This window comes from Ambystoma mexicanum, chromosome 11, assembly GCF_040938575.1.
Source record: "Ambystoma mexicanum isolate Mex_15411 chromosome 11, UKY_AmexF1_1, whole genome shotgun sequence".
NCBI lineage: Eukaryota > Metazoa > Chordata > Amphibia > Caudata > Ambystomatidae > Ambystoma > Ambystoma mexicanum.
The window spans coordinates 1414413408-1414485496 of NC_090934.1; positions in this window are offsets into that span (position 1 = coordinate 1414413408).

Sequence of the window (72089 nt, forward strand, 5' to 3'; positions counted from 1 at the left end):
AGAGGAAACAGAGAAAAACGAGGAATAGGGGGAAGCGCTGAGCAAGGCTACCAACCTACAATTGAAACCTGAAGGTCCAGATATGGCGTCCTGTATTTAGTCAGTGGAAACCAGAAGCGGTTCTGATCCCTGCAGAATGATGATAACAAGTAGCGCGCGCTGCCAGGATCCGAGTAGTGTACTCCGGCATCATCTTGGGAAGGATGACAGCCTTAGTCAAGCATGGAGTTGGTCGCCATGACGACACAGAGACTATGGAAGAAAATGTGTGACAGTTTCTCCTCTCTGGGGAGAAGGGTTGAATAGTCCAGGTTCGTCACAGTGCTAATTCAGTATGGAATTTACCGTAATCAGATATGCCCTTAGGAAAAGGGTACAGGTGCAGTGTGCATCCCTTTGCATTGACATTTCTCAGCATCATGGAGACTAATCACTTTGAGTCCATGACAATGGCTCTGGGATCGCCCTCAATGTAAAGGCTGGTATAACAGGAGATTCTATATTGTATGTCAGTAATAAGCAGGTGTGAATCAAATGGCGAGCGATTCATGGGAGATCTGCAAATCTCAGATTGAAAATTGGGTGATTTGTTGCTATTCATAAACCAATTTGAGTGGCAGTTTCTATCTGTGATGCACGGATGATATCTCCAGGAACAAGACCTTTATCTGCACTCTGTGTAGTATGCATGGAATGCTGTGAGTGACTGACATGGAATCTTGTGTGAGAGAATGTTATGTTCTGAGTGGTTCTGTGAATGTCAGTTGAGAAAATGGATTAACTGAGAGAGGATGCCAGTGGATGTTCTGTTCCTTAGTATTTACCTGACGTACCCTGTACCCTGAGCTGGAACACAGTAAAGATGTTACCTGTTCCTACACTGGTGTCAGTGTCATGCTTGACCAGGGACATTGGCGGCAAGGATGCTGGCTGTGCTGGGGGGACAGCACCATGAAAGGGACATCCACCTCCCCCCAAACTATTAGAAGATCCTCTCTCAGGTAGGAGTGCTGCGGGCTGCAGTGGGGGCCAGTGAGGACCAGCCATTGATGTTTTGAGGCAGCTAAAGGACCAAGGGCCTGCCGGTCTCTGAGGGGCAGAGAAGAAGACATACTGCAAAGGGCAGATGAGCACAGTGACAGTTCAGAAGTGAGAGGGGTAGCATGAAACTGGTCAGGGGCCAGTATCCAGAGAGCCAGGGCTGCGCCTGGCTTATGAGCTAACCATCCCTCCGAAGAGCTGTTGGAGCGATTGCTGCTAGGCGCAGGGACTGTATATAGGAGTGCCTCAACCGCCAGCCCTTGCTGAAGCTGCCCCTTGTTACAGGGCTTTGAGGATGAATTAGGGGCTCTTAAAGCTAGGAAACACAATTACATAAGTAGGGGTTCTGTGGAGTACTGAACTTCAGCAGTGATCATATTTGGAAAGCGCTATTACACTGAGTGCATTCTGGGACTTGGAGTACTGGTAATGAGTTCAGGTTTACCTGGTGATCAAGGGAGAGCAGTGTGTGCAGCGGTCGTCAACAATTATTGGACGTCTGTTGGGCTTGTTCGGTTGCCGAGCCCAGAGGTGCTCTGGTGGGCTGCCGTGAGTTTCGTGTGGGCTGGATTGTACTCCTTCACAGGGGGCGAGCAAGCAGTGCTGCAAGAGGTCTGTTGCAGTTGCGGGGACCGTTTGGGCTGGGCGCTCTGTTCTCCTCCGTGTCTCACCCATAATGACGACATCATGGAGAATGCCTAGGGTGATGGTGATCGTTTCGCTGATGTGACGATGTCACCGCTCTGAGTGTTCGCTCAAACAGAACTGTGGATGAGGAAGAAAAGAAAAGAACCCTGCATCGTTTAGAGATGCTGCAACGTAGCCTCCGCTTGTCTTTAGGTCCTTTCCTCTTTTGTACCACTGTGATGGCACAGAGAGGATGTGTGCGGCTGCCAGGTATTTCGTTGCCCATGGCTGTGTGCAGGACATCAAGGACGGTGACCGGAGGTGAAGTGAACTGGAGGGTCGAGACGAGAGAAGGTTCAGGGACGCAGCATACAGCCATTCAGAACTCGACTATGTCAAATCAGAATTTTAGGAGAGTGAGAGTTTAGGTTCTGTGTGTGAGGTATCCTGTAAATGCAGCAAGAGGAGGCAGGGGGAGGTTGGTGCCATTGGGAGGCACCAAAATGTGTAGCAAGAGTACCTAGTAATTTAGGGTGAGACCCAAAGTTACTTAAATATGCAAATTAACAAGGAGGGTCCTGGGAGTCCCTCTGCCAGACATTAGTCCTGGTTACGAGAGACTTATCCAGAGACTCCCAGGACCCCCCTTGTTAATTTACATATTTAAGTAACTTTCGGTCTCACCCTAAATTACTAGGGGAATCCAGACATGGACCCCTTGCTCACTATTCTTAGAGAGGCACAGATCCACCCTACTGATGAGGTCCAACCAGACCGAAACATGTGTTTGGGGTTTCTGTTGCTACTCTTGTTCAGAGGAGAATTGCCTAGCATTTCGGTGCTGGACTGCCCCAGGGCAGGACAAAGACTGATATGTTTGGGATATTTTTTCTCTGTGAAAGATAGTGAGCTAAAGACTCTGGGTAAGTCTCTCGTAACCAGGACTAATGTCTGGCAGAGGGACTCCCAGGACCCTCCTTGTTAATTTGGGTTGCAAGATGCAAAGATTCTGTTCCCTTAGAATGCTTTTTTGGCTTTTATAATTTGTAGACCTGTAGGCCCTTGCTAGTCTTGCCAGGGGGGGTTTGTTTTGGGGGGTGGGGGGTCAGGTTGGTTCTTCGGGTCTGTTACAGATGGTGCTTGAGAGTTTTCAGAGATTTGAGGTGGGTGGTGTACCATTTGGGGGTGAGCCCTGATCTCTGAGAGGTCCGTTTTGTTGGAGTGAGGGGCATGAGGGCGCTGGAAGGTCAGTGGTTGAAGAGTTAAGTGGGGGAGAGCTTTCCTGGAGGGAGAATACTGTGAGTGAGTTGAGGAGGGAATTGGCTAGGTCGCAGTGATGCAACTTTGTTCCAGAGAGGGGCGGGGGGTGGAGGTTGGTGAAGGCCGGGCAAGGCCTTAGGAGTGGGCCGGTGGTGAGGATGGAAAGGAAAAGAAGATTGTTGAGTGATCTGTCCATGTTAAGGGGCATGGAGGCACACACACACTCCCCATACCCCACACCCCTGAGGCCACTCATTGGCTGCACCTACCCTGATGCGGGGCGCCGTATAACCAAAGGCTTATAGGTTCTATGAACAAACCCTGTCTGTAAAGGTGCTGTAAGCTCTACCCACATTGCTCTGAAATAGGACCGTTGTAAAGCTACACCCCCTTGCGGCTGACACATTGCAGCACCACACCTGTCTTAAATCCACACCCACACACACACCCCATCCCCACCCCCCCAACCGAGGCTGCTCATTGGCTGCACCTACCCTCATGCGGGGCACCGTATAACCAAAGGCCTATAGGTTCTATGAACAAATCCTGTCTGTAAAGGTGCTGTAAACTCTACCCACATTGCTCTGAAATATGACAGTTGTAAAGCTAGACCCCCTTGCGACTGACAAATTGCAGCACCACACCTGTCTTAAATCCATGCAAACCAATAAAATCTTTCCAGTAACAATTTTGTTAACAGACGAGGCAGTGCCAGGAAGAGAACTTGCGCATGTTATAGACTCTTCACGTTTACCTGTGGAGGCTACACAAAACAACTCACGGAAGAAGTTTTCTGGTCTTCTTAAAACGTCAGCGCATCCTTTGCTCTGAAACGCGGCCATTTTGTTTCTGGGAATATTGAGTTGGCATGATGCTCCTTTCTCGCATGCGCTTGTTTGATGTTGACAGAATGCACAGGGGTAACACTATCAGTCGGCCAGAGAGAGCTATTTGTATATACACGGGGAATTTAACCTCAAGCACAGTTCACCTGCTTGTGAGCGAATGATCTTGCCTCGGGCTATTAGGCAGACGGCAAGCCTTTGAAGTTGAAGACAGGCCCCTGCGACTGGCCTTTGGAGAGCCCTGTGATGTCTCTATCCGCCTGTCAAGAGCAAGGGGGTTGCTAAGCTGGTCCCTCCCGCCTCTTTTCCTCTCTCTCTCTCTCTCTCCTTCTAGAGGTTTGTTTTCATCCCGCCCAGAGTGGAGAGTGAAGTGCGCATTATACAATACTGTGTGCGCGAGGACCTCACAAGGAAATGCTGCCCTGAGGAGAACTGCGGGAGCTGGTCCCTGCTCCAGAATTCCTAGCATTCATCTAACTGAAGTTTATTTATTTATTTAGGCATTTTTTAAAGCGCTCACACAGCCCGGGGGAGGAGGGGCATCGAGGCGCTGTTACAGGAGTTGTCTGTCTTAGTTGCGTAGTTGTTTGTCTTAGTTGCGTATTTATAACGCACTTAAATACGATGTTTCTAAGCTCGGACCTGGGGATCGAACCTGGGTTGCTTCATGTGGTCTTGCTTCCAAGGCGAGCACGTTGCTGCTAAGCTATCCTACCGGGAAGTTAATAAGTATCAGTGGTTTCCTTCAACAATAAGCAATTATTATGTTTTTAGTGTCTGCCAAGTGGACGTTTTTCATGGACCCAATTAGACCAAAACTTGAGGTGTGGGTGTTCACGCTTCAAATGCTGGAAGAGGGACTACCTACTTTGTGTGGACCGGGCAAGATGAAGCACAGAGACAGGGTTTGGGTATGTTTGACCAAATTCTATTTGGTCGTGGCAAACTGGCCATAAATCAATTTGGTTGGTGCCCAATTTAAACACACGCGTTTTTTTTCGTTTTTTTTTTTGTCCACCGCATCCAATTTTAAGGAAGCGGGGGACACCCCTGCACCCACAAAATTGCAAAATACCAAACCAGGATACCAGGGGACCCCCCTGCAATGCCCGCTCTCCAGGGTTGGTATTTTGCAATACATGCGACCAAGTTGCCCCGAAGGCCAAATCACCCTTGTAAAATTCGACCAAATTTGTCATTAGGTCAATAGTTTTCGGTCAGATAGGCTAATACACAGACAATAGAGGATTTAAAGACAGAACGTACATTTTTTTATCCATACAGGCGTCGACTGGACCACCGAGACACCAGGAGTTTCCCCGGTAGCCCTCGGGGACATAGGTCCTCTTTTTTGCAGGAAGAACATGACATCCATCCAGGACAGCATGAGCCAGTCTGGGTGTAGTACGCTGGCGTTGCATGATTGCACCAGTCGATTATTTGCCTCCTGCGCTTTGTGGGGGGCACTGGGCATCATAAGCAAACTGCACGTGCCCTAGTTTTCACTAATGCGCAGGTGCGTCCCATGCCCGTGCGTGACGTGCAGATCCAATCACAGACAGCAGCAGCGTGTTGAACTAGCGACCTGCTGTGCGCCTCGTGGCTTCGGCTGAGGGCAGTAGCAGGCCTGAAAAGGTATGCATAGGCACGCTTTTCTTTTCTTTCTTTACTTCTTGGACCATCCAATCAGAATCGATACAAGCTGGCATGTGATGTGTCCAAGGCCTCTGCCGCTCGGCGCTCTGCTCGATCTATGTCCGACCATGAGCACAGCTGGGATTTGATGCTGACAGAAACCCATCCCAAAATATGAAAGAATAAACAGTGACACTGACAACACAAAATTCAGAGTAATAGCAAAGCTTTACCCCTTTTCAGGGTGCGTGCGCATGCAACATTGACTGGGTCCAGGTTTGCCCTCTTGGCTTGGACGCCCTGACCACAAAGCCGATAGCCCGCACGGAAGCTCAGTCTGTCAATATCTACACTGCCGGGGTTCCATGATCTGCCTAAGCCTACAGAGGTGGAGACAAACGAGTGAGGGGGGGATAGCACAGGGGCAATGTATTTGTTTTGGAAGCAAGGCAACGCAGCGCGACACAGGTTTGGATATCACAATCCCGCGCTTAGAAACCAATTTCTGGTATTAAGCACCGTACAAAAGAACAATTATAATACTATCGAATTATAATTACAATCAGCTGAGGTAGTACAAATATATTTGATCGGGACTAGATTTTTTTTTGTTTAAAAAGTGCGCTACGAGTGTGAACCTTTTCTGAGATGCAAATGGTACGGTCCGCTCTCTTGGCAATAAACAGGCACAACTTTTATTCTTCTCACACGACACCGACTGACACAGGTAGGACATAGAAGTCAGATTTGCAAAAAAAGAGAGGCACAAGCGAGTGCGATTGCCTCATGATATGGGGGCCCGCCTTGCTTATATTAATAATGATTCAGGGAGCGTCCGTTGCTGCTCCAAATTGTACAGTAAACCATCATTGTTAATGGCATGTTCGCTTATTATAAGGTCATTTAAAGTACAGCTTACTTTGTTCTTAAACGTGCATGACTGGCGGTTTTCAAAACAAACGAAATTAGACTTTCTTTGAACGTTCTAACCGTGCGCCCCGCCCTCTTAGGTCTGCTGTTTAGCGCTGCGCCATCGCTTTTCCTGTTAAGGGGGAATGCACGGGGACTGGGGCGAGTTGGGCCCCACTCCCACATGTCTGAGTGTTTTTGCTTTTTTAAGCCCGCAGCACACTGGGATTGCATCAGTCTGTCCCTTCTCAAGCCCTGGCAGAGGTTTAAGTGCCGAGGACGAGAATGCTCGTCCAATCCGCATAGACATGCATAATGGTCCAGCAGTTAAGGGGTTAAGGCAGAGGTCTTCAAACTGTGGGGCGCGACCTCCCAGGGGGGCACAGACACATTCCTGTGGGGCAGGGGGGTCAGCAGACTGAAAAGAAATAAATAAATAACATTTTAAATCGATGAAATGGGCAGGGGCGGTTCACAGGGTCGGACTGGAGCATAAAACTGTCTCGGGCACCAATGAAAATGCGTCCCACAGTTGCAAATTGCCATTCATTCCTTTAGTGAGAAACTGTTTGAATAGTACTCAAGGGGGTGTTTTTTGTTAAAATGTAAGCAAATTGCGATATTTAAGCAATATTTATTCAGCAATAATGCTCAAAACTACTAGCTACATAGTGAAGTAACTCATCAAACTGGCCCACATTGGCCAAAAAGTGGCCCATTTAGACCTGGCGGCTCATCTATAATGGGTGAGGGGGCGTCACCCCAGTGGCCCCCTCACCCACGATGGGAAGAGCCAAGGAGCCAGCCCAGTGAAACACTGAGCACTCCCTCAGGAGCTTTTTCCAACTGAGGCAGTGCTCCTGGTCTGGCTGAACTGTCAAAGGGAAACAGTTCCCCAGCCGGACATGATCACTGAGCCATGCCAGTCTGGGGGCATTTTGCTTTGCAAGCCTTGCATAGCTCATTGGAAATGCTGGCTGGGGAACTGCATGTCTGTATGTGCGAGGGGGAGCTCCTGCTCCTCCTCGCACATACGGACAGAGCAGCTTGAGTGGGGTGGAGCAAAGTGCTTGCTGTGTGAATGTGTGTGTGTTTGTGCTGGTCCGTGGAGCTGATTTTGGCGAGTGTTGGGTGGGGAGAGTTGTACAACAAAGGCATTTCAAAAATGCCTTTGTTGCACAATCCCCATGCCCACCTGCCAAAATTAGCTCTCCTTCTGAGGCGCTGTGGAGCCCAGAGGCCATGGATGGTATTTTTTTTACTGGACATCTATCATAGATGTCCATGTCAAAAATATCATGGTTTCCCCCTAGGCACCCCAGCACCTTTCATACAATCAATATAACCATGTTGATTGTGTTAGGCACTTTGGGGCCCAGGGGACAGGGATGGTATATTTTTATTATCATAGATGTCCAGTAAAAAATATCATGCCTTACCCCTGTGCCCCCCAGTGTCAATTGCAAACTGTTTGGCTATTTTTTTAAAGTATGCTCTAAAAAGCAACATTTTAACCCATTATTTTAAAAAAAATCCCGGGGGGAAAGTCTGCCTTGATTGGTTTGGGCTCCCTCGCTATGCACGGTCGCTATGGATTATCTTGGGGAAATATTTATGCTACTCCACTTAAAGAATTCACCAGCCGCCACTTCCCATGGGACTGTGCTGGGAGCAGGGTGGGGGAGCGCAGGGACTGTGCTGGGAGCAGGGTGGGGGAGCGCAGGGACTGTGCTGGGAGCAGGATGGGCGGGAGCCATGGGATCGTGTTGGGAGCAGGGTGGGAATAGCCCAGGGTCTGTGGCGGGGTGGGGAGAGTCCAGGGACTGGGTAGGAGTGGGGTGAAGGAGCCCAGAGACTGTGATGGGAGCAGGTGGGGGAGCACAGGAACTATACTGTGAGTAGGGTGCTGTGACGGCACACAATAGTTCATAACCATTTGGAGTTACTGTCCATTTGACATTCTTGGGAGGGCCCGGGCCCACATTTTGCTTTGAGGGGGGCACAGCCCTAAAAGATTTGAAGACCACTGGGTTAAGGGGATAGTACACAAATGTGACAAAGAGTGTTTAGAATCTGGCAGTCTGGCAGGGTCTACTGACAAGCAGTCAGAAGTATTTGAACCCCATGCGTGAATGGTAGCACCATTGTTTTGCCCCCTGCACTTTTATCTTGGTTTGAAAAGGCCCATGAATGGAGCAAGTCATTGATTGTGAAATGTTGTGTCCGTTTTACTGGACACTGAGCTTTTCATGGCAGGCGGACTATGTGTCTTTTTTTGTGCTGACTATTCAGGCAGACTGCACGTGTTTCTCTCCTGTAGATGTGACCCCCCTGGTCTGATTGCACTCCATCTGAATCCAAGGCTTGTATATTCATTGAACGCATGATCATCTCGCAGCTCTAATAATGATGATAAACGAAGGCTAGCGGGAGGGTATAACTTTCATTCCCTGGTCACTGTGGTTCGAGGGACTACCATGGCGCCCTTTAGGCTATAACACAGCCACTACTCGGTACAGCCCTTAAAACCCCATTTTTCTCCTAATCTCCCCCCCCCTTTATCATTCAGTCAACCCCCTCCTTTCCACCCATCCCCACCTTGGTTTGCTCAGAATGACTAGTACATATGTAACATATTTCCTGTGCAACTTATTCATTTGTAACCCTGCCTACTTCTCCCTGTCATTCCTCCTACACCTCACTGTCTGACTAATTATGTTTGCCACTCCTCTGTATTTGACTGTATGCCTCTGGGTTGTATGTGCGCTTTCCAAATAAATAAATAAATAAATAAATAAATAAATAAACAAATAAACACATAAATAAATAAATCATTCCTGTCACGGTGCTCTGAATTTGCCAGACTATAGTACAACGTTATTGTGCTATAGCTGTAGCTTGTGTGCAGTATAGTACAGTTCGGACACAAGGGTGCTCTTGCTTTAGAACACTCTATAATACACTTCTCTAAGTGGTATAGACTGCGGTTGTTGCCTGCAATGGAGCTTTATATTTGGCTAATAATTGAATGCAGTCCTTTTTATGTGGATGTAGTTTCTGTGCACTACAGTGTTACTGTGAAGTTGTTGTGGCGTAGATTTGGCACAACAGTGCAGTATTCTTGTGAGGCTGCTCTAGATTTGATGCACTAAAACATAACATTCTTCTAATGGCATTCTACGTTTTGCACGCTCTTACGAATGGCCTTTAGGTTTGGCACTCTCTGTGCAATATTCACATGGGGTTTGCCTAAAGTAGGAGCTTTATTGTAGTTCCAATGTAGTAGCTCTTGAGCTCTTCGCTCCTCTATTTCTAACTCCCTCAGGGTTAGTCGTTTTGCAAAGAAACGAGCTGTGGGTAGATCTCTGTCTTCTGGTTGTGCCTCCCTTTGGAACAGCCTCCCGGCCACCTTGAAACTTGATGAAAACCATCTCCGGTTCCGGAAGCATCTCAAGACTTTCCTCTTTGCCTCTGCCTTTGCCCCCCTTCTCCCCTGTTGATCTGTGTCTTCTCTTGATATTGTGCACCTGGCCACCCTCTGTCATTCGGGACCAGGTACCTGCTCACCCTGCCACCCTCCTGCACTGCCACGAGGCCACCCTATGCACTAGGATTCTGTATCTGTACCCACACAGTCCCCCTCCCACTTTTCTTCTGCACTTATCAGATATACCTTATCTGACCATTTTAACCTTCCACTTGCTGGCTGCACTATCATGGTTTTATCGCCCTTATTTATTTATTTATTTAATTTAATATTTATTCTGTTTTTTTTCCTCTGTTCCGCACTTCCCACCCCCCCTTCCATGCACTACCCCCATTTCCCTTTTCCATGCACTTGCACTTTCTTAGATGTCACTGGGCCTACCAAGATCGCTGTTTTATTTTTTGTTCTCCCTTTTTGCCTGGTCGCGCTCTGAAACACTTGTGTACGAGCGCGATATAAATAAAATATTTCATTTCATTTCAATGAAAGGGCATATTTGTACTTCCACTAAAAATGCACAAAAATACCAAAGTGCTCTGTCAATTTCACAATGCTGCCTGTACACCTTGATTCATGTAGGTGCAGAATCCAAGCTGTGGCCATTTAACCCAACTCTATCCCACCTCATGCATAAATCAACGCCTCTTGCAATAGTCTCGTTCTGTGAAATATGGGGCCACTTTGAAAACATTTTCCAGGGCTACTTTTGGTTCCCAGTCGCGTGGTGGACATCATTTGCTGGTTCATGGTGCTTGTCCAGCTGCATTGTATCATAATCTCACGCAAGTATGAGGGGAACTTACTGCTGGCCTGTCGTTCACATGTCAATGGGCCCCGGGCAATGTACTAAAAACCGGGGAGCGCTGAATTGGCGACCTGGCATATTGTAAGCAAGCATAGCAGTATTAAAGCTAGCTTCACATAAATTACAATAACAAGACATCCAAGATATAGAAAGAATGTGTTGTACAGACATACACCAATCTTTGCAGCCTCTTTGATGTTTTTAATGTTGGGTAGCCGGGTGTAGTGTGGGGCTTGCATTGCCATATGGATTGCAAGCCATGGAATGCTGGCTGGTGGCGGGCCTTCAGGGTTCCATGAATGACAGTCATTCAGGATGGGAGACACAACTGAGAGGATGTGCTATTACCTATGCTCTCTCCATCCCTCTAACCTGTTACCCTGAATCTGAATAAAAGCTTCATCTGCTTGTGTACCTGTTGGCTCCTGCTTGGTTCCTGCAACATTCTTGCTATTCCCGAGGCCGCACACTACACTGGGCAAGTTATGGCGACATTACCACACTCTAAGCTCTTCTACCTCCCACCCTAAACGAAAATACACCTCGACACACATGTCCAGCAATGAAACAGCACAGATTAACACAATGAAATGTATAGCACCCCAACCACGAGTCCACGCCATTGCCAGGTAACTTGCCGGTCCTGAGTGCTTGCACTTCTTCTATTTGCAAGAGATTAGTACTGGCACTTCTCAGCGGGAGGCCAATGCTTCGCACATGTAAAGACATGTTAAACCCAAGAAGTACTATTGTAGCTTTATTCTCACTTCCGGAATGGAGAACTACAGGACCTAGAATGCAAGCACGAAAAAGCTATTTATTTTTCAGCACTTAAAAACGCACAATAAAATAAACTGTGTGATAAGGTCAGCTGTCTATAATAATTAACTGGCAGAATCTTCCAACTGTTGTTAAATACGATATTAAGAAAAATCGACCATTTAAATAAAAGCAAACCCTTTTTTATTGTATGTTAAACTAACAGACATGATGTATTTAAAGTATCTTTAAAAATGGGGGTTTATCTTGTGACTTACATTAACGGTCTTTTAAGAAGAAATCGATGTAGCAGACTTGTAGTTTCGGGAGCAGTTACCTAAGCAGTCTCGCATTGGAAAAGGCACTGTTGATAACTGAACGATCCCTTAACAAAGTCATTGCCAGGACCTTGTTAAGGCGCTGGCTGCAACAGTGTGTGTCTCAGACACTGTCACCCGTGCCATGTCCTTCCCAAGAAAGCTCAGAAGGTGGTGAGGTCCCATTGGTAATCACCCAGAATTTGGAGGACGATTACCTGAAACGGCGTTGCTGGGGGGGGGGGGGGCTCAGGAGGCTATAGCCCCAGGTCTTTTGGTTGTAGCCCCGGATAGAAGCTCAAGGAAACAATGAAAAGGCTATAGCGAGCCTTGAGTCCCGCCAGTCCCGCCAGTGCCGACATTAGCGTAGCCCCAGATCTTTTCTAGACCTAGCAACATCCAGCCTGAAAGCCCAATTACCCCAATGGTGTTGTGCACATGCAGTGTTTGGAACATGTAGGACAGTGAACACAGCTTTCTTTTCAAAAGCATACAACAGGCAATCAAGACTAGTTTAAATGGGTCTAAGTAGATTTGCTTCGCCCCCGTTTCCCCTTACCCCTGTCTTTCACCCTACATCATCTTCATTTTTGTTAACAGATTCCATTTTCAGGAACATGTGTTGTGAAAGTGTAATTCGTTAACATTGTCACGTGAAAACATCCCATTAACATAGGCTGTGCAGTGAATGATGTCACAATATAGGGACATTCTACAAACCTTACTGTTGGGGATCATTGATGAGGCAGGTGCGAGTAAAGAGAAGTGGACTTGTTCCTGTTTTCACAAGTTAGTGCCTTTAAACCAGGGGTTTCCAACTCCAGGCCTCGACGGCCGGAACCATGTCGGATTTTCATGTTACCCCGCATTAATATTCATGAGATAAATTTGCATTCAATGATTCTAAATGTATGCACATGTTCCTCATGAACATTAATGAGGGATATCACAAAAACCCATCAGGTTTCCGGCCCTCCAGGCCTGGACTTGGAAAACCCTGCTTTAAACTAAATCATTTTAAAAAATGGGCGTACGCACTACCTGATTATTTTGGTTAGAAGTGTCAAAATACATTCATTTGTGTTTTCATTTGTTTTGGGGCGCCTCAAATAGCCCCAACATGTGGCTCTTCGGCCACAACAGGGCACTTCGTGGCTTGAAACATACAGAGCTCCAAGAACTGTGGTGGGATGTGGAAGGTATACTGCATCATATATGAAAGTGTGAATTGAGGGAGGTGCATCGCAGCACAGTCGGCTCTATATCATTCCATCGTCCCGTTTTTTTTTTTTGCTTCGTTTTTTGGCACTGATTTTTTTGCAGCAAAAACTCATCACATTTTTTGTTTTGTTTGGGGAGGGGGATACTCCTCCAAAACCTCCTTCCCAGCTATTTACAACCTAGTCCTCACCCCCTACCACTTATATCCCTTTACCCACCCCGCCATATTTTTAGATGAATTTTTGCATCAAAGAATCGGGGCAAAAAATGCAGCGACAAAAGAAACAGGCGATGAATGAACGTTGTACCGCATAGTCAGATGCGCTCCTGATTCACAAGATGGTAGAAAAGGACTGGGTAACGAGAGGGACTGCTCAAGGTTTGTGGAAGGACATGAGAGCTAATAACTATTGGAACAGGAGGGTGGCGTCCTACCACAAAGGTTTGTATTAATTTACATACACATTTTCTGCAAAGTTTTTAACATTTAACATGCTTAGTATCAATGGAGCCGTATACTTTAGCGCAACAGATGAGAGAGCAACAAACACATGTAGAGAAAGTTTCAGCTTATTTATTTAGCCAGAATCAAGTGAGTGCGGATTTGATTCTGCATGATATTTTTAAACGTTTTTTTGGGGCAACGCCTGCCTGTTATTTGGCAGACATATTAGTAAAACAAGAAAGAGCAAAAACAAAGCAAAACAAAACAAAACAAAACAAAAGAACAAGACACAAGCATGTTCAAACTACTCATAAATGAACATTAACATGACAGTGCACATACATAAAGGCAAAGCAGTTATTCAGCAGTAAATGCTTCCGGGGTTGACCTCTCCACACATCACATTCAAATATTTTAAATGTTTAAATAGAGCAACCACCATGTGATCTCATAACAATAATGAGTGAGCCGTAAGGGATGGGCTCAAGCTAGTCTTCACTAGTACATCCTTCTTGCCTCTTCCGAGGTGTAGCACATATTGGGAGATAACCTAGTCTATGGTCTACGTCTAGCTGTAGATTAGGTGATGGTACGGGACAGGGATGGCATGCCCATGTGATGGAATGTCCTGTGACGTTTCGGCAAAAAAGCCTTCTTCATGGGCCTGGACCGGGTCTCCCTGAATGGAGAAACAAAGCGAGGACTCTATTAGTGTTGTGTTCACCTTGGTGTTGTGCCAGATGGCTACAATACTGGCATGTGATTAAAACTACTGCGAGACACACGGGAGCACGCATGCGCAGCCTTCTATAACACTAACACCCCGCGCATGAGCTGTCCCTAAATTCACACAGCACCTTTCCTGACACTGTGTGAGCTGCACAGCCTTAGCAGCTACCGTGTAGGAGCGCTGACGACACGCCTCCCACAAAATCTTCAGGTGAGCCTGGTCACTCGTTCATGCCCTTGTCCAACTTGCCACCACCCCGGTCCACAGGACTGGGAGCACGGCTTCCTCCATTGTGGCTGACTCTACACGGCTCCTTACATCTGCCCCCCTCTGTTCTTTCCTTTGCAGACCTACGATCTGACACCATTTTGAAGCCAGCAATTTGTACTGGGCACACCATGACGGCTGCAGCGGGACACATCTACTATTCAACCACCAGGTAGGACTTCTCTCCCAGCCCTGCGTCTACTACTTGTGAGCTCCACAGCATGAGCCTCAAGATACTTGCTACCTTCTTCAACCGTGTAATTGCTCCTTTCCGTGCAGGTATATGTTTCCTGACACCTGTCCAGCCCAGACCTTCAATTTGAACCCGCACAACAGATCAGGTACTCTTTCTTTGCCGGTCCCGGCACAACACAAATCTTTTAATGTTTTGCTGACCATCCCTGGATTTGCTACACCGCAGCCAATTTACAGGTCCCCACCTGTTTTTCTATCTCTTTAAGCAAAATGTGTCTACCATAGCCACGTCTTCTAGCAACTTGATGCCTGGCTCTCTCAACTCTCTGCCATTTGAAGACGCACCCTACCTCTTTCTGTCCAGGTCAGTATCCGGCCCTCACAAGCCACCAGATAGTGTACGTCTTCTACACTCTCTATCCCTCTGGGTTTTTTAACTTGTTTTAATCACATGCCAGTCACGGGACATTCCAACACATGGCCATGCCATCCCTGTCCCGTACCATCACCTGATCTACATCTAGATGTAGACCATAGACTAGGTTATCTCCAAATACGTAGTACACCTCGGAAGAAGCAAGAAGGATGTACTAGTGAAGACTAGCTTGAGCCCATCCCTTACGGCTCACTCATTATTGTTATGAGATCACATGGTGGTTGCTCTATTTAAACCTTTAAAATATTTGAATGTGATGTGTATAGAGGTCAACCCCGGAAGCATTTACTGCTGAATAACTGCTTTGCCTTTATGTATGTGCACTGTCATGTTAATGTTCATTTATGAGTAGTTTGAACATGCTTGTGTCTTGTTCTTTTGTTTTGTTTTGTTTTGCTTTGTTTTTGCTCTTTCTTGTTTTACTAATATGTCTGCCAAATAACAGGCAGGCGTTGCCCCAAAAAAACTTTTAAAATATCATGTAGAATCAAATCCGCACTCACTTGATTCTGGCTAAATAAATAAGCTGAAACTTTCTCTGCATGTGTTTGTTGCTCTCTCATCTGTTGCGCTAAAGTATACGGCTCCATTGATACTAAGCATGTTAAATGTTAAAAACTTTGCAGAAAATGTGTATGTAAATTAATACAAACCTTTGTGGTAGGACGCCACCCTTCTGTTCCAATGGTAGAAAAGGACCAGCATGCTTAATTGAATCTGACTTTGTGACTTTGTAGTTATGGTTAAATTGGTATTTCCATAGGAACAGACAATTTTGATATGCTTATAACTTTGCTGCAGTTCAACAGATCTACATGACACTGCGAAAAACATATATCCACCTCTGAATTTGTTTGGAAGGTTTCGTAACGTTCCATATAGGACGACCCAAAGGTTACATTTCCCATGAATTTTTCTTGTAGGGAATTTTTGCACACCTACAGGAAATAAAATAGACTGATTTGCACCAAACCTTCGCGAGGCACAGCCATCTTGTGCCAAAAGCATGCTTTTTCAAATTTGGTTAAAATCTGTCAAGTAGTTTTTATTTTTTAAAAAGCCAAACATGTACTGCATGGTACTCATGTATACATTGGCACTTACATTTTCGGATCTGTATTTTAAAAATAAAACACGTGATTTAATTGGTAAAAGAAACCACTTGATTGCCTTGATGGAGAACCATGGATATCCACATCACAAAATGTGCCCTTTTTGTTTCTGTGATGTTCCTCTGAATTTGTTTTAATAAGGGTCATAATGATTCTTGGATGCAATGCGTCTAGAGCTGTAGAATCACAGTGAAAACGTTATTTAAAAAAAATTGCATCTAGTGCCTCCTGGGGTATTTCCTGACATCAGGTGGGTGAAGAAATGCTCTCATGGGATGGTGGAATAGGTCATGTATGTGCACCAAAATAGTGATTTCTGGCAGCAGGATCTGTAAATCCGGTCCCAGATCCACAGATGGTTGAGCAGGGCCTTTGCTGTGAAGTGTCCAGGTCAGAGCCCTTGAGGTTGGATACATCTGGAGGTTTGAGCCAGTCCTCCAAAAATTGGGACAAGTTGCAGAGAACTGGGACTTACCAGGAGAGGTATCCAACCGGATGTCACTCTGACCTGGCCACCCCAAGTCGGCCTTCTGCTGTAAATTGTGACTGTGATGACTGATGTCATCAATGATGCCATTTGTGATGTTATCTTTGATATCATGTGTATTGATATGACCAGTGTCAATTGGGGCACGTGTTTTGTTGGCGTAGCTTTCCACAACTGTTAAATTTGTATGGATTTTAGATTTTGTCCGGCAATCATAACATCACTTTAACAAAGATTGTTTAATGAGTTTGTGTTTTGTAAAGCGTAAGCTTAACCATAACGTTCTCTTTCCAAACTTTTTTCAATGAATTTCAATTTTTTTTTTTTAACCTGCAGGTGTTACTAAACTGAACATAACGTATTAAGAAATATCTTTTTCCAAATGTATCTTAATCATGACTTACCCGTAACAAAGATTTTCCTTAAATGTTGATATATATGTAAAATGCGGCGACATATAGTGAAGATGAACACTTGACTCATTGGCTTTCTCAGATTCTATTATAGCTAATAGCTTTTTGATATATTTGACGAATCAGCATGAACAGGTCCCCAAAAATGTGTCATCCAAGCAGCGGTACAAACAAGAAGGAACTCGAAGGTTTGGGGCAAATCTGCCCATTAGCTGAAAATGTATAAAGTGCTAAAAAGGGTGTTTTTATTATCTTTTGTCCATAGATTGTCCATAATGGTAAAATAAACAATGAATGGTCACACCAACATTACTTTCTGCTTGATATATTTCAAGACGTGTTGGGCTGACAGGAGAAAGTGCAGGGATAGGTGCATGCTTTTGTTGTTTTGGAGTTAATCCCTCTAGTGGTTGTTTTATAAGAGTACCGTGGGGTGCCCCCTGCACTGAAATCCTTTATATGTCTCCCACAATACTTTGAAAAGGCTAAGCCTTTTCAGAAGTGAACATCCACCATTTCTTATTTGGCTGCAGAAAGAGGTTGCATGCAAAAATAAAATATCAATGTATCTTGTAGCTCAGAGGTCTGAAACCTTTGGCACTCCAGATGTTTTGGACTGTAACTCCCATCAACCCTAAGCAGCATAGTTAAGAACCAGATAGTATGGGAATTGTAGTCCAAAACATCTGGAGACCAAGAGGTTGCAGACCCCTGTTCGAGCTAATATGATAGTAAAGGTGGTGGACAGAGGGGTGGCAGGCTTGTGTTCCTTCTTGCACTATTCAGCAATAGTCCCAATGGGGAAGTGCCAAGAGACCGGGGGAGACATGGAAATCATGGTGCAGCATCCGTGCATGGATTGGATGAGAGAGAGATACGTGTTGGCCTTCTGGCGAGGTGCCTTTACCCACCCAATGTGCAGGCTATTTAGAGGGACCCCTATGATGTGAATGGCCCGGATGTACTCTTGCTGCATCGGCAGATTTTTTGTTTTTTAAACTTTGACCCAGGCTGACAGAGAAAGGCCTGCAGGACTATGCTTGGCTGAAGGGAGAGGAGCTTGGATGGTCTATGGCCCGGATGCGATGCTCCCTCCCTGCATGATCATGTAAATGGGAACCACAAAATGAAATATGTTCGAAATGGAAGGGAGGTGTGCCTATGAGAGTGAGAGTTTAGGAGTTAATGAGAATGCACGTGAGTGAGTCCGCGTGTGTCTGTAATGCGTAGGACAGAGGGTGAGGTGCGGGTGATTGCAAGCATGTGTACATGTGTGACAGCGTGAGAGGTTCAGATGTCTGCGAGCAAGTGTGCGTATTTGTATGTATAATCCCTTGCCTACCAGAAACTCTCAAACTTCCTGGTTGCTGCTAATTCAGACCTCCCCACACCTAACACTAACCTGAAAAGTGTTATGTCCTGACAAACATCCCTTTCACTCTGCTCTAATATATATTGGAGAACCTTTTAATTTCTCATTCTCACAACAATATTTGTGATAATTCCTCCCATTAGTAGAAAAAAGGGTTGCTTTTCATTTCTGAAAAGGCTTCAGATATTTCAGCATTCCAGCCGACCAAGCAGCCGCTTGAACTGGAAGCTCCTGCTCTTCCATGACAACATCTAAGCCTTAGTTATAATGAGCATAGTAAAAAGCAAAAAAGAAGATTGAACTGGCTGATAACTGCATCCTAAAGAAAGCCTAAGAGGTCAAGCCCACCATAAATATGGAGGAGGAAACCCCCAACTCTAAGGACATATGTGCCCTGCTCCTGCAATGTGTCAAAGATGTAGGAGACAGGAAGACAACTTTGGGTGATATGTCCTCAAAATGACCTCAGTGGGACTGCAGGATGTTGAAAGTGGAGCAGAACACTGAAGAACTATGTGGCGCGATAACTGTGTGGTTCAGGACCTGCAATGTATGGAAGGATGAGATGTCCAAAATGCAGGCTTACAGCACTGATCTGGACATGGAGAGGAGATACCACAACCCATGCTTGGTAGGTCTGGAGGAATTTGAGGGAGGAAAGGAACATGAATTGGTTTGTTTGTAAATATTCTGTCACAAGTTTAAGGGAATGGGAATAGGATCTCTCTGGGCTTGGATTTGGCTTAAAAAGCTGGGACGAGTCAGCAAGAGAAGCTGGTGTCAGGTCATAATGATCTTAACCGAGGTTAGTGCAAAGCGGAAGATCCTGCAGATGGCCAGAGAAAGGGGTAGGATACACCCAAAGAGCACACCTATCTCTGTATTCCCTGTCTTCCCGGAGGAAGTGATGGAGGCTTAGGCCACTATCTAAAGACTTGAATATCAAGGCAATGCTAAAAAAACAGTCGAGCGGTGCGTTTTCCCTTGAAGGAGTCATCTGTGCTACTTACCTGAACGTTTGGAGCTGCAAAGTGATCCACAGCACTGCGAGTCAGACACGACTCTTGCTGCTCGTTGCTTCGTTCCCTGGAGGGGGCGGAGCCTGCTGGAGCACACGTGATCCATCACGTGATCTAACTTCCACTCATAACGCAGCCGCGTTTAGTCGAGCGGTGCGTTTTCCCTTGAAGGAGTTATCTGTGCTACTTACCTGAACGTTTGGAGCTGCAAAGTGATCCACAGCACTGCGAGTCAGACACGACTCTTGCTGCTCGTTGCTTCCTTCCCTGGAGGGGGCGGAGCCTGCTGGAGCACACGTGATCCATCACGTGATCTAACTTCCACTCATAACCCAGCCGCGTTCACCCTCGCGGCGTTGAGCCCGGCAGGGGTAGAGGGCGTTGGCTGTTTCGCGACTGTTGGGCGCTGGTGGCGCTTGAGGGAGACTGCGGAGATAATATTCTCTTTGATCCCTCCAGAAAATCCAGCTAAGCCACATATATTCTGCAAGACCAACTCATTACGGTGCACGTGCAGAACATACAGAATTCCGTGCTGAGCCTCAGTCACCGGCAGGCAGTTAGATGCCAGGTAAGATTCCCGGTCATGGACACTCGTTCATTAACTCGCCTCAAAACAAAACAGACCTTGTGTGAACCCGGACGTGACTTACCCTCGAACTCGATGTCTGTTGACTCAGACTCTATTCCCCCGACGGCCGTCCATGGGGGCGCTAATAAGATCAACAACCCAAGTGGAAAATTTGTGGGAAATGAGGCCAGCATTCTGAACTCTGACCAGGAAGTTCGACTGGCCCCAACCCTCTTGCTAAATGCTCCCCTCGAACTTCCCATTATTGCCTCTCCACCAGCATCAGCATCTGCCTTAACACCGACCCTTGACGCTGTACAAAATGGATGGTGCTCTGTGGAGAGACGCTCTTCGCCTGCCGTGTCCCTGGACGAAGCCGTTTCAGCCTCTGAGCTCCAGGTAAAGGCGAGAGATGCATTGGAACAGCCTCACGCCGAAGAGTCGTTAAGCTGCGAGCGAACCACCTGTCCAGATGCACAACGAGACCAACCAATAGCGGGACTCCTTGAGAGCACCGCAAACTTACCTGACTCCACACACTTAAATACAGAACCTGTACTTGTTGCAAACACCGACTGCGTGGAATATACATGCAAAACACATTTTGATGCTGCATGTAAGACATTACAACCACCCTGTCCACCAGAAGAGAGTAATGAGGACGGAGAAGATTTGTTTTACTCTCCCTTTGAGGTGACGGATGCCGAGCTTTTAAACTCGGATCCTTCACGTACCCAAAATAACTTTAAAACGTTACGTTTTCATTTTCGAAACAAGGATGCCGCTCAATCCGCTGTCATTACAACTCCTCGCGGAATGTCTCAGAACAGTCATCCCCTGATTAATCAATTGGCAAACGACATAACGTCTAATTTAAGTACAGAAAACAGTAATAAATTAGCGTACACTAACAAAGAGAACATGCCAGCAAACTCCACACATTTTACTCCCTTTATAAGATCACCAAACACTGCAACTGATTCATCTGGTCGGGAGGCCAGACTTACACAAAGGCTACAAGCCGACTTTGAACTAATGAAAGTAAAATTGTCAGAAAGCTACCTTAAAGGAAAACATGAAAACGGGACTAACAATCAAACGAAGTTAGTCTTGGGGTCACCTCCCAATGTTGAATTAAGAACAATAAACTATCAACAAAAAACTTGTTCTCAAGAAAAGGAAGAACGTATATCGATCATCTCACCGAGACGGGAGAGAGGTGTCCCTAGCTCACATCGGCCCCATGTGCTGAAAGATGATCGAGCTGAGAAAGCGGGAGGGACTACGCTTAGATCAAAGTTGGCGGGTGACAATGCGCCAAAGTGCTCGACCCCCTTTAACGCCCATAAAATTGAATCCGCTGATGCAGGCCGAGAGAAACAACGTCTGCCATTTCAAGCGGACCCCTTCGAATATAATGGTCACTGTAAGCCAAAACTGCTTTGTCCAATGGACTCAATCTCCGAAGCCAAATCTAATCTTTTGATCGCTGCAGCAATACAAATACATAACAACGTGCTAGCAGCGACATCTCAGGCTCTAATACCCTTCATAAAGTTATATGAAAGTATGAAGGAAACACTTCATAATAACGGTGCAATCATTGGACATCTGACAGAAAAAGTATCTCTGCTGGAATATAACTTCAACCTGCAGCTGAAACAACGAACAAAAGAACAATTAGAGTTAGAAGACGGCCTCAGAAAAATACTCCTGCTAATTGGAAAAAATTCAAACGAAGCAAAGATACAAATGGACGAGCTGTCGACATTCATGCAAAAATCTCTTTTGCCCCCAAGTCCAGCCCCAATAAAATTGTTTACTTCAGAAAATGAAAGTTGCCACCATATAAACTGGGGTGACTCAGCTGCACTGCCAATAACATTCCCTGGGAAAACAGTCCAAGTGAATGTTCAAGGTATTACTTATCCCCGAGTAAAAGTTGAAGCAAATGTACCAAAGCAGGTGATAAAAGTGAAAGAAACAAGCGTTAAAACTGATATTCCTGTGAAACTTCAATCCTTTCTAGTGGAGGGCCCTCAACTGTCAGAAGAAAGAGAAGCACAGCAAAGTCTAAAAGGAAAAGTCCCTCCTAGCATCTGGGACCTTCCCCCAGCAGCACCAAGCTGCTCAAATCTAAAGGCTTCTTTTGGAATCTTTCATGGGGGCGCAAAAAACCTCCAAAATGGAAAGACTCCGAGCTCCACTCAAAATAGAAAACCAGGAGGTCCTGAAAGCAGTGACTCACACAATAAAAAGAAAGAAAAGACAAGACACACAACAGTCCCAAAGCAACTTCCAACTTCAAAGAAATTCATCAGAAATTTAACAACGCCTTCCAAATCCAAAGTCTTTGTCCGTGATAACACGTCAGGAAAATTGTTAAAGAGTCAATCTCTATTTCAGGCCTCGGCCTTTAGCAGAAAAAATGGCAATAAAAAAGAAGAGGCAAAAGTATCTAATCCTTCACCTCTGAAGAAAAGTGCGTCAAACCATGTGATTAAGTCAACAAAACCAAATCCAAACAAGCGAAGGAGGGTCGTCTCGGATTCTGGCAGCGACTCGTCCGCAAATGACCTTGAGGAACTCTGCAATCTGTCCACTTATTCACAAGAAATGAGTGAGGATAATGGCTGTGTCCTCGACGATAATATGTCTATCATTGATAAGATCCCCCTTGAGCTTCACATTCAACCATATAATAATCCTTGGAAAATAAAAGAAAATCAAATATGTTTGCCAATAAAACTGAGTGAAAAATGCATACCAAACGTAAGAAAGTCCGACAGTAAAATGGCCAGAGGAAAACTTCCAAACTTAAATACTAGTAAGGAAAAGTTAGTCACTGCTCTAAATCCAAAGCGTACAATTGCTCAGAATTATAAATTCAGGGATCCAAGAACAAAATGTACTACTGCTGGGCAAGACTGTGTCATAACATCAAAGAAAATCAAATTGACAAATGTGTTGGCTGACGAATCTGATGTAAATCTGAACCGTGGCAATGTTATGCGCCTTTTACATTCAGTCCCCTCTTTAAGGACAATTTCATCTGACGACATACAAATTGTTGAATACTATTCCGAAGAAAGAGTCGATTGCGTATTATTGCATGTTAACTCCCAAGCAGTTAGAAGATCTATGATGGGGGCAAGAGAAGACATATTACGACTTGGCTTTGAAATTTTTGAACATCTTGAACCTGCTAAACAGCACAGAGATAATCTATCGGAGGAATATGAACAGAAAACCACTTTAAGTCATCGGCGTGAGCAGATTCGAAGGCATCTGAACTCAAATTTGACACCTGCCAAGACCAATAGGACTTCACAACATGACACGAGAAAATACTAACTAGACAACGATGGATCAGAGGTCGCCAACACCCTGATTTCATGGAATACCAGAGGATTCGGCCATTTATATAACAAATTTCCAGTAGACCTCCAGGATAACTTTATAATATGCTTGCAAGAGACCTGGATGCGCCAGCTTCCCGTAAAAGACGGTTACCACATACTAATAAATCCTGCAAGCAAAAATGCGAGAGGTCGTCCTTCTTCAGGATTATTGACAATGATAAAAATAGGAACAGGTTGGGAAGTGGCGGATACATCAAATCCTAATGGTCATGTACAGTCAACATTACTCGTAAGAAAAACCAGCGATCCTAGAAAAGATTCCAATTTATCTCAACATCTTTTGCTAGTCAATGTATATTGGAACCCTGCAAAAATCTCGACAGGGGTTTTTATCCAATCAATAACAACAATAATTGACACAAACCTAAGGAATCTTTACAATCTGTGGATAATTGTGTGCGGTGATTTAAATACATCTTGGTTCAATGGAAACCACTTGGACACCAATCATCGCCGCAATAAAGATCTTAAGGATTCTTCTAAAAGAGTAAGATGGCAGGAGGTTATGGAAGCCAGAGATTGCACCATGTTAAACGGCAATGTCCCGGGTGATACTCCACCGCAAAATACGTGGATGAACATGGGACTAAAGAAAACACTGGATTACATCTGGGTATCAAACAACCTGATGCCGACAATCACTAATCTGCAGATCACACCAACGAAGAACAGCGATCATTTTCCGTTGAAAATGTATTGGCAACCACAATGTAAACGTCTAAGCGGCACGGCATGCACCCAATTAGAGGTGAATGCCAGCCGCAACAGACTTCGGATGTCATTAAAACAGATACAGTACCTTACTGCCGATTTCCAGTCAAGAAATGAAGCATCAACAGTCTTTACCGACTATCCCACCATTCTCCTAACCGTGGGCAGTTCCTATTCAAGAAAGAACACGTCAGTGTCTAAACATAAACACTCATGGAGTGTATCTCAGAACAACGAAAAAAAAAAATTGAGGAAAGATCTGAAGGAATTACGAGCTGGGAGTGGCGTCAATAGAGTAGCAAAAATTAAACATCGAAAACAATTATATCGAAACTGGACAATAGCTTTTGCCCTCCAACGTGACAAAGAACGCGGCGAGGAGATGCTGTCCTTGATAAGATCTCAGAACACCAGAGATATTTGGAGGATTTTAAATATGGACCAGGCAAATCAAGCTGTAATTATGGCTAACGGTATACCCGAGGCGGCCTGGGTAGCGCATTTTGGAAACGTCTTCTCATCCACTGACAATACGCTAGTGGATGGGAAAAACGGTGAAAATGTGCGCTGGGACACTGTAGAGACCGTGGAGAACATAAGTGCCGCCATAATAAAGTTAAAAAACTCCCGAGCCGCTGGCCCAGATGGCATATCGAACATCATGCTTAAACAACATCCTCAGGTATGGGCCAAGTTTATAGCTGATCTATTCGTGACAATAGCCTCCTCCAGGACAATTCCATCATCCTGGTTGGAGGCTATAATTGTCCCGATTTACAAAAAAGGCAATAGAAATGTACCTGCCAACTTTCGCCCTATCGCGTTATTGGATACCATCGGGAAAGTCTTTGCCTCGTTCTTACAAGAAAAAATCTCAGCTTGGGACTGCCGCTGCGGATTAAATGATATACGGCAAACTGGTTTTACAAAGGGAGTAGGTACTGAAAACAACCTTGCCATACTTAATCTGCTAAAGTTGGAAGCTCTGAGAAGTAAGGGAAAACTGTTTTTGGCATTCATAGATATGCAACAAGCTTTTGACGGAATCAATCGAGAAAAACTCTGGGGAAAACTGGAAAAATGGAACTGTCCACTTAACATACTGAATCCCATAAAAGCCTTACATGACTCCACATCTGTAAGAATAAGGTTGAACGAAAGTGGAGTTCTCTCTGAAGCCATTCCAACGAAAAAGGGAGTGAAGCAAGGCTGTCCGCTAGCAGCGGTACTTTTTAAATTATACATTGCAGATGTGCCTGACACACTATCAAAAACTCACTGCTTTCCTCCCAAGCTAAACGGCAACCCTGTAAGCTACTTGATCTACGCCGACGACTTTGTCCTAGTTGACAAAACGCAAATAGGGCTACAGAGGGTACTAAATACATTGAACACCTACATGATGGACAATGACTTAAAAATCAATGTTGACAAAACAAAAATTCTGAAATTAGGTCATGGCGAGGGTCATAAAAATAAGAACTTTAAATGGAAACTAAACAACGTCCTGATTGAGGAAGTGACCTCAATTCGATACTTGGGTATTCCATTCTCCATGTCAATAAGAGAACGGAGTTGGGTGTCCGAACTCGAAAAAAGAATAAAAACATTGTCCCTACAAGGTGCAAGGATACACTCGCAATTTGGAAAATTCTCCCTGATTCCAGTACGAACCTTCTACCAACAAAAGGTGATACCATCTATGACGTTTGGTGCAGAGACAGGCTGGAACATCGATTTTAAGATCTGGTCTAAATTTGAGGGTCTATTCTGGCGTCGAGTGTTAAGATTACCTAAATACCTGTCAGTATCAGTAATCCGCTATGAATTGGGACTTGAACCGATGTATGGAGCTGTCATCTGGAAATCAATGACTTTACTACGAAAGATGTCGTCAGAGAAGGTTGAGCCAGCATTTAAACTGTTTAGCCCACAAAAAAACTCAAATATAAACACCTTACAAGAAGTATGGGCCGAAAAAGTTAAATCAATTATGCAAGCTGTAAACGTCAATATGGAGATGCTAATAGAACGACCCCAAAATGCAAAAAAAAAATTGAGACGTCAGCTCTGGATTGACAACACGGGAAAACTCAATGAACTAAAGACTGCCATAGATCTGAGCATGATTCCGAACAAATTAGATTGCTTACCAAAATACTTGAGTACTTTTCCGTCGCGTCATCACAGAGACAGCTTTTTGCGAGTAAGAAATAACATTTATAAAACCAGACAAATGTGCTTTCTCCGACACATCGACAATGTAAAAGATCCTTCATGCAGGTTTTGTGGAAACCACCCGGAATCACTAAAACACCTATTGACTGATTGTCACTCACTGAAGGACATAAGGTCTCTCCATCTATTTAAGTTCGCTCCCCGAACGGATTGCATGGAGGAATTTTGGCTGAAAATTTTAAGCGGGACCTCAGTTCACTTGACTTGTGCAGCTATAAACTTTTTGGAGCAAATTATGAACTAACGAGATGCCAAAAACGACGACTCAAATCTGCAAAAGTGAAGTGACTGAGGAAGAAAGTTGAAAAAAAAAAAAAAAAAGACTGTAATAAAAGTTTGTAAGAAACTAGAAATTGCAAAAAAAAAAAAAAAAACAAAAAACAGCCATATTGAGGATGTAGCTCCCAAGAGGAATAAGTAGCACTGAAGACCCCAAGGAGTCTCTGACATAGCTGAGAGGGATTCGGGCTAGGGCAGCATAAACCTGGTATCAAGTCGGCCCCAACCCCTCCAGGCAGGGCTAGGACATCACTCTGCCCCTAGGGTATTTATTTTATTTATTTGCATTTTTAAAGCACTCACACAGCCCGGGGGCATCGAGGCTCTGTGACCGGAATATGTCTTAGTTGCATATTTATAACACGCTTAATAACTAGAGGTTTCTAAGTACGGACCCGGTGATCGAACCTGTGTTGCGTCTTGTTTCCAAGGCGAGCATGTTGCCGCTTAGCTATCTTCCCAGGACAATCTCTGGATGTCCTTTAAGGATCTATTGACTACTTGAACTGTGTATTGATATCAAAATTGTCAAATGTAATGAAACATGATGGTGCCACAGTGCACAGGCAGTTTAATGGCCTACATGCACCCGACCAACGACTCACACAACTCTATGGAGGAGTGAGCCTGTGGAGCGCCACGATGAGGCGCATGACCGCAGAGCATCTTCCAGAGATGTTTGATGGAAGGTCCTTCTTCGACACGCAACGTGCTGGGTGCATCACACGATCACGTAAACAGCAGCGTGCACCCTGGATGAAGGCAGGTGAATCAAGGGAATGATCTGAAGCGTGGGGACATGTGAAGAGGGGGACTGGAGAATTGGTTTTAGACACCATGACAGTGAGGATAGGAGGCTGTTGAATTGGCCAATGTTGAGGAGGCTGGTAAAATGGCAATAGGATTGATTTGAAGGAGAATGGTGTAAAGGAGAAGTCAAATTGAGACAGGAGCCCAGGGGGAGAAGAGGGGAGGAGAGTGGGAGGGTCTCAGTCTACGGGGTCAACAATGTGTTTTTGGTTAGAATTATGGAAGGCTATGAACTAGCGGGCACTAGTGTGGGATGTAAGTTAGGTGAAGGGAAACAATGTGGGATATTCGGATAAGAAGAGGGATATGATTGGGAGATACGCTGTCTAAAGAAACGCGAGGGGACATATAGCTCTCTTTCAAACATGTTTGCGGGCTTTAGGTTACGCCCATCTATAGCCGACACTGGCTCAGTGAAAGTAGAATTTTGAGTGACATTGCAGGATGCTTCCAGGCCTCCACCCTCACCTGGAAGGTTGGTCCAGTTTGCGCACATGATACGGGGAACGCATAATAAGGGAACATTGACATTTGTATCATGGAATGTGAAGAGGCTCAATATCTTGATTAAGAGAAAAAAGGTCCTCACTAATCCGGGGAAACTAGGGACTGATCTGGCCATGATACAGGAAACCCAAATAACTTAAGGGTAGTCTCAGAAACTAGGCAGAGGTTGGGTCGGCCAGTTATTTGCCTAAGCATACAAGAGGTGTGGTAATCTTGCTACTTAGGAACTTGCTAATCATGGTGATCTCACACAAAGAGGACAAGGAAAAGAGGGTAGTCACAGGGTCGCCGAGGATTCATTAGATGGCTGTAACAGTGGGTAGCATATGCGCCCCTTCAGCCGAGCATCACAGCTTTTTCAGCGAGTTGGCCGAGCGGCTACCGGATAACCCAGGGGAAGACATATTTCATTGACTTTAATGTGGTGTTGGACCCAACATTAGAATGGAGGGGCAGATAAGTGTGTCACAATGGAGGCAGGAAAGACTGCAAAGGTTTGAAAGGTTTGCTAAGAGTTCAATTTGCTGGATGTATTGTGGCTGGAACACCCACAGTGAGGTTATTATAGCTCCACTCTGGAGTTCATGACGTGCACTCACAAATTGACATTATACTCAAGGAGCCTTGTCGCTGCCGGCGCGGCATGGTGGCTTATGGGGGGATACGCCACTGACAAAGATCCACTGAGTTTTTCATCCCTGTACTGCCTTTCCAGGCCCTGGTGTGGGTGATTTCCCAGGACTTTCAAAACCAACCTGCGCTTCTGGACTTGCGGGGGCAGCGAGGACCTCCGGTTAGGGCTCTGTGAGGACAATGGCCTCTTTGCTGTCCATGCCAGGAGGGTCATCGTCATTCCGAGGTTCATCTGTCTGTCACGCTGCATTCGGGGTGAGAGGGTATAAAGAGCACAAGCAGAACAGCAAGCGGTAGCACCAGAAATTGATCGTTGACTTTTTGTGTTTTTTTACTTTTCTTAAAAGTTGTCCACACTCCCAAGTTGCCATCTAAATTGGTGTCACTGGGTGACTTGGTCTGGTCTTCTCTGCTCATCTCATTCAAGGACCTTCACGTTGATCTTGTTTTTTTTGGGTCATTCTTGCTATATGGTTTTCCTTTAGTTCTTTGTTGTGGCTTTTACTCCTTCGGCCTGTTTTCTTTTTTTTTTCACTGTATGATTTCTATGTACCATCTTATTATTCTTGTAAAACAATTTGGGGTGAAGAGCTGTAGAAGTGAAATAAACAAAACAAGTAAACAAATGTTAACCTTGGGAAGGTTCGCTCGGAATGTCTAGAGCAGGGAAATAGGACTCATCCCTCTATCAGACCACGCCCCAATCATGTTGTCGATCAGCCTCAATTATACACTAAGTAGATCGTCCACATGGAAAATTCATGTTTTGCTGGAAACTGACGGGATTGGGAAACGTATTACGAAAGAAGCCAGTATCAGGTAATAATGTCCCCATACATAATGTCCCCATACATAATGTTCCCATACATAATGTCCCCATACATAATGTTGCCGGGAAAAGCCATTGCAAACATTATATATGGTGACATTATGAAGGGACAGGTTGCGGGGATGTCCCCTGCTCACCTTGTAAAAAATAAAAAAATGCAGGGGTTGCGGGGGAGTCCCCCGCATGTTCAATGTAATAATAGCTCAGCAAAAAATGGCGACATTTTTGTCAGGAGACATTTTTGCGGGCACATTATTCCATGGAACCAAGAAGCGGAGGAATTGATGGGAGTGAACAGGAATGCTGATGTAGGAGACAGGGAGGCCTTATGATTGGAATGTCCATCAAGCACAAAGATGCAGACACACGAAAAAGAGATAAGATCTTGAAGCTAGCATACAGTTCCTGTTAGTTTTACATACTTTCTTTTTTACATTTTTTTAAAGAAGGTGGTTTTAGAAAAAAGCAAAGCAGATAATTACATTAATCTGAATCAACTAAACATTGTAAATCAAAAACGGTTTAAAATGAAAATGGTACAGCATATCAACACAACTTTCTACTTTTTCCCTAATCCTCATTTCAACATGAAAACTTCAGTTGATACATTACAATGGGCCTCATTATAAGCTTGCCGGTCCGGTAACAATGGTTCATGTAAGCTTGCCGGTACTGTTGCTACCGGACCGGCAAACTACGAGGTCTGCTCACGGGTGCCTTTCTGCCGTACCAGCACCCACGAACAGCCCTCGATGCATTTTCCACACCATTCACGAATTGTGCCAGTGCGACCGGACTCACCATTCCCATTGAGTCCAATAGGACTCAATGGGAATGCGGAGTAATATTTTCCGGCGCCTGGGAATGGGCAATTACTGGGTCTGCTGGGGCTGTAATTGCCCCTTCCCGGGTGCCAGAAAAATATGACTCCGGCGGCAGCAGCTGTGCCGGTAAAACCGGCATGGCTACAGCCGGACCCATAATGAGGCCCAATGACTTGTTTCAAAGCCACTCCCGGGAGCATTTCGAAATTTGAGTCTGCACAGGGTGTTTGCATGTAGCGGCTTGCTACTCAGAGACAGACTATGTATTCTTTGCTAAACACATGCTCGCCGTCGCCACAAGTGAGCAATTTGAGTTCATACTCTGATATGTGTAGTTAATACACTTTCGGGGAAGGTCGTGGCTCTCAGAAGCCTTGCAAAGGACTGATGTGCGCTTAGAAAACACCTTCGCATTGACATTTGATAAAGAACTAAGGGGAATAAAACCCTCGGCACGTGGGCAAAAGTCTTCCATCTGGGAAATTCCTACAAATTACTTCAGCCATTTTGAAGTGTTCAGTGTGGTGTTAGAAGCGCGCTTCAATAGGCAGTGCATGCAAAATGAAAACGGATTGAACCAATAATTCACAGAGATCAAGTGTAGACAGTGCATGATGGGTATTTCTGGATTGATTAGGGTGGCATACATCTTTGAATGTACCTTAGCATCTGCTAAGTTTAACGTTGTTATGTATCACTATGTTATGCCCACAAGGTACTACTGCCTTGTGAGCAGGTGAGGGCCCGGAGCAGGGGAATGCCAGCATGCGCGCAGCACATAAAAACAGACATCAACCAGCTTGGGTGTTCTCTCACGACTGCCGTCTCTGTGCCGGAGCGCAACATCGCTATGTTTATGATCCCGCCCCGCTCTAACGCAGTGACGTGGTCCAGGATACAACATCCCTCTTCTCCCAAAATAACAAATAAACAAAATTAACATCAGTTGCTGGCATTCACACAAACAGTCCCATGTTAGCACACAGAGTCACTTAAATTCCCTGGGAGACTCGGCGCACCCTCAGGTGGGACCAGTCATGCTGCCAGGCTGCTGCGTCTGGGGAAGTGCTGGTCAGCTGGGCTTCTTCTGGAGCTGGTACCAGCTTCTCTGCTTTGGCTGCCCCTTTGGCCTTACCTGGGTTGTGTCCCCCTCCTCTCTCATGACCCAGTTCTACTTCCATTGTCCCTTCTTCACAACCTCTTCCGTCGGGTTGATCCAGGTTTTCTCTCCACACTGTCGTAGGGATCCTTTTGAACCATGATGCATTCCTTCTTATTGAGTTTCCGTCACAGCCAGCTGTGATCATGCTTCCTTTCCGTCGGGTGACCATCCAGGAGGTGGTGTCGAAAGGGCCTGCAAGTTTGGCTCTTGATGAGTTCTGGAGGACCAACAGCTGATCCCCCAATTTATGGTGGGACCCCCTGGCCCATCGCTTGCTGCTCATTTGTTCATTTGCTCGTATTCGCTTTCTGTATGTCTTCTATCTGTCCATTGCCTTTGTCTAGTTGCCACAGGCTGTGGTATGGAAGAGTGCAGCACTGTCCTAAACATGAGTTCTGCCGGGGGGTGTTGGTTGATGCGTGGGGTGTCAACCAGTAGTTTCTGAGGAACCAGTTTAGTTCAAATGTCCATGGGGGCTTTTGAGCCTTCGCAATCTGGAGAACTTTGTTGCTGGTTCCATAAACCCGTTCGGCGTCCCCATTCGCCTGGGGCACCACGGTGTGATGAGGTGGTGTGCTATTTGAAGGTCATCCAGATACTTTGCGAATGCACCCGCTTGGAAAGGGGGTCCCATTGTCATGTTTTTATGGACTTGGGTGATCAATGTGTTGCAAGCATCTTCTCCAGGGCCAGCAACACTGCTTCTGCTGCCATTGAGGGGATTACTTCCACTTCCGAGTACTAGGAGTATTCATCGATGGCCACAAGGAGGTAGGTCCCTTCCTGCACTGTGCAGAAATTAATGCTGACAGCCTCCCATCGTGAGTTGCTTCTCGGGGTGGACTTGATTGTTTTGGGTCTCAGTGGTGCTCCCAGGGCTTGGCACGGGAGGCACCATGATATAATTGCTTCCACTTTGGCATCCACCGGTGGGAACCACACTCAGTGCCTTATTCGAATCTTCATCCTGACGATGTCTTGATGGCTCTCGTGCACAAGGACAATGATACTGTTCTGCAGAGTGGGCAGCACCAGGATGCGCGTGCCCCTCAGTATGAGCCCCTCACTCAAGATGGACAACTTGTGGTGGACCATGAACACCCTCGCTAATAAGTTATTTGCAGCTGTTGTACAGTTGTGTTTGTGTTGTAGAAAAGGGTTCTACTCTCCTGCTAGGATAGCTTTTTTTACCAGATTGCAGCAAGGGTCACTGTTAGTGGCCTCCACTATATCTGACAGACTGACTGCCTTTGGTTTTATTGCTTGAATGACAAGGCAGATGTGTTCCTCCGTTTCTGCAGATTCACTTATTTCTGCTGTTGTGGTGGCGCGAAGGTGCCTGGACAAGAAGTCTGCGTGATTGTCCGCTCCTGCAGGGTACAAGAGGTCAAAGTCATATTGTTGTAGTTGCAACAGCCACTTCCCGATCCTGGCCGTGGTTGAGGCACCAAGCACGTGAAGATGGGGACCAGCGGCTTGTGGTCTATGTAGGTCTTACATTTTTCTCTGTACAGGTGAAAATGTCTGCACCCCCAAAAAACGGCAATGGCTTCTTTTTTGATGGGCAAGTAGCGTTATTCTCTGGGGGTCAGTGCCCAGGATGCGTATGCCACCAGCTGGATCTCCCCTTTAGGGTAGTTTTGTACTGGGATGGCGCCCAACCCCACCGGGCTCACCTTCACGTATATCTCAGTTTGGAGGCAGGTATCATAGTATGCAATGGTGGTAGTGGTGGACAGAGACTCTTTGATACCCTTGAATGCTTCTTGACATGCCTTGTTCTATTCTCATTTGGCGCAAGATATGGTCAGGGCTCGCAGCGGTTCTGAGAGCGTGCCCAAGTTGTTGATGAACCTCCTACATAACTTTGCCATCCCCAGAAAACTGTGCACCTCAGTAGGCGTGTTAGGTGGCACTGCTCCCTTAATGTCGGCAATCTTGAGGGGGTCTGTGGATATACCCTTGCTGTTGAACACATTGCCAAACAAGGTCAACTCTTCTTTGAGGAACTCGCATTTGTCCTTATGGGTGGTCAGACCAGCTTTGACTAGCCGGTCGAGGACTGCTGCCAGTCAGCATATGTTTTCCGCTCTGTCCTTTGCATGGATAAGGATCACTGACACTCAGACCACCTGGGAGGCCCTTTAAAACGGTCTGTATGGTCGGTTAGAAAACCTATGCTGTGGAGGAGATACTGAAATTGAACCACTTTTACCAATCGCAGGTGCATCGAGAATGTTGTGATGTACCTCAAGTCCCTATGTAGTTTGAGCTGGTGGTAGCCCCAATTTAAGTCTACCTTAGGGAAGATTTTGGACCCTGTGAGGTCTGCAATGATCTTGTCCAGCGTTGGGGTGATGTGTCGCTCAAGGATGATTGCAGCATTCAGGAGACACATGTCAATGCATATTCAGATCTTCCCTGGTTGCTTTGGCTTCTTGGTCACCACCATAGGGGAGACCCAGGGTGTGGGCCCTGTCACTTCTTCGATTATTCCGGCTCTTTCCAGCTTACGCAGTTCTTGTGCGACCAGGTACCTCATGTGGAAAGGCATTCCCTGGTGTTGCACCGCTTGTGGCTGTATGGTTGTGGCAATATGTAGCTTGACTACCTTGTCTTTAAGGCATCTGATCCCCTGAAGAAGACTGGGGTAATTTGTTAACAGGTCCCGTATATCAACGTTGACTGTGATTTTGCAGATGAATTTGATTAGTCCTAGGTCCTCCACTGAGCTCCAGCTGAGCAGGCACTCGATGACTGCGTCCACAACATCCATCTTGTAATTGTATCGCCGGTCCATCTCTCCTGCTGAGCGCAGTGCAAAACTGCACTTCATTATTGGACAGAGTGACACATTTCCCGGCCTTCTAACCACCAGTGCAGTGCACATGGACCATGAAAATCTGACACAGACGGGTACACATGCCTGCCAACCAACCAGCAATGCATTGCACATGGACCATCACAATCTTACACAGACTGGCACACCCACTAGCAAGGCCAGCCTTAGTGGCTGCAGCGCCCTGGGCGAATTGGCTCCCCCCCTGTCACGCTCACCTGAATCTCTGCAGTAGCGATGGATTCCTTCGATCTCTGCTCTGCTCTCCCCTCACCCCGAAACCAACCCTTTCTCCCTTCACCTGAGGTTCTACCTGCAAGATAAATGGATGGGTTTTTAATAGTGCCCAGACCCAGAGACCCTTCCTCGAGAATCCCCTTTGGTTCAAGAGCTCTGTCTAAAGGGGGGCTCACCTCTTGGTTTAGGAAGATGGGCTCTCTGTCCTGGCTCTGCAGGGGCGCTATGGTGCGGGCAGGGTGGTTGTTGGAAACGTTCAAAAGTCCCGAATAATGTTCCAGGGCCAGTTACATCACTGGACCCTTAGTGCTGCGATTCTGTTGAGTATAATGTCCAAATGTCCTCGGGTTTCCCAGTTGCTTCACTGGGTTAGTAAGGGAGAAGTGCGGGTTTGTATTGCCGCTGCAGATCTTGCCCACTGAGTGTCTATAAAGACTAACGCGTCTTTCTCTGTGTTTTTCTTTCCTTTGCAGATTGTCAACAGAAAACTCCAACGGGCGGTGAAGATCAGAAAACCCGTAACCCAGATGGGTGGTGAAGATCAGAAGGACCGCGAGTGAAGAATGAAGCTGCCGACTCGTCAGAAAGCCGCGGAAAGGTGAGTAGAAAACTGGCGGTGTACCAATGCTTCTGTTCTTTTCTCTTTCAGATGTGCAGCTCGTAGCAGCAAAGATGAAGACCCAGCCGGGCGCCAGAACTGCAGGTAAAGCCGTAGAAGACTCCGGAGATCGGCATCAGGTAAGCGCATGCTCAATGGAACAGAGGAACACACGAAGCAAGTCTTGTTTTTTGGGCGTGGCTTTTATAGAGAGCCTCGCCCAAAGACTGGAGCATTGCATTAGTTCTGGACTGGCCAAAAAGGGGTCCATGCTAGTGGAACAGGAAGTCTCATGTTATTCTATGGCCGCAGGGGGTTTCATTGGCTGACATGGATATTAACCCTGTTTTTGCTCTCCATGCTTTCACCCACAATGCACCTGCTTGTTTTCCCTTCTGCCTACCATGGACTGGATATGAGGGCGACTTGATAATGTCACCTAGTCTAGTACCCATGACACCCCCTCCCCGCGTGACCCTGGTCAACAGCGATGTAGAGTAAATTTAAGCTTCTGTAAAACCAGGACTACCTTAACAGTTTGCACTCAACAAGTGGCCCCGTTCAGATCGCTGTAATGCTTCTGCTTTAAAAACCTTGTCACATTACAAAAGAGCCGAGGATACAGTAACCCGCTTTTAGTCATTGCTTGGGAGACCGAAAATGGGTTGTTGTGCATGATAAAACTGAATCCGCAGTACAACAAAAAAAATAATTAATTTACCAAAAATACATTTGGAATGTAAAAGGCTGCATTCTTCCTGGTTTCATACACAGGTTCTTCTTTGCAAAGTGGATACAATCATTGAATTCCCCTAAAAACCAGGTTGTATTATCTGAAGCAGGCGTTTGGAAAAGTGTCAATTTACCTATAGAAAAAGACAGTCCACTTCAGAAAACAAGAACATCTTATCATGCATCTATTTTTCTCAGTTAGTGATAGGACTGAATTTCTATACTCTGGCCTGGCGGACAGATGTATAGAAGGCCAACCTATATTGTGACAGGGAAAACTCTGGGGAGCTGTTGCCAAACCAGTTCAAGGTAGCAGTGACGAGATTCTAAGCTATGTCTCAAGAGGTGGTGAGCTTGTAAAGGGTCCACAATAAGTACACACAATGGGAATCACAGATTACACTTAGTATGTATAAAAATACAGTTATGTATGTATGGCCAAACAACACTATGAAAAATGACTAGTAACAGGTAGGAATATCACATAACACTAATAATAGAATACATTTAACAGTCACTGGTTGAGGGCATAATACAAATCAAACCCCTGTAAAAGAAAGTATAGATTAGGTTATGCACCAATGATCCACAGTGAGTTAACCCTAACTTCAATTGTCCTTCCCTAAATTGTCTGGGGCCTTATGCCCAAAAGTTCAAGAAAGTTCCGACAAAGTTTTTGAAGCTGGAAAGAATGAAGGTATGACTCTAGGGTCCAGTGAACAGATCCAAGGGTTTCAGGACAATGTATTACAACTAATAGAAGTGTCCCCAACAGTCGGGATGCTTGCGCCAGCAAGCTATGTTAAAACCAAAGTATATTTTAAGTTTTGTAAAAGTTAGGAAAACCTTTAAAGGGAGTATCGGGGTGTCACGCCTGTCAGCCCTGTTCCACCTGCACCCAAGGCTATCCACCTTAAAGACAGTCATTTTGCACATAGAATGGCTAGACCGTTCTACACGAAATGGAGATTATCTGACTCTTTGCCAGGAAAGCGGCGTCTTCTATATTCTCGCTGTTAGGATCACGTGATCTGGTCCTAATCACGTGATCCGCTATGTCCTATTCAGCAGCGCTGATTCGAACACTCGCTGCTTCTGATTGGGTCGCTACTGCCTCTCTTTGCTTCCTGAAGCTTCGTAACTCCTGAATCCTGTGGATCATCCACTATTCATCCACCTTTTCGGATTACCATTTGGATTTTTTTCCGCTTGTTCCTCACTCGACTGCCTTTTCGGCATTCACAGCCGCATGGATCCGATGGCTGCTCCTCTCTACGTTTACAGTCGCTGACCCGGCGGCAGCCCTATTACAGCATTCACAGCCGCGTGGACCTGGCGGCTGCTCCTCTCTACATTTGCAGTCGTGCTGACCCGGCAGCTGCCCTATTACAGCATACACAGCAACGCTGACATGGTGGCTGCACCTCTCTTGAATTATAGGCATGCTGACCCAGCGGCTACTCCATTCTAGCATCCGCAGCCGTGCTGACACGGCGGCCGCTCCTCGCAGCAATTACATCAACGCTGACACAGAGGCTGAACTTTCCCTACACAGCCGTGTTGACACATTGGTCTTCAGTATTCCATTCACACGGCCGAGTCAGGTACATTGCCTATTCAAAGGTAAGAATTAAGTCTATCCAATTACCTGTGATTGATGCTTACCTTCCTTGTTAACACACTTTTCCTTTGAGTTGGATTCTTCCTGAGAACTGTTTAACTCCTGTCCCAAGGGCATTTATCTTTGCTACCATCAAGAACTCCTATACTCCATTGAACCTCACCTACTTATTTGTGTTTACTTGTGCACAAGACTTCATGAACGCTATCCAGTTGTGCACCAACCTGGTACTAGCATGACCCTCGTGCTGTTCGGAATTATTTCCTATACTAACCTCCCTTTTCCCTGCCTTTGTTTCCACTGGATGTATATGGTGTTTCAGTGACGGACGTGTTGTCAAGGAATGACTACACCACAGGTTAGTGGTTACCTTGAGTCCGCATAGTGATAGAAAATCACCACCTGATTCTATACTGACAAATTCTTTCTTGTTCTCACAGCCTGGTGATTGTTTTGTGTTTCATGCCCTTTCCATTGATTCCTCCCTCTGACTGTGGTAATTATACTAGTCATACAGTCTAATCAATTGGAAGGTCTCTTTTGACCAGATTGTTCTCATCAAGCCGTATTCTTATATTCTCAAGACCAGGAGACTACCCCCATCATTGTATCCTTTACGGTGGTCATTGACCTGTATCCTTTCACTTATACACATCCTGTAAATAAGTGTTACATTCATGACACAGGGCAGATAAGAACCACTGTAACTTACCTCTGTACTCCGATTCTTCCACATTCTTGGCAGGTCGATGGAAGAGGGTCCAAGGTTGCTTTTCCCGCCATTAGTCGTAGTCCTCGATTCGCAGGGGTTGCAGGTTCGAGCTGATTTCTTGTTGGGGTCTTTCGCTTGTGCAAGGACTGCTCAATGAAGAATGTCGCAAAACTTGATGCAGTACCTCTCTCAGGACTGGACTTGGGTCAGGTAAGCTGTTTCGAACGGTGGTCACCACAGCGATGCAAAGGGCCTCACTTGTCGTGGTCAGACTTTCCCTCCTATCTCGGGTCCCCTTGAAGCTAGGATGCCGAAATTCCACTGAGGTGAGTCTTGTAGGACAAGCTGAGGATCCCCCACATTCCAGCTCGAAACTCGGAAAGGCGATGTCGGCAGCACAGTAGCCCAAACTCAGAGCTGGTCAGTCAAAGGAAGGTCCTGCAGACGGTCTTCGCAGGGTACCGAGCCGACATCAGGAATGGATGTTGCCTCCACTCCAAGGGTTGCAGCTCCCTCGCAGGACTGCTGAAGATCACAAGAAATTCCGGGCTCCACCAGGACAGCAGCAGAAGGTGGACGCCTTGCCTCCTTCAGTCTGGTCTCCGGTCTCTTCATGGGTCTCACAGCTGGACAGGAGTCTTGGCTCCTTCAGGTCACTCCAGGGTCTCTGAAGAATGGGTGCAGGGGTTCTCTTCTTATCCTAAAAGTCAGGTAAGAGCCAAAAGTCCCACTAGCCAATAGCAGGACTAGCCCATACACACACACCCAGCAGTGGTCCAATGGGAACACTCATGCCTACCACTCAGACACACTGAAACCAGTTTGTGGATTGGAACCAGACAGTCCCAGCCCACACCCTGCCAGCAAACACACACAGCCCTCCAGTAACCTGCCAAAAGCTCCTGCTTTCCCAGGCACTGGAAGTCCTTAAAAGGATTTTCCTGGCCTCACAGGCCAGGAAGTAGGCTAAAGAACAATATGGCCGAAGGACAAGCAAAAAATCATGTGGCACTCCCATGTTTGGACACTAGCTACATTTAGTAGCCAAACAATGTAAACACTGTAATGCTAAAATGAAAAGCACACAAAAATTGTTCAAAGTCACTGCTGCAACCAACTTGTCCCTTTAGCACACCTAGAGTCACAAAAAATCATTTGAGTGTTAGTCTAGGGCAAAACAAAAAGTGTACCCCATTGTACTGCATTGTAAGATGCATTGTACAATGATAAAGGTTACCACAAGTGATACCAAGTTACTAAAAGTAGTAACAAAGTTGCAAGACTAAGGGAAACAATGTTTCCCAGTACTGACAGTCTGAAGGACATGTCAGTTTCCCCTATAACAGATGAGCAAAAGACGATGTATTGAAGCTTAAGGCTTCACTGCACTGTAAAAAGTACAGGTCTGAATCAAAGGTAAAAGCAAAAGGTTTGCGGGTCCATTAAAATGGAAGGAAAGGTGCCGTAAAGAGAAATCTTTCCTAATAGTCGGTTAACCATGTGTGTCCATAAATAAAGACATCTCCAAAATATGGAATATCATTATTAATATTATTATTAATTATTATTATTATTATTATTATTATTATAAAACAAATAAAACATTAAATCATGCCACCCGTAAAGTCTTCTGTTCTATGTTCAGGTCTAGTTTTCCTAGTTAAAATGCCCACAATTTAAACCTCCAATGTTGTCAAATGCAAATAAAAGTGTTACGCTCACCTGGCTCCCACAGAGGCGTCGATCTGAACTGGACAGCTGCAGTCTCCACTAGTGTGACGCGTAGGGCCGAGATGACGGACTGGACTGGCCCACCTAGCTTCGTTTGCTTGGCCTGTAGGAATATTCTTCTGCAAATAGAGAAAGGGGATTAACCACCCGTGGAGTTGAGCGTAAATCCCCCCACCCCCCTGTTCTCCCCACAGATCACCTTGATGTCCCCTCTTATAGTCTCACCTGATGGTTTGAAAAGATGAGCTCTCCATCCTGCATTGAGCGCAGGGGTGCGTTGATAACCAGTTGCTTCACTGGCTCGAAGGAATTGGTGAGTTCCAGAACAGTATTGACTCCGAAAAGTATGTAGTTCGTAAGATTTCACATGTCTGACTTTCACTCTTGTCCGATTCCTTGCAGTTTGCAGCTTGACCCCAGCGAAGAGGTACTCGTGGTAGCTGACAAAGTTCAGGTAAGGATTTGGCTTATCCTACACAGTTCAATAAAATAAGGCCAGAATGTAACCTGTGGCTTGCTCCCTTATTCAGGTGTGGAGAGAAAATATGAAGTTCAGGGAATAATGCCTCCAGCGGTAAAATTAGGTAAGTCTATTGCGGTGAGAAGAGTTCCCCTTGTTTGTCATTTCGTCTCACCTTGTTGTCCTTTTGTTCCCCTTAGGGTCCGGGGTACGGCGAGAATGCAATGGAAACTACGCCGAGTCGTGAAGAGGAATAGTACCCCCGGCGGTAATCAGGTGAGTCTATGGGGGTAGTTACTATTGCCTCTGTTTATTCCCTTAGCTCACCTTTGCTTTTCTTGTGTTCCCCTTAGGTGCCAGAGTGCAGCGGGAACGTGCAGAAGGATGCGGTGGATCGTGAGGATGCTGCGAAGGCCGGTGAGTTCAGCGCGGCGCTGCAGCAGGCGAGGCGGCGCGCGTAAAATGCTTCTTTCTTCCAGCTCGAAGGCGCGGTGGATCCGGAATTCAAGTAAGGATTGAAGGTTTTGCTCTAATTCTAACCTCTTCTCCTTCTGTTCCTCCCTTTTTCTAGGAGCTGCAGACTCGAGGCGGGCGTGGCAGAAGACTGGATGCAGGCTTGCAGACACGGTGAACGTTATGCTGCTGGATGCAGAATAACGCGAAGCGTGTGCTTCTCTTTGGGCGTGGTTTAAATAGTCGCCAAAGTAGTCCCAGGTAAGTGTTCCTCCCCAGCCCCACCCGAGTAAAAATAGTCCCTAGATAAAATTGTCCCTTCCAAGCCTCCTTTGGCTTGGAGCTCTGCAGCATGGTCTGCATCAGGTAAGTTCTACTCTATGAGCCTGGTGCCTATGGTGCCAGGACTGACTCTCCATATAAGCCTGGCGCCATAGGCGCCAGGATCGCATCCAAACAGCCCCAAGCAGGGGTTTTTGGGCTTGCTCACAATAACCTGATGCCTGCTTCTGGGGTTGCTGGACCTGGTCTGGTTCCCCGGGGGTAGGCATCATGACAGCAAGCCTCACAACCAAGCCAAATAAACAGAAACATTTACACCACTACAGTTGCATACATGCCAACATTATCCAGTCCATCCGGGAGATGCTATTCCAGTCCTGGTTTTAACTTTACATCCTGGGACTTGAATCTCCCCATGTGCATGAAGCTGATGGCATAACCTATCTATGCCAGAATGCTTACTGGCATAGATATGTGCTGGCATCAGCTTTATGCATGTGATTTAAAGTGACCATTACTTGCATAGCTAGTTTGTGGATGCAGCCTCCTGCAAGTGATTTACACTGACCGTTACTGGCATAGATATGTTCTGGCATCAGCTTCAAGCATGTGATTTAAAGTGACCATTACTGGCATATATAGTTTGTAGATGCAGCCTCATGCAAGTAATTTACACTGACCATTAATTGTATAGATAGGTTCTGTCATCAACTTCATGCATGTGATTTAAAGTGTCCATTACTAGAATAAATAGTTTGTGAATGCAGCCTCATGCAAGTGATTTATACTGGCCATTACTGGCACAGATAGGTTCTGGCATACGCTTCATGCATGTGATTTAAAGTGACCATTACTGGCATAGATAGGATTTTAATGCCGCCTCATGTAAATTGTATAACATGCTCCTATGTAGTGTACTGCTCCTTGAGGATATATTTGAGGTTTCTCCACTCAAAATATTCAACAGGCATGACTGCCCATGAATCATGAAATGTATTGGATATTTTTCATGTTTCCCAAGAAAAACAATTGTAAATTATATGGTTTGTTCTCAAATTTTCTCAAATATTGGGCTGCAAAATGCATCATCTCCGCACATTATTTTAAATAGTGTCTCGGGTGGAAAGCCCCCTGGAACTCCCTTAGTTAATTTTGCCTCTTTCACTACACTCGTCGCTGCTGCTTATTTTAGGACATATTTCAGTTCCTCCACTCAAAGTATTCACTGGGCATGACTGCCACTGAATCATAACATTGAATGGACATTGTTCATGTTCCCCTAGATAAACAATTGTAAATTGAATGGTGCTTCATCCTGTTTTTCTCATAAATTGTGCTGCAAAATGAAAAATTTCAGCCCAGATATTTTAGAAAATGTTCTCGGTGCACTCTTAGTTCTTTTTGGCTATGCGCAGTTACTCACGCTAATTTACATAAATATTTAGGACCCTCCACAGAAAACATTCACCACTCTACGGGGGCTCACCCACGAATCATTTAGAGTCTTAGTGCCTCTTCAGGAGCTATATGCCCGCCCTGGCACAGAAAGCTGCCACCTCCACTGAATATTGGAATGTATGAATTTCTTCAAACACAAGAAGCTGATCTCTAAATCTAATACCCTCCTCTTCCCCCAGCCCGCTTCACCATGACTCTAATGTTAAAAGTGAGAAAGTCCACATTCATTTTCAAAGAGCACAAGCTGAGCAAAATATTCCTGTAAAAGTAACAGGTAATGTGACAATGTGCCAGGTTGTGATCAAGGGGACCTCGCGCCTCTGTTCCGCTACCACCCTGGTAGAAGAACATTGCATACTTTTTTAGGAAGCAACACTAAAAGGAGCAAACACTTCTTAACCTGTATCAGTCTGCCACACCATAGCCTTTGCTTCACCCAAGTCTATGTGTTTGGGAATGTGAATGCAAGTTTGTGCACAGTCTGGGGTAGGGTGCAGAGCTGGAGGAGGTGAAAGGAGTTTGCCATTTGTCGGAAGAGGTGCCATCATTGCATGGATATCAATATTATTCATTGATACACTCATTCATGGAGGGTGAGGGAGTTCAGACCTACGCTATGTTCTGATTTTCTAGTAGTTTGAGGTGTGGTGCAACTGTTGCGTGCAGACCTGTTCCGTAGCATCGACCTTGTGTGCGAATTGCGGTCTGAATTCCGCCATCACATTGTTACCATTTTCATTTTCCACACCAGGTGTTACAGATGCACCAGCAAGTTTTTCCTCGAGATTGGTGGTGGCATAGGTTGGGTGTTTTGTTGTTTTTCTGTTCCGAGTGATGATCTTGTGCGTGCCTGAATTGCGTTTGAGTGCCAACAAGCAGCCAGTGAAGAGAGTGCAACATTTGAGGTTTTGCTCCCAACGTCTCAGGATTTATTTATTTATTTAATTTATTGTGCATTTGTAAGGCGCTTATACATCAAGTAAACTGTGTTCCAAAGCGCCCACAGGGCCATAGGGAGGCGATATGGCAATGAAAAACAGAATATCACAATGAAAGATAGAGGCGGCTCTACTAGGCCTTGTGAGCATTCAGAACGTGAAATTGCAGAGTGAGAGAGAAGGAATGAGGAAGTGAGGGGGGTAAGTGCTAGGTGTCTCGAGAGGGAAGTGCTAGCGAGTGAGCAGCTGTAAGTGCCTAGGTGAGAGTGGTCAGCTATCAATAAATAAGTTCAGGCCAGTGGTGGCAAAGGCCAGTGGGTGCCGAGGCAAAGTGCTGGGAGAGGAGAAAGGCTGAAGGCAATTGGGTGTGGAAAGCCAGGGCCCAAGAGATTGCTACTTGTGTGGTAGCAGTGTTTTCAACTCATGACTGTGAGTGAGCTATTTATAGGGTGGGTCGGAATGGAACAGATTGATATGCGGGGTAACTGTTAGTATCACATGAGACATTGAATTACCTGCAGAAACCAAGCAGAAACGCTCTTTAAATGCGGTGAGTGAGGTGGGTTTATAGCAGTGATCTTCAACCTGTGGGGTTGGCCACCCTAGGAGGGCCTGAGAATGTCCAAGGGGAGGAGGGCGGGATCCATATGAAAAAGGTTTGAGTACTGCTTGTCTAACTACAATGGGGGTCATTATAAATTTGACAGTCTGGAATTAACATGCTGGTAATTCCATTTACTGGCACATTTCCGTGGGGTGGCCTGATTTACCTCCAGACACGAGCTGGTTTTACTGGTATTATCGATACCGATAATGCCAGCAATCTGGAGTCCTTTGGGACACCATGGAATGGGGATTAACCTACCCTTACTGGCACCTGTAATCTGCTGGTAATTCCGTCAGATCTGGTGCCGGTAATGCTAATACCGTCTGGTGGTACCCAGCCGAATTTACTGGTGGGATACCACCAGACGTATAATGAGGCCAGAAGGCCCTGTGCCAAAAAGAGGCGCTGCAGCGGACGGCGGTGAGAAAAGCTGCACATGGATATTACGCTACGCCGCTAATTTCAGTGGCGGCCTACAGGTTGTCCGCAAGAATCTCTGTTAAGAACCTAGTCCACTGGGTGAAGGCGGTAATGAAGTCCTCGAGCCTTTCAACCCTTAACGTTTTAATTTAAAAATGGGTTGGATGTGCCAATTCTCCTTATGCAAAGCTCTAGGGAGGAAAGCGAAGGAGGAGGAGAAAAAAAAAGCATTTAATGAAGCGGGAGTTCAAGCGCGTGCGGCGCAGTTGTCAGGAATATGTGTTGTTGCGTAGGCTGGAGCTATTGATTTTCTCGGGGAATTAGAGGCGAAGAACAGATAGGCTTCCCGAGTCATTTAGAAGAATAAACTTGTCTTTTTTCCGAGGCCTAATTAAAAAGTCCCTGTCAATTTCTTTTCGTATGATATCGCTTTCAGGGAAATGCAGGCCTTTTCCCCCAACCTCCTTATTTAATAGGATGTCACTGTTTAAAGCACTGTTAGACGTTTGCCTGTGATTGAGGTTTTTGTAAGAGCAAAAAAAAAAAAAAAGAGTTCCAACTAATTGTAAGACTTTCAGGCTCCATATATTTGTCACAAGCTTGAAAAATGTAACATCTTTTGACCCCTGCATTTGAAACGATCGATGGAGCTTTTCAGAGTGGAAATTGACTATTCATATTGAAAGGGCTGATGTATTCTCTACCAACCTGGGTCTAGGATCCCTCATGCTCCATGGCAATATGAGGACACATTTAAAGGGGATTTGAAATGTCACCCATTTTAATGTGAATTAAGCTAGGTATGCTCACTCCCAGAACCTCCCTCTGGCCATTGATTCTAGCTGCATCCGAGCAGAAGTAGGACAAGAAGGTAGACAAACTTCTAATAAAAAACCTGCATATTTGTATGGGTGCCTCCATCTTTAGATTCTAGCCCTCCCTGATGGCTTGCACACCTGTGATGGACTTATCCCCATAATGCAACGAGTGAGAAGTTCTAGAGCTTGGGAACTAAGAACATGAGATGTTATAATATGACAGGTTATTTATAACACGCTTAATACACAGAGGTTTCTAAGCGCGGACCCGGCGATCGAACCTGTGCTGCTCGGTGCCAGCGATCGAACCTGTGCTGCTCGGTGCCGTTTTTCTTCCAAGGCGAGCACGTTGCCCCTGAGCTATGCTCCCGAGACAGGATTTGCTTATACACACGTGCAATGGCATTCGAGAAAATGGGGCACTGCAAGCAAGTTTAGTTTCCTGGGGAATTAAACTATTGGCACAAGAGTACCACAAGCCTGAAAAAAAGATGCAACATCGCTTGTCAATTCAAATTTAGGAACCTTAGGCCAGACCCTTCCAGCAAAGCTAGAAATGCACCACGAAAAGGAGCGGACATTTAGGTTGATGTGGGATTTTCTGCATGCCGCTACTCGTGAAGTGTCTCCATGTGGCCCACATAGTGTGGGAGCAGGCCATGCCCTGCAGGCACTGTGGGCAACTTTCATGCCTTTACTTTACTTAAGTTAATTTGTACCGCGCAATCCAGACCGGCCCAGAGGCATACAGGTGCACAGGATGACACCTAAAGGGAGAACAAAAAACGCACACACGATGGGCAACACATAAATTTAACCTGCCATACCAGAGACAAATTGCTCAGGTTACTTGAAAAGGTAAGTCTTCAGTTTCTTCTTAAACTTATCCCGGGACTTTTCCATTCTGAGCTCTGGAGGAATAGAATTCCATAGTTTGGAGCTGCGTGTGGAACGCACTCTTCTTGGTTCGAGCCAATTGAGCTCTTGGTAACACCAACAAGTTAGAATTGTCTGATCCCAGTGTAAGCCTGTATATTTTGCCTCATTATAGGTCTGCTGGTCTGGTAATAAAGTGCCAGTATTAATGTATACCGGCACAATACCGGGCCGGCCGACTTTAGGTTTGCCGATGGGACACCTGTGTTACCTCAAGCTAAGAGCTAGAGGTAACCAGGTCCCCTACCAGCAAAAAAGCCATCATTACTCGCACCGGTATTGCCGGTCCAGGTAATGACAGCAAAAACCCTCATGGAGTCCTTTGGAACTTTGAATAGGGATTCAAACAGTCACTCCGGCACTTGTAATCCAGCGACAATGCCGGCAGACCGAGTGCCAGAAACGGAAATAACATTTGCAGGTATGCTGGCGGATCTACCTCCAGGATACCGGTAACCTTATAACGAGGCCCATTGTGCCGTGCAGGCATTGCAACCAGGTGCTCTGCACCGGGGGCACTGCTGCAGGGCCTACAGTTCTTACCCTGTACATAGAGTTATTGAGCCAGGCATGGCTGCAAGCAATGCCTGGCCATCAGTGGCACTAATAACTGGACATGGCTGTAGGCCTCCCCATAAACGCTCTGGGTAGGCTCACAGTACTTTGTGTTGACCATGGACAGAACTTATGCGTTCTGCAGTCAGGGCAAGTAGGGGCAAAGCCACAAGGGCATTTCTGCAGGCGATTCCTTGGGGGCACAGTGGCAAACGCCACTGTGGCAAGGGTTACTAGCCTGGGGCATGACCACATACTGTATATCATATGGGTAGTGTGGCTATGGCCACTGTACTTTGTGAATGGCCACAAGGCACTGCTGGCAAAAGCACGGCGGCCAAGGGCACTGCACCCAGGTTATGGCTACAGATAAAGGGACATTTTGTTTACAGGGGCACAGTCCATGACTCGGCTGCTGTGTCGAAACATTGCAGCCACTTGCCATGCCTCTTTTCTATGGAAGGCAATGGGCAATGTTGCGATGGGCACTGCTTCTGGTCATTGCTACAGTCCAAGCTCGGCAATCCCGGTGGCTAGTGGGATTGCACCCTGGGCATGGCTGTATGACATAGTGCACGTGGTTATGGATAAATGGTCAGAGTATACCATGACAAAATGAATAGCTGAAAAAACTTTGGTTAGTGCATGTTATGGTTTTCTACTAAGATTACAGAATAACGCACATTGATAAATACAAGTTCACAATACCAGAAAATAGATTAGATTTAAAGGGGGGTGGGGGGGCTATATTCAAAACTACTGATTTCCCTAAGTATGGGTGGCTATGTAACAATAACTACCAAATGACTTGTGCAACCCATGACCTCACAGGTGATGTCACTAACGGCACCATCAATTACATGGTCAGAGTCATTGCTTAGAGTTGCAGCGGGTGTTATAGCCACAGGTGCTGTACAGGGAGAATAGTTGTAGGGTATGGCATGGGTTCAGTGTCAACATGACCCAGAGGGAAATATCTTAATAAGTACTGTGTTTTGGTGTGTGTTACCGGTGAGGTATACATGCCAATAAAGTTGGTAGTGGTGCAATGCCCTTGCCATGACTGCAGGCCATGGCTTATGCAGAGTTGAAAGGGGCACCTAGGGGACCCTGACGTCTATGGAAACAAGGCGGGTCACCACACACGATAGAGACGCCAGACACGAGGTTGTATTCCCAAAGCTAGGGTTTTATTGCAAAGCAAAAGTCTCAGTTGGCCAACACGGTCTCACGCCCCGTGACGTGTATCTCTAGACCTCGAGGGACGCAAGAGAGTGAATTACGTACATCAGTTACATACATACAAAATGCATATCAAACAATCGGCTATGACATGTATAACACCCCTCTTCATTGGGTTTCTTTGAACCTGGTGTGATGATGGACATCTCTGACCACTATGACACCTTCAAACATCTATTCTAGTAACAATTTGCAATTTGTGAGTGCGTAGGCATCTTTCGGTTATTGAATAGAACACAGCGCTTCTGTTCTTGGAAGTGAACTACATACGGGGGGAGTTGCATTCGGGACCCTGCTATCTATCAGGTGCTATTTGCGTCCTGGGAGCCGACATGCTCTTAGCGGGCTCAGAAAAGGTGGGCCGTTAGAAAAGCATAATTCAAGCCTTTAGCGGTATTATTCTAACATGTTCTACCATATAATGAGACTGGCTGGCAGCTGTGAAATGATTAAATGCCCTGCGGCTCTGCTTCAAGGCTAATTAAGGAGGGAGCCGGGCATTCTTCCTGGTGCTGACTACGTTTGTGTTTCAGCAAAACTCTTGTTATCCTCTCGGCCCTGTGGCCTTGTCCTTTTCATATACAGACAACAATGTTCCACAGTCGAGCAATGTAAGCGGAAAATATACTGCGAAGCAATAGGAACAGAAAGCAATGAGCAATGGTTAGAAAACAAAATGGCGATTCTTGTTACATCAAAATGGCCGTTCATTGGAAAACTCAAAAACCTATATTCTGTCGTATCGTGCATGAGACGGTTGGCCCACGGCCACCAAAATGCGTTTGCGGTCTCAAATTAGATTTCTAGACTGACAAACCCTCCTTTGGCCGTATGCCAAACATCTCATCTATTTATTGAAACCTCCTCTAGTGATGATGAATCTGAAGTACTTATGTCTGAGTCCTGCATGCTATCATGGATATCATTGTCTTCATTAATATCTATTGCCATCAACTCTTTCATTACTCTCATCTCATTTGGGTCTGGGCTAGTTCGATCATGAGGTTGTTTTTTCTTTGCTATCATTTGCATGCATCCTTCCGTACATCCCTCAGTTACCTCTGCACAAACTATGGGTAAACAATGTATACAACAACAACACGTTAGGAATATTCCGAACACCACTACTAGTATTGAGATCAGCTTCCATCCCCAAGATCGTAGTATTCCCCAAAACCAAGATCCTATTCCCCAGCTCCCTTCTCCCGTGGGGAGTTCAGAGCTTAGAACGTGCATTTTCTTTATTGCTTCAAAGATCGTGGCTGAATAGTCATCGACATAAACGCAACATGCTGATCCCACTATTTTGCAAATTCCCCCACGATCAACCAGGATTACATCGAGAGCCATTCTATTTTGCAGCGTCATTAACCTGATTCCTCTTTCTTCCAACGTCATGTTAAATAATATATCTGTTGTTGTGTTTATTGTATTCTTTAGGATTCTGGACAGTTGCCTTATATTATAGGAGTTCACTATCTGTCCTAAAAATGGAATGAATGATTTCGCTACATCAGTTGCTATTAAAACACCTTCGTCAGTCCTCTTGACTCTAGTTCTGGATAATTTGGCCATGGCTGCTGTTTCTAAGAGGAATACTCCTGGGAACAGTAGCCCTAGGTAACATGTACCTCCCCAGTTTCTGGGCAACCAAGGGTATGCTTTCTCTCCACATATAAAATAAACTGTGTCACCTACGTATACTGGTTCTATTTCCCATTTTAGTACCACTGTATTCATACAACAAGTATATGTTCTGACTGAAAAAGGGCCTTTCTTTTTTAGGCAAAAAGGGACAGTTCTTGGGCTATAATTCACCATGTAAAATGGGGGAATCGCATCTTTGTTCCCTTCTGTTCTTAAACAAAACGTCATTACAGATGTTTTTTCTGGTGGGGACAATCTATCTCGCCTATTTTGTCATGTTATCTTTCGTGTTCTTTTCCTCGTGGGCTCTGGGGCTATTACTTGTGCTTTATGGAAAATGGAACAACCCACAGGCTTCATTATTATCTCCTCAAACTCATTCATGTTGGTTCTGTCTAATTGACCCGTATTACTCTCATTCCATTTCCCATAGAACATTGCACCTAAAGATGCACTACATGCATAACTTAATGGTAATGGCTGCACATACCACCCTATTCCTTTGCCAAGCATGCTGTGGTAAATGGGCACATACCCAGCAGTTTGTTTTCTTCAGAATTGCATGTGTCATGTTCATTATCAGAAGTAAGGTGTTATTCGTAAAACCTTCCCTGTGTTTTTCTTCCATTGGGGGTAGGGTATAAGTGATCACCTGAACCGGGCTTTCAGTAGTGGATATATTAATTATTGGTAAAAACATTTCTAATGGGTGTATTGTTTCTACCCACCATAATATTAGGGCTGTCGATATTGGTGCTACCACGCTCATAAAGCACATTATTATCGTTAGTGTCAGCATACAATTTGTTTTACCATGCGTTTTTCTTAAACTTATAGTCTTTATAACTGACTCATTCTCATCGGTGGTGGTGCAGGAGGAGGCTGGAACCGGTCCCGACATGTTTTCGTCGTCCTTCTTCTTCCTTATCACAGTTCGTTGTGGATATCTCTCTTCGTCGCGCTTGCTCTGATATCTATAAGTTCAATGGATTTCTCCCAATTCAGTTTTGCCTGTCCTTTTTTTAGCCTGGATTCGATTATTCATTTTTAGGCAAGATCACTTGTCCCTTTTTATACTGCTCAGAGGACCTTTGATCAGTTATCACCTCAGTATCATGTGCGCCCAGCTTGTCCGCTCTGGTTCCGGACACATGTACTGGTAATCAATTATCTCACTTGTCATAGTACCATGTGCGCCCAGGTTGTCAGTTCTGGTTCCGGACACATGTACTTTTATGATTGCACCGAGGAGCTGCGAATCTTGAATTGTCCGACTTGCACAATTCTCATGCTTCTCTCCTCTACACCCCTGGTTCCTTCTCCGTCCATGAGCTGAACCAGAGGTTGACAGACACACCAAAAGAAAAAGAATGCGGATCACTTTGTCTTCCGAGGCCGCAGGTTGTATCGCCTTGCTCCTGGTATCGTATGATCCGTGAACAGTGCCGGTGCACTTTCAGATTCAGGCTTGAAGTCAGCCTGTGGCGCTACTGCAGGTGCTGGTGTGCGCCGCGCCAATGATGCAGATTCGGTCTTTGGCGTGCTGGCAAGTGCTGGTGGGCGCCAAAGGGGTACACAATTTGGTTTTGCTGGTATCTGCAAGGCAGATTTCACGTCGGTCAGCAGTGATGTCGATTCTGCTGGGTAACGTTGGGGCACTCTTTGCCCTTCCCCCTCTTTGGCAATCGTCTCAGGCTTTGTTTCGAGTTTCACTTCACGTTTTGGCAGAACAGGTGGCTGCACACTGGCAACAGTTTCTTTCGTTTCTAGGACCGCTGTCTCTTTCCGGTCATCAGTGTCAGGCAAGACTTTCAGTGCAATTGGAATCTTTTTGGCATGGGTGGCATGGATCCACGACTTCCTTCCATCCACCCGTATTGCCGTCTGCGTCGCCAAAAGTACTTGATAGGGCCCGCGCCACCTGGGTGCTAATGATGACTTTCTTTCGAAGTTTTTTAGCAGCACCCAGTCTCCTGGCTCCAGCGCGTGCCCCGGACCGGTATACCACACGGGTAATGCCTCCTGCACCTGCTGATGAATCAAACGCAATTTCTGCATTAAAAGGCCACAATAAGTACTAAGCACAGGATGTTCCATCTCACTGAGTCGTTTTGGCTGAGGTGCGCACCAAACATTTGCCGGCCTCTCCATTATGATCTCGTATGGGGAGAGCCCAGTTTTAGCCTGTACAGACATACGCATGCATAATAGTGCTATTGGTAATGCATCCACCCAACTCAACTTGCTTCCCGCACAAATCTTGCTAATCTTTGATTTAAGAATCCCATTGTGCCTCTCCACAACACCGGCAAAACTCGGATGCCTTCAACTATGGAATCTCTTATCAATCTGGAGACCTGCACATATCTGTAATACCACTGCACCCACAAAATGTGGTCCATTATCGGACCATAGGACACGGGGCAAGCCAAATCTGGAAAAATACTCCTTCAACATTACTTTTGCCGTAGTCATCGCTGTGCGGTCTTTCAAAGGATATGCCTCCACCCACTTACTGAATGCACAGATTACCACCAAGACGTATTTTAAATTTTGTCACCTTTCCATCTCTATGAAGTCAAAATGAACTACCTCAAACGGCATGGAGGGTGGGCCAAAACTGCCTGTTGGTGTCACTGTTCCCTTTCCTACATTGTGTTGTAAACACGTGATACAGTTCTGCACCAACCTTTCTGCATTCTTTTTTATGTTTGCATTCTGCCATACTGTAGAAAGGTGCTGTATCATTTTCTTGGCACAGATGTGCGTAGGGCTGTGGGCCATTGTGACCATTGCAGTCACATATGAATTTGGCAACATCCAGTTTCTAGTTCCCTTGTCCATCCAACAACCCTCCAAATCCAACTCAGCAGATCCCTCTGCCCATCCCTGTATTTCATCGGCCGTAGTCTCGGCCTCCATTTCTTTGACAGTCGCAACTCCATCTTCTATCATACAGGGTACTTCCTCTGTCTGAACCCTCATCATCTTGGTATTCAAATCAGTGGCAGTTTGTTTCGCAATCCTGTCTGCAAACGCGTTTCCCTCTCCTATTTTGCATGTTACTTTTTTATGTGCCTCGCATTTCACTATTGCTAGGCGCTTTGGAAACGTGAGTGCAGACAGCAATCGTACAATCAAAGGGACATGTTGAATTCTGGCACCATGTGATGTCAGAAACCCTCTCTCAGCCCAGAGTCGACCAAGTTATGAACCACTCCAAACGTGTACTGACTATCAGTATATATATTCACATTCAAATTTTCAGAAATCTCGCAGGCTCTGGTTACTGCTATTATTTCCGCGGCTTGTGCTGAATTATAGGGGATTCTTTTACTTTCTACCACACTCTCTAGGGTAGTGATAGCGTATGCGGCAGTTGTCGTGCCATCTGGTCATTTAAAACATGAGCCGTCACAAAATAACTCTCCATCCGGCTCTTTCTGTGGAATATCACTTAAATCAACTCTCCCCTTGGTTTCTCCCTCAGTGACCATTAAGCAATCGTAGGGGCGTAATTCATTCTTCCCAATTTCTTTTATGGTTAATGGCATTAATTCTGCAGGGTTCAAAGCGCTACACCTCATAATTTGGATATGGGGCGCAAACAAGACAATCTCATATCTTGTCAATCTAGCAGAGGTGAGGTGTTGCGTCTGTGTCCTATTTAATAGAACGTCTATGGCATGTGGCACCATCAGAATTAAAGTGTGCCCCAATACCATCCCTTTCGTTTGTTTCACTGACGCAGCAGCCACCGTAACAGATCGCAAACATCGTGGTAGTGCGCGTGCTACAGGGTCCAGCGCAGAAGAAAAATAGCCGCACTGCCTATTTCTTCCACCTTGTTCCTGTGTCAAAACCGCCAATGCACATCCTTCACTTTCACACACAAAAAGCCTAAAAATGTTCTTATAATTCGGCGTACCCAAAACTGGAGCCGAGCATAATGCAGTTTTCAATCCATCAAATGCTCTCTAACATTCCTCATCCCACTGCAAAGGCATAACCGCATCTTTTCTAGTCAAATTCACTAATGGTTTCACAATCAACGCAAAATTATCAATCCATTGTCGGCAATATGAAGCCATGCCTATTATGGCTCTGACTCCTTTTTGTATCTTTGGAATAGGCATACAAGAAATACTTTCTATGCGTTCTGGTGTTAGTCTTCTCCCTCCTTTCGAAAGCAGGTAGCCCAAGTAAACTACCTCCTTTCGATTATACTGAAATTTCTTCAAACTAGCTTTATGGCCATGTGCCGCTAGGTGTGACAGTAGTAATACAGTGCTTTCTTTACAAATCTCCTCTGTGTCTGCAGCTAGTAATAAATTGTCTATGTATTGCATAAGTACACAACCCATGGGTAATTCCAGCATGTCTAGCTGTTCTTTTAATGCTCTACTGTAAATACTTGGACTTTCCGTATAACCTTGTGGAATCCGCGTAAATGGAAATGATCGTCCTCCGAATGTGAACGCGAACAAATATCTACTGTCCTTGTCCACTGGAATACCAAAGAATGCGTTCTTCAAATCTATTACACTAAAATATTCTGCTGAAACAGGTATCATTGTCAATATTGTAGTGACGTCTGGCACTAGAGGAAATTGCGGATGTACTACCTTATTCAATGCGCGTAGATCAATTATGTAACGGTATGGTACCTCATTACCTCCTTTTTTATAAACCGAAAGGATCGGGCTGTTACATGTACTGCCTGTGATTTCCTCTATTACCCCTAATTTCACCCAATCGGTAACAATACTCTTCAATCCTTTCTCACCTTCAACCAAAATTTTGTATTGGGGTATTCGCGGTAGGGTAACATCTTCTTTTAAAATAATCTTTACTGGCTCTATCTTTAAACATCCCACATCGTTGTCATGCATTGCCCATATATAGGTTGGTACTTTACTTAGTTCCCCTTGTTATGCTTCGGACATGAATTCTGACACAGGGGCATCGTGTGGCCATATCGTTAGAAACACTGCGTCTGCCGTGCAATGTATAAAAGAACCTCGTTTTTTCAACAAATTTAATCCCAACAAGTTTTCTCCACAATTTTCTGTCAGAAGGAAAGGACAATGTTCGGTAAATGGTCCTATGGTAACTGGGACTGGTTTGGACACTGAGTTTATGACTGGTGTACCTGCGAACCCTAGGGAAATATTCTTTTGCCCTGACAGTGGTATATTCGGAACCAAGTGATGGTCTATTGAACACTTCTGTGCTCCTGTATCTACAAGAATGCGGTGTTCCTCATTCCCGACTCTCATTTCTACGTAGGGTCCTCTCTGATTCACGGGAATAGACACTGGTTCCGACCCCTGTCCTGGGCTGTCCTATTGGGGAAATAACACATCGTCCGATGTGTAATCATTACTATTACTGTAATTCGTGTTTGGCTGTATATCGAAAACATTTCCACTCTTCCCTCTATTTCCCCCACTCTGATTTCCATATTGTTGATTTTGCTGTCCCTGACTCTGGTTTGGGGCATTTTGGTTTTGGCCTTGGTTTTGATTACCTCTGTTATTATGATGCTGCTGCATACTATTCCTATTTTGTCCATTCGCTCCTGGGTGTCCTCTATGCTGTTTCCTCTGACCAGACCCATTTCTATTGTGTAGATGCGGGCATTGCACTCGCCAATGTCCTTCCTCTTTACAATATGCACACTGATTCGGCCCCACTGTTCACCCATGCATATTCGAACTACTCCTTACTTGTGCATTCCCTCGCCCTCTATTATGTCCTACTACTTGCTGCATTATTACTCGTGTTCTAATTAGACATTCCTTCAAGTCTGGCCCCACCCATTATCTAATTCATCTCTAAGCTCAAAAAGTCTATACACAGGTTCTCTCACTTCTTCATCGCTCTCCCTACAGCATGCTAATGCATTCAAATCTAACAACCGCTGCGGTGGTAATTTCCCAATTAGCAGTTTCCATCTCTCCACCAAATATTCACCCATGCATTCCAACATTACCTGTCTTTCGTTCCTTCTACGAAAGCCATATATCGAAGCCAGTGTTGCCTTCCCATCATTCCCGTCTATATACATCTCTGCCTGTTGCTGCAATTCTACCTTCCTTTCCTTGCTGATTGCGCTGCGGGTTACCCTCGTGCACTCCCGTTGGTCAGTCCCACCTCTTGCCCCTGTTGTTTCAACTTCAACTCCGGGAGGAACGGACGGTACCGAGTCTGTGTCTAAGGCGGGAGGTGCGGATGGGACAATGGGAACAGCGAGTGTCTGTTGTGGGCCTGGTTGGCCAGTAGGAAGTGTTACGTGCGCGGTCTGTGGCTGTGGGAGGGCTTGAGCTACCGGAGGGGGAGCTTGAGCTACGGGCGGGGTCTGGGCAATAGCTACTGACGTATCTGGTCTTACTTCTGATCTTGGGCCTTGTTTTGTATGGGTCAATATACTTTCTATCAATTCATCTATCATGTGTAATTCTCATTGTGGGTATATCTTTTCTATATTCAACTGGTCACGCCTGCCTGCCCTTCTTAGACTCTCAGTCCACTCCTCCTCTTCTTTTTCTTCCGCTACCTCACCTTTTGATTTATGCCTGCGCGCATGCTTTGCTCTGCTTTTAAATCGGAGCATTGTTTCCTTTCTCCAGTCTTTAATAGTTTCAAATGCTGCAGGACGCGCTTTCTTTCTTATCAACACCCTTTCCAAGTTATCTATCCTCGCCATCTCAAAACTACCATTAATCGGCTACTGATGGTCTTGTTGCTTTCTGGTTTGCCTATGCCAAGTCTCAGAGAATATTATCGCACCCACTCCATACTTCACATACATCTCATACGCTGGCGTTCCCCCAGGTGGTACAATTTGGCCATTTTCCAAAGATAGTATATCACAGCGGAAAAACCCCGCTAAGGTGGACAATACCCCAGGCATGTTTCAACCTTCCCCTTGGTTAATCAACCTTACCTAGGGCGTTTGATTTTGCAAAGTCAACTCTCAACCAATATCAGGATGCTTTGAATCGGGGAATGACTCACCTGATAAATCAAGTCGTCTGTATACTGACGCACCAAAGGACGTTGAGTCTGCGTTTCTTGGCTTCCGCCTCGTTTCGGGACCCTCGCCTCCTTGTTCTCTAGCCAGGCACGTCGATCAGGGATCAGATGTGTGCAGATCTGCAAAGGCATCTCTCATCTCTTTTACAGGGTGCCCCGAACACCTCTTGATCCCGGCTCGATTGTCCCGTCCTCGCCGTTCTCTGCCTTTCTCAATTACAACGTTACACGAAGGAACAAGTGGGGGAGAGTCCCTATTCGGGCGCCATCTTGAAAGAGGCCCCTCAGGGACCCTGACGTCTATGGAAACAAGGCGAGTCCCCACACACGATAGAGACGCCAGACACGAGGTTGTATTCCCAAAGCTAGGGTTTTATTGCAAAGCAAAAGTCTCAGTTGGCCAACACGGTCTCACGCCCCGCGACGTGTATCTCTAGACCTCGAGGGACGCAAGAGAGTGAATTACGTACATCAGTTACATACATACAAAATGCATATCAAACAATCGGCTATGACATGTATAACACCCCTCTTCATTGGGTTTCTTTGAACTTGGTGTGATGATGGACATCTCCGACCACTATGACACCTTCAAACATCTATTCTAGTAACAATTTGCAATTTGTGAGTGCGTAGGCATCTTTCGGTTATTGAATAGAACACAGCGCTTCTGTTCTTGGAAGTGAACTACATACGGGGGGAGTTGCATTCGGGACCCTGCTATCTATCAGGTGCTATTTGCGTCCTGGGAGCCGACATGCTCTTAGCGGGCTCAGAAAAGGTGGGCCGTTAGAAAAGCATAAATCAAGCCTTTAGCGGTATTATTCTAACATGTTCTACCATATAATGAGACTGGCTGGCAGCTGTGAAATGATTAAATGCCCTGCGGCTCTGCTTCAAGGCTAATTAAGGAGGGAGCCGGGCATTCTTCCTGGTGCTGCCTACGTTTGTGTTTCAGCAAAACTCTTGTTATCCTCTCGGCCCTGTGGCCTTGTCCTTTTCATATACAGACAACAATGTTCCACAGTCGAGCAATGTAAGCGGAAAATATACTGCGAAGCAATAGGAACAGAAAGCAATGAGCAATGGTTAGAAAACAAAATGGCGATTCTTCTTACATCAAAATGGCCGTTCATTGGAAAACTCGAAAACCTATATTCTGTCGTATCGTGCATGAGACGGTTGGCCCACGGCCACCAAAATGCGTTTGCGGTCTCAAATTAGATTTCTAGACTGACAGAGTAACATCCTAGCTTGCCACTGCCTAAACCCTGATGTTACAGTGGGGAGTTGTATTGTGCTTGGGACATTGCTACAGGCCACACCAGGTTCAGTACACATTTACACGGCCACAGGCCTTGCCCAGTGTGCATTGTGGGTGATGACTAATGCAGATGTAGCATAGCCACGGCTACCAGGCACTGCCCTGTATGCGGTATCACTGTGTCATGGCTGGCTACAGGCCATGCCTTGTGGGTACTGTCAGCACAGGTACCACAATCGGATTGGGTCCTGGGAGCCCTCTTTCTCTCAGAGTGGGCAGACCTCTCCTCCTCTTGCCTTACCTCTACTTCTCATCTTCTCCTCCTTGGAGACCTCAACATTCACCTGGATGCTTCTATTCCCTCCTATGGGCTCTTCCGCAACCTCTGTGATACTCTCTTTCCATTCTTCCTTCTGATCCGACACATGTCTGCCAGACACACCTTGGATGTTCTCGTCTTCTCTGACATCCCTCTCTCTAACCCTCTCACCACTCCTCTCTTGGACTGACCACTTTCTGCTTTCCTCTCACCTGAAACGCTTTGTCCCTCAGACAAATCTCACCCCAGCACTGCCACCTACCTTAACGGTTATTCGACCCATGAAGCATGTGTCAGTGAATGCCTACTTTCTCTGCCCCCCTACTGCTGCAGCTGACTCACACCCTGACACAGCCCTCTCTAACCCGCATCTTTCTATATCTAATGTTCTTGACATCCTTGCCCCTGTCATGAGAATCCATCTGAAGCCGACCTTCAAGAGTAACTCTTGGTATGACTCTGACCTCGCCGCCCTGTAACGCAAGTGTAGAGTGGCAGAGAGGAAGTGGAGGGCTTCTGGCGCATCCTCTGACAAACTGGCCTGCCGCCAGGTCCAAAGGCAATACAGACTCTGTCTTGTCCAAGAAGAGAGTCAACATCCAAGCCTGTGTCTCTGCAGCCTCTAACAACAGGGCCAAAGTCTTTAAAATCTGCAAGCAGCGGGACGATCCTTCTGCAGTCTCTACCTATCCTGTTTTCCTCCCAGGCCCTCTGCATGGCTCTGGCTTCTCACTTCACCACTAAAACTAGGGCATCCTGGCCTCGCTCTTCTCATCCCCTCCCTCTACCTCCCTTGGCCCCCCCTCTGGATGCTTCTCCCTCTCCTCCTTCTCTTTTCTCCTCTTCCTCTTTGACAGCACCTGACGATGTTTCGAGACAAGTCTGATCAATGAAAGTGTCATCCAAACATGTGCTCCCTCCTCCTCCATAACCATCAATGACCACATTGAAACCTTGCTTCTGCCTTGGCCGATTTTTGAAATCACTCCTTCACCAATGGATCTTTCCCATCTCTCATCAAGCACTCTATTGTGCACCCCCTCCTTAAAATGCCATCTGGCGACCCTACACCGTCCGGCAAACTTTGGCCCGATCTCTATCATTTCTTTCCTCGGCAAACTCCTGAAAAAGCTGGCCATCTCCCAGCTTACTCTCCACACTGAATCTGTTGGTTGTCTCTATGACCACCAATCTGGCTTCAGAGCAGCCAGAGGCACCAGAACTGCTCTCCTGAACAACCATGAAGACCTGCTCTCTAATCTTGACTCCATCCATCTTTCTGTTCTCATCCTCCTGGACCTTTTCTCTGCTTTTGACACGGTCAATCATGCCATCTTGATCAATCGACTCTGGGAGGACCTGGCATCACAGGTCAGGCCGTGGAGTGGTTGACCTATTTCCTCCTGGACTGACCCTCCCAGGTCCAACTTAGGTCCTTTCTCTCCTCCATCTCTCTCTCCACATGTGGTGTTCCCCAGGGCTCTAACCTCTCTACCTGGCTCTTAAATGTCTACCTCGCCCCTTGGGCTTGCTCAATCTCTACCTTTTCCTCCAACTTTCAGTGTTATGCGGATGACACTCAGCTCTCTTTCATGTTTCCCTCAGCCTCCTCTTCTCTCTCGCTCATTCCTGTCTGTCTATACACGATTCAGGGCTGGTGTAAATCCAATGATCTCTGCCTTAATGCCAAAAAGACAGAAATCCTTCTCACTGGGACCCCTGCTCCCCCTCTCACTTTGGCCCCCCTCCTTGGATCCTCTTCCCTCACCCTCCTGTGAGGCAAAAAAACCTTGTAGTCATCTTCTAGTCCTGCTTCTCCTTCTGTCCTCACAGCACGGACCTTGCCAAGAAGGCCCACTACCAGCTGTAGCTCCTATGAGGTATGCTTCCTTTTCTTCCCCCAGAAGCTCACTGTCTCCAGAGCCCTGGTTCTCTCCAGGCTGGAATACTGCAATAGCTCCTTTCTCAGTCTGCAATCGTCTTCTCTTTGCCCTCTGCAACTAATTCAGAATAGGACTGCGAGACTGAAGGGCCTCCCTCTGGTACAGCCTCCCTGCCTCTCTGAAACTTGAGGAGAACCATCTCGGGTTCCAGAAGGACCTCAACACCTTCCTCTTTGCCTCTGCTTTCTCTCCTCCTCTCCCCTGCTGAACTCCTGGCCGAATCTGCAACTGCACTGGTCTCCTGGCTACCCTCTGTTCTTAGGCCCAGGTCCCCTTCCCTTAGTAGCACACCTGCACTGCCCCGCTGGCAACCCTTGCATTTGTGGGATGTTTCTGTATTCCTACATCCCTCTACCCGCACTTAACACCTAATGTCTGCACTTACCCTTACACTTGCCACCAGCTGGCTGCACTTATTTATTGTTTTTTTAATATTTTATTTTACTATTTATCCTATGTACTGTACTGCCCCTCCCCTTTTCCCCTCACACTTTTCCCCTCCCCCCCTCCATTGCACTTGCGCGATCTCAATGTCACCTGGCCTAGTAAGATCGCTGTATCTGTCTTCCCTCTGTTCCTCCCCTTGCCTCTTCGCGCCTTCAAACCCTTGTGTATGGGTGCATTATAAAGACCATATCATATCATATATCATATTATATCATATCCTTGGCCTCAAGCCAAGGACTGTATCTCTCCAGCCCTGAAATCTCTCCACTGGCTCCCAGTGGCTGAAAGAATCAAGTTCAAGACTCTCTGCATCGTCCACAAGGCCTTCTGGGGCTGGGGCCTGCACTACATCCAACTCTCTCTTCCGAAATACCTTCCTTCTCAAGCCCTTCACTCAGCTACCTCCTACTCCCTAAGGGTCAGACGCTTCTCCAGGCAGAGAGTGGGGGGAAGATCTCTCTCCTCTGCAGGTGTCTCCCTCTGGAATGATCTCCCTGCCCCTCAAACTTGTGCGGGACCACCTGAAGTTCCAGGAGCTTCTCAAGACCTTCCTTTTCCCCTCTACTTTCTCTCTCCCTCTCCCTTTGCTCCTGACTTGCCTGTCTTCTGTGCCGACTGGTTGCTCTGCTATCCCCAGAGTCTCACTGGGTACAAGGCTCCTCCTTGATCAGTCTCCACTGCCCTCCTTCTGGGCCCACTGCAAACATAGGTGCTGTAACTGTAACCTCTACTGCCCCCTGCCCTTACCCAGAGCTGTGCTGCGCTGCACTGCGCTGGCTGCACACACTCAGAGCAATGCTGCCCTGATTGCACTTCCCCTGTCCGTCTCCCTGGCACTTCCCCCTCTCCCTTCCCCCTGCACATCTACGCTGTCTCACTTGCACAATCTGAATGACACAAGGCTAGTAAGTTTCTTTGTCTTCTCCTCCCTCTGTCTCCCCCCTTTGTCTTGTACCGCCTAGAAACACGTGTGTGTATAGGCATGTTATAAATGACATATCATATCATGCTCTCGGTTTGTAATGCACAGATGGTGATCCCATTAAAGGCCTTGTTTAATGGTGCAGTGCACTTTCCAGTAGCTCCTTTATTTTCATAGAGGGTCCCTGGGCCACTAGTCATAGCCCACGGCCATGATCACTGGCCACACTGCCGTAGGCATGGGCTTCAGACATGCCACAGGCATTGCCAGACCACATTACCTCCATAATAGATCCACGGTTATATTACATTTCTGTTAGCATGCACTACACATATACCTACAGAATAGGTCTGTCATAGGTCTTAAAATAGACAAAAGAATGTTTTACTCTAACCAGTAGTTATCCATGATATACAAGGTGCTCTCATCTGTGATGTCAACAGTATGCTCTAGTTTTCTGTACGGTTATCAATAATGCCACATGTGAGGTCATTTCTATAGCATCTGTGTGCTTATCAGCAGTTCATTACGGGGCTCAGAGTTAAGGTAGTATAGTGCCAACATTTTTTGGATTGCAAGGGTTTTGTTGCATTAAATCACCACCTTAATGTCACTTCAACTAAAGATTTTTCACAGACTATCTTGGGGTTTGTTATGCTATATGTCACTCCACCTGTAGAGCTGCATGTGTTTCTGTTCAGCAAATCACAGATCTCGTATTCATGAATACATGTATGATTCTAAGCTAAGCACCAATGGATTTTCCCTGTTACAGTCCCTGGCCCACTGCTCATTGCCACTTTGCAATAATGAGAAACCGAAATGAGAATGTGTGTGGGATTTAGTGTTTCAGAGCACATTTTGAAAATATTTTTTTGTGACACCTGTGAGAAACCCAAAGGTGTCTCGCCCGCTGGTCCCTGGAGAACTGTCGTCCTGGTGGTCAGGACATGGCCATCACTATTGGATCCAGTTTCTGGGGGTGGACTAGTGGGGGAGGATCACCTGGGCAATCAGTATTCGGGGAGTGGAAGTGGGACACCGAGGGCTGAGATACGGTATCCCTTTTCCTGTAACAACTTTTCCCCATCCTGCCCTGTAGGATATTTAGAAGGTCTACCCGTCCCCCACCTTTTCCCACACAAACACTTTCTTACACAGTAACAGACAACAGACTAACACCAGAGCCGTTTACCTGACAGGTGCCAACACTCGGGTCAGGCAGAGTCAGGCAGTTGACAATAACCAAGCACACCTGATGGCTCTTTACCTTTCCCACAGGGATAAAAGGTGGAGCACGAAAGCACACTTAGAGCAAGGCTGAAAACACGAGGAGAAAGCTCCACCAAACCGGCAGTACAAAGGGAGGAGAAAAGCGGTGAGACCTGGAAGGACGAAGAAGGGGAAATTGCCCTTGTCCTTTTCAACTCAGACCCCCAAATCCTCCAGAAGTGAAATCGTAAGAACGGGAGTTACAGCTGGTATGCGAAGCAACAGGTGTCAATGGTACACATGAGTTTCCTGTATTGATTACGAGGCAGAGAGGCAAGCTAGCTACCGTGATACCACCCTTGACTCCATAGAACAAAGAAGCCACAGGTTCGGCACAGTGGGTGAGTCGGAGGAAGCTGATATCAAGCCGAACTGTGTTAAGCCCAAGGTTGCGAGTAGCAACATTTTGAACGCAATAAGAAAGGACTTGTGTGTGTGTTTGAACTTTCAAGAAAGCCCAGTTGAGGTCCAAATGCAGAGGGGTCCGGTGCCACATGGACGCTCATTCGAAAGGCTCTTACAGGGACCTGGTTTTAAAACTACAACAACCAGAAGGCCCTAGGAAAGGGTGGCATCAGGTGTCAGAGGGGTTCTACAATGGTCACGTCAAATCCCTTGTACAATGGGAAATCTCTGACCCGTTGCTAGAGGAAAGCTAGGGGAAGGGAACCCTGCTTTCCACTACGATTGTGAACTGTGATAATTGTCAAATGTGAACCTGACAGAGGGATGCCGAAAAAAAGCTAAAGAGTAATAAACCCTGATTTCTAACAGAACTGAGTGATACCTGAATGGTAGTAGGAATACATCAACTGTGTTGAAGAAAGGCCGTAGTGAACCCGACATTTTTGCAAGAAATGATCTGAGCCCGACAGAGGGAGATCCCAGCGGCGAAGAGCAATCAGCCAAAGATTGCAAGAAGGGATCCGAGCCCGGCAGAGGGAGAGCCCAGGGGTGTAGAGCAATTGCCCAAAGAACCTTTGTTTGTTTGTTTGCCATTTTTATGAAAAGAATACACCCAAGAACAGTCTATACACGAAAGTGTCACCTTGTTGTTTATCTAAATGGACATTAAGGCTCCTAAAGATTACGAGTGATGTTTGAGAGGCAGTAGCGAACCCGACGGAGGGAGGTCCGTTTTCACAAGGAGGATCCAAGCCAGGTGGAGGGAGATCTGAGGGGTGGAGACCAAGCGTCCAAGGTGTGAAATCACTGAGAGAACGTTTGTATGTTTGTCAGTGTGAAACCAGGCCGAAGAACTATCGCCCAAGGTGCAAGAACACTGAGAGAACTTCTGTTTGTTTGTTACTTCTAATCAGCAAACCTTCTAAGGCAAGAGACTTTTGCAGGAAAGAGACTTAGCCTCTGAAGTGGTCTTGATATAATTAAACTGAACTGTGAACCTCGTGTTGTTGAGGCCCAGGAGGGTGCTGTGCTCGAGAATCCTGCCTTGTCCTGTGCTTCAAACGTGAGGATGGGAGACCCAGCCATACTATACTGACTAATCATTTTGTGAACACTTCTTTCTTTTCTGGTGAACATTATCCCACACACTTTTTTGCAACTAGTAGTAAGGAATGGCAATAGGTTTTTTAGTATAGGCCCTTTTTATTTGACAAGACGCGACTAGGACTGCCTTATTATTATTTGCTGGTCGTTGCTTGCTCCCGTCTTAGATTTAGGTTTAGTTAGGCGTTTATCTGAGCCATTATAAAGTTCAATAAACACCCTTCAACTGTGATCACTTGTGCCTGTCTTCACTGTTGCCACCATGAGTTCCTTACATACCCCATACACTCTTGCAATATTTTGCAGTGATCATTTCTTGGGGGAAAATGAACACAAGTTTCCTGCGAGAATGCTAAGAAACAATGCACAAGATGGTTTTATTACAGAGACACACTTCAAAAGTCTTCTCCCAAAAGCATCATCATTTTTGCCAATAGAAAGAAAATGAATAAGAAGAAATACTCTACTTATCCCAAATCTCCTTTTCCTCCACCTACTATCATTTTTGCAATGTTGTAATTTCTCATTCTTGCTAGCACGGCTAGCATTCCTGAAAGAAAATGTCAGATTTTCATTTTGGAAAAGTCTCATTTGCTGCTCTGCACCATGGGGGTTATATTTTGCCACCACAAGTTTAAAAACTACTGTACAGGTTTAAATCAAACCAACAAAAGAACCATCTGCAGCACTTTGTGCCCAACTTGTTCTGAATTTGGAGCAAATAATCCAGCAGTTCTTGCTGTGCGCCTATTCGACGAACGCCCGTTTTTGCATATTGGAAAACCATAGGACGTTTTTCAACACACTTTTCAATTTTGGGGGTCCGGAACCAGAAAACATCTTTGGAACATGTCATGTAAATAGGTCTATTGAGTCAAAAGTTATTAGCAAGAGTATTTATGAAAAGTCAGTGGGTGATAGGTTTCGTCTTAACTATGGGGCGACAACTGTTGTATATGGCCAACAGTTTAACAAGGTCCTACACTTTGGTTGACAGATTGGCTGGTCTGCAGGAGCAGCCACAGAGTGAGTATCTCCAAAGAGCCTGGCCATTAAAATGAATGGATATCCTTAAGCTGTATAGTGAACAATTCATGCATGGTTAAATTACTGTAAAAGGGGTGTGGGAGGTGACGACAACCTAAACTCGGAGTCACCTTCCCCAGTAAATATCACACCCCTAGTAGATGTTCCACATGATGTCATTCATTATCACATTCCCTGCTGTGATGTAATGTAAGGGCTGAGCAAAGCGGGTGACCCCGATTTAAGATTGACATCACCTCCCGCACACCCAAATTGCCAGGATTTTGTTGTGATAAATCAGATCATCTTAACTCTGTCTAAACAGTTTTTACACTGAATTTCATGGCTTTTGTTGTGACGAATTGGATCATCTTAACTCTATCATATCTAAAGTATTTACACTACGCTTCAAGGTTTTTTTTTAAGCAATACATCCCGAGTAGGGGCATTACCTGACCGATAAAGCCCCTCCCCCGCAAGAGGTGTATTGCTACTAGCTAGTATCCTGGCATGTTGTACTAATAGTTTTTTTTCAAGTTGAGAAACGGTGTGTTTGCCATTTGTCAACTTGAAAAAAAAATGCAATCCAAGATGGCTGCCATGGAAGAGACAGAAGGGAACTACACATAGTCCCTTCTCCCTTTCCATGCCGTGATGGGGATGCCCCGGGAACACTGGTGTTCCAGGTGCCGGCGAGGGACTAGAGAGCGCCAGGTAAGTGGGGGATTGTGGGGGATTGGATATGCGGCAAAGGGGGTGCATTTGAGGGAAGGGGGCATGGGGGAGGATGGGGGCACACCTACCTCGGTCCCAGTGGGTGAAGATGCTGGCCTGAAGGGCCCATTTCCATTTAACACCAATTATTATAAAAGGCTGCTGCCTATATCCCCCACCTAGTAACTGACCACATTTCACTGGCAATGGTCAGTGGCCATTGCCTGCATCCATGTCCACTGTCCATGTTGCAACAATCAGACCAAAAAGACAGTAGGCCAGTGGCCCAGGCCTCCCACCAAGGCCCAAATTCCCATCCCTGTTAAATTATTAGATCCCACGGGCCCTGGGCACTGCTTCTGTTGCACCAACTCTACTTAAAGTGGACGAGTTAGTAACCATTTGCCCATGCCGCTGCTCAGTTACATTGATGCCGCCTTTCATTACTGTGATAACCATTCCCGCGGTACTGCATCATTTGTTGATTTCTGCGATAATGGGAAAAGGCTTGACAGTTTGAAAGTCTTCCCCATCTCCACTGCCTCGCTCTATGTGCCCTCCTCCCCCTCCTTTCTAGGTCGCCCCATCTGCCCCACTCTGTGTAAATCCTCCCTGACCCCCTCCTGCAATCCCTTTTCACTTTCCTGATCCCGCAACGCATTTATTTTCTGAGCACGCCCTGCGACATTTCCATGGCAATCTCCTGGGAATTCCCCGGCAATCCCATGGGAATTCCACTTGATTCCTGCGACAAGATGAAAATGTTTTGTCAAAAAAAGGACTCTCCCGGCCACCCTAAATTCTCAAACTACACATGCCACCCTCCTCCCCACGCCCCCGCCTTTAGCTTGAAGCCCCTTTCTCCCCATAAATCCCGTTTTCGGCTTCTGCAGTATTTCCGTCCTAATCGTTGCATTGGGCAAAAAAGAATAAAAAATTGGCAGCTTTTAATTTAAATAAGCTTCATTGCTAAAATGCGCCATGGTAGGTATAAAAACTTTTTTTTAAAACCGTGGGCACCCCTTTCTCTGACACATTTAAAAAAAAACAATGGCCGGATTTACACCAAACCAAACAAGAATATCTGCAACTCTTTGTGCCCAACTTGTCCGGTGGATTTTGCACTACACGTGTTCAGTGGAAGTATGTTTTTCTCTAGGGGAAAATTAAAGGGAGTAGGCTCAAAAACTGCTGTTTTTGTTTTCTTTATTTTCTTTATTTTTTGTTTATTTAGCATTAGTGTAGCACACAAAGCCCAGAGGCATGTAGGTGCTCTTTTACTTAGGAAAGTTGGTTGCAGTAGTTGCTTACAGTGGTGAAAGTTTACAGACTTTACATTATTTGGTTGCATGGGTACTAGGTTACAGACATTGCTTACACGGGTTACAGACGGTGGTTGCATTGATTACAGCAGAGAGTCTTGGGCAAAGGGCCTGGTTTTGAGGCCTTTGCGCAAGGACCAGAGGGAGGGGTCTGATCTCAAGGCCAGCGGCATGGAGTTTCATTGTTTGGATGCGATTACAGGGAAGCTTCACATTACAGCTTTTTGCTGTTTGAATCTAGGCATGGTAAGGAGGCAGAGTAGCCTGAACGGGTGGGTCTGTTGGTTTGGGCTTTGGATATTTATCTGGAGAGGTAGATTGACATGCTGTTGGAGAGGCATTTATGAGTTAATGATAATCTGTCCGGTGGATTTTGCACTACACGTGTTCAGTGGAAGTATGTTTTTCTCTAGGGGAAAATTGAAGGGAGTAGGCTCAAAAACTGCTGTTTTTGTTTTCTTTATTTTTTGTTTATTTAGCATTAGTGTAGCACACAAAGCCCAGAGGCATGTAGGTGCTCTTTTACTTAGGAAAGTTGGTTGCAGTAGTTGCTTACAGTGGTGAAAGTTTACAGACGTTACATTATTTGGTTGCATGGGTACTAGGTTACAGACATTGCTTACACGGGTTACAGTTGCATAAGTTACAGACGGTGGTTGCATTGATTACAGCAGAGAGTCTTGGGCAAAGAGCCTGGTTTTGAGGCCTTTGCGCAAGGACAGAGGGAGGGGTCTGATCTCAAGGCCAGCGGCATGGAGTTTCATTGTTTGGATGCGATTACAGGGAAGCTTCACATTACAGCTTTTTGCTGTTTGAATCTAGGCATGGTAAGGAGGCAGAGTAGCCTGAACGGGTGGGTCTGTTGGATTGGGCTTTGGATATTTATCTGGAGAGGTAGATCGACATGCTGTTGGAGAGGCATTTATGAGTAAATGATAAGGTTTTGAATTTAACGCCATCTTGATAACTTTTGATCTATTGCAGAAATTTTTCCCAAAATTACCAGTTTAGATGGTCACATACCATACATTACATTTGGAACGTTTTGCCTGAATCCATCCAGTTAGCAATAGCATTTTGGGAAAAGTCAACATTAGCCACTTTGCCTGGGCTATGTCACTATGCAACGCTTCTTCCACACATTGTGCCTCATTACGAGTTTGCCGCGATCCTGGCGGTAATACAGCTGGGATACCGGCAAATGGTGATACCGTTACCAGCACTTGTCTACTGGTATTGCCGGCAGATTACAAGTGCCGGTTCCAAGGGTAAATCCCCATTCCATGATTTTGATTGTATTACCAGCAACGGTATTACGGTGCCCATAATACCAGCAGTTTTTTGCCAGTTGGGGTTGGATTTACCTCGAGCTCTTAGCTGGCGGCAAATCCTCCATAACTACCAGCAAACTTGTAGATGGTTGTCTGGTAAAAGTGCTGGTAAATGTTATGCTGGCACTTTTACAGTGTACTGGCCAACTTTTAAGGAGCCCCAATGTGTCCCTTAAGTCTTGGACGCAACTTCAGCCATACTAGAGGCACCACTTGGATATCCAATGCAGCCACTGGGCCTGTGCCTGCAGCCATTTCCAAGTGATACTCTGTCTGGGCTTGTTTTTTGGCTCTTCCATGAGACACTGCCGGGCACTTCCAAGCAACTTGATAAGTCCACTGGGCATAACCTATGCCCATGCCCAGTGGCCAATTTGCCCAGTGCATGTCCTTAAAAGACCACCCGCTTTTCCTGCTTTTCCCGCTTTGAAAAATATACACACACTCGTATGTATTGTTCCGTCTTTTTCTTGTGCTCACTGTCCTCTTGTCATAACTGTCCCTTGTCATCACTGTCCCCTTGTCATCACTGTCCCTTGGCACCACTGTCCTGTGTCATCGCTTAGCCACCTGATATGCCCGCTTGGCAAATTACACATATTCGTATGTGTTGTTCCGTCTTTTTCTCGTGCTCACTGACCCTCGTCATCACTGTCCCTTGTCATCACTGTCCCCTTGTCATCACTGTCCCTTGGCACCACTGTGTCTTTTCCTTGTGCTCACTGCCTCTTGTCATCAGTGTCCCTTATCATCACTGTACCCTTGTCATCACTGTCCCCTTGTCATCACTGTCCCTTGGCACCACTGTGTCTTTTCCTTGTGCTCACTGCCTCTTGTCATCAGTGTCCTTTGTCATCACTGTACCCTTGTCATCACTGTCCCTTGTCATCACTGTACCCTTGTCATCACTGTCCCTTGGCACCACTGTCCTGTGTCATTGCTTAGTCACCCACTATGCCCGCTTGGCAAATTACACACACATTCATATGTATTGTTCCGTCTTTTCCTTGTGCTCACTGTCTCTTGTCATCACTGTCACCTTGTCATCACTGTCCCTTGGCACCACTGTCCTCTGTCATCGCTTATCCACCCGCTATGCCCGCTTGGCAAATTACACACACACTCATATGTATTGTTCCATTTTTCCTTGTGCTCACTGCCTCTTATCATCACTGTCCCTTGTCATCACTGTCCCCTTGTCATCACTGTCCCTTGGCACCATTGTCCTCTGTCATCGCTTAGCCACCCGCTATGCCCGCTTGGCAAATTACACACACACTCATATGTATTGTTGTGTCTTTTCCTTGTGCTCCCTGCCTCTTGTCATCATTGTCCCCTACGCACTCAAGACACAGAAGCAATGTTGCCTGCAAGGCTTCAAAGTGATTCGTTTTCCCCCTTGTCCTGGAGGTTTATTTTAGTTCATGGGACCTTTTTTCTGTCTCCTGTCCTCAGGTGGCTGTATTTTTGTTTGGGATGCATCCCACACTGCCACAAGGTGGCAGGGCATTCACTGCATGACTTGCGACCTTTAAATCAAGTGCTGGTGGGGCAGCCTGGCTTCCACAATGCAGCAGGTGGAACTTTAGCTGGGGACTAAATAACAGGGGATGGGCGAGTGTTATATATTGTGTGAAAATATGCATTTCTATAGCAATCAAGTGAAATAATGGGGTGTGAAAGGTAAATCTGTGTGGGGTCCTCACCTGCATGCACATATCACTGCGACCACTCTGTGTCAGGCGGAATCAGGGGCCTCGTTACAGGCGCTGCGGACTTATTCTGCAAGCACACTTCTGCAAAAGGCAACAGGTGTAACCGAGAGTCCTCTCAATTGCAGCCTCTAGTGGCATTGCTGGAAGGCCAGCGTTGTAGTTAATAAATACCACTTGCTGGAATTGTACTTTTTGATCTTCCCATGTCCACCGGTTTGGATGTTGGGAATAGATAGCGTACAGTAATGGCTCTTTCCACCACTGTACATTTTTCTAAGATCAAGTACGTTCTCCCCCTTTTAATGACTTATATGGGAAAAGTGGTGAGAGGTATGAGCATCTGAGAGTTACCCTTTTCACCCTTTACTATCTCCCAATAAAAAAAATAATTAAAAAATGCCCCTGTATTGAGAGGAAGCACTTGGGCTTCCCTTGTGTACAGAAAAAAACAAACAAAAAAATCAATCAATTCCGGGGATTCTTTGTACAGTTTACCTCCACTTTTTGGTCGAGTTTCAGGGCAAACATCCACCTTGTAATAGAGTGGTCTTTACCACTGTAAGCATCCCCTTGGAATACCGCCGGAGGTATACACCTCCTGATCTGTAATGGGAAGGGATGTCAAGCAGTCATTATTTGGCAAATACAGCCTTGTCCATAGTAAGGGCCTAAATCTTGTTAATCTCTTTTGTGATATAAAGTTATTCAAATGCCTTATCTCTTAATTTTACACCCTGCAGTAGAAAACGTGAATTTGCCATGACTACAGACTACATGGCCTAGTGGGGTAAGCCTTGTTTAGGGTTTGTCCCCAGATTTAAGGCACAGTTGAAAATTGCTCAAAAGCTTCCCCGATCCCAATCAAAATCTCAGAGCGAGGCCATAATCTAAAGGCCGTGACTCTTTCGCCAGACGGCTCTCAACGGTGTTTGACAATCACAGACGTGTTTGAGCTTCTTAGTATAAATCACATGCTTTTCATGGAAAGGGAAAGAGGCCAACACCAGGCAACCTCAGAAGCAAGTCACTTCCACGTCCGCATGCACCCTAGGTTCCTTTATCCCACGGGTTCGGTGCGCACATCTAAATGTTTAAATAAATAAATAAAAATGTAAAATGAAATGGTAAAAGTGGGCGTACAGCGGGAAAGAAACATTCTGTCCAACGTCTGCACCACACAACCCTAATCCTGAAGGATTTCAGTTTTCATCCCAAAAACAGGATACGTGCAGAAGCTTTGGGTTTTAAAATTCTCTGGGTTATAAGTGTAACCATTAGTTTGTAGGCATGGGGCAAGGTGGTTTGTGAACAGAATGTTTTTGGTATGCAAGTTCTGTCAGGGCGCGGGATCCTTAAACTCAGATTAAAAGCGAGGAGAAGAGAGAGGGAGAGAGAGAGAGGGGCGGGCAGCCTAAGCGATGCAAAGCGTTTAATGTTCACTTCTGCCTGTGATGTCTTCATCAGGCCGTCAAAGGAAGCTTCGGTGGCAGCCGCGGGCCCCCGGGAGCCCTGTCAGACTCCGTTTCCATGGTTCCCCCTTCGGGCAGCCCCCCAGGCAGGCAGTGCCGAGCCGGACCTCTGCAACCTTTCTGGAGCTGAGCCTCTGATGGGTG